The sequence below is a fragment of the Nicotiana tabacum genome, chromosome 2 (assembly GCF_000715075.1).
Source record: "Nicotiana tabacum cultivar K326 chromosome 2, ASM71507v2, whole genome shotgun sequence".
Taxonomy (NCBI): Eukaryota; Viridiplantae; Streptophyta; class Magnoliopsida; order Solanales; family Solanaceae; genus Nicotiana; species Nicotiana tabacum.
In genome coordinates this window covers 118,946,301-119,018,389 of record NC_134081.1, presented here as the reverse complement: position 1 = coordinate 119,018,389, position 72,089 = coordinate 118,946,301, and the positions used below count along the sequence as shown (strand labels likewise).

General features: G+C 39.6%; 2 protein-coding genes, 1 long non-coding RNA gene and 1 pseudogene across 5 annotated transcripts; 2 read left to right on the top strand and 2 right to left on the bottom strand.

Moving 5' to 3' along the window:
* Positions 1-20,358: 20,358 nt before the first annotated feature.
* On the top strand, positions 20,359-22,680 carry LOC107819969 (3,9-dihydroxypterocarpan 6A-monooxygenase). Its single transcript, XM_075238412.1, has 2 exons — positions 20,359-21,346; positions 21,667-22,680. The coding sequence occupies exons 1-2, from the start codon at positions 20,444-20,446 to the stop codon at positions 22,426-22,428; spliced, it is 1,665 nt and encodes a 554-aa protein (XP_075094513.1). The 5' UTR covers positions 20,359-20,443; the 3' UTR covers positions 22,429-22,680.
* A 289-nt stretch (positions 22,681-22,969) lies between these two features.
* On the bottom strand, positions 22,970-27,132 carry LOC107819968 (2-alkenal reductase (NADP(+)-dependent)-like). The gene is made up of 6 exons (XM_016646164.2): positions 26,755-27,132; positions 25,199-25,379; positions 24,931-25,097; positions 24,105-24,187; positions 23,845-23,971; positions 22,970-23,437 (listed from the first exon to the last, which is right to left on the bottom strand). The coding sequence occupies exons 1-6, from the start codon at positions 27,004-27,006 to the stop codon at positions 23,183-23,185; spliced, it is 1,065 nt and encodes a 354-aa protein (XP_016501650.2). The 5' UTR covers positions 27,007-27,132; the 3' UTR covers positions 22,970-23,182.
* A 3,638-nt stretch (positions 27,133-30,770) lies between these two features.
* Positions 30,771-33,182, top strand: LOC142173275 (3,9-dihydroxypterocarpan 6A-monooxygenase-like; annotated as a pseudogene).
* Positions 33,183-33,560: 378 nt separating this feature from the next.
* On the bottom strand, positions 33,561-42,323 carry LOC107778779 (uncharacterized). 3 transcript variants are annotated; one of them, XR_012702895.1, is made up of 8 exons: positions 37,804-38,626; positions 36,883-37,691; positions 35,309-35,335; positions 35,155-35,238; positions 34,643-34,725; positions 34,383-34,509; positions 34,052-34,215; positions 33,561-33,971 (listed from the first exon to the last, which is right to left on the bottom strand). It is a non-coding gene; the product is annotated as an uncharacterized LOC107778779 (long non-coding RNA). The 3 variants fall into 3 exon arrangements; XR_012702894.1 differs by lacking the exons at positions 34,052-34,215; positions 36,883-37,691; positions 37,804-38,626 and adding an exon at positions 42,203-42,323 and having other exon boundaries at positions 33,661-33,971; XR_012702893.1 differs by lacking the exons at positions 34,052-34,215; positions 37,804-38,626 and having other exon boundaries at positions 33,661-33,971.
* Between the last annotated feature and the right edge of the window lie 29,766 nt (positions 42,324-72,089).

The following is a 72,089-nucleotide window of genomic DNA, read 5'->3' as shown; positions in this document are numbered from 1 at the left end:
CCATCAATAAACCTCCTCACTTTCTCTCTCTCAGTAGGAAGTAGAATAAGAGCATGATGGGCCAAATCCACAAAACGGGTCTCATACTGAGTAATGGTCATACTGCCCTGCTGGAGACGCTCAAACTGACGGCGATGCTCCTCTCTCAATGTGATAGGGAGAAACTTCTCTAGGAAGAGCTGAGAAAACTGGTCCCAAGTAAGAGTAGTCGGCCCAGTTGGTCTGGTCAACAAATAATCTCTCCACCATTTCTTGGCGGAACCATTCATCTGAAATGCAGCAAAATCAACCCCATTGGTTGCCACTTTACCCATGTTCTGTAGAACCTCGTGGCAGTTGTCGAGATACACCTGGGATCCTCGAAAGGAGCACCACTGAAGTGAACTGAAAAGAGTTTGGTGAACTTGTCCAATCTCCATAAAGCCTCAGAAGACATAGCTGACCCATCTTCGGCCTGTGCCGCAACAACCGGCTAAACTACTCTGATTGGCTGAGCTGCTGGAGCCTGATACTGGGGAGCTATCTGCTCCGGAGCCGGGGTAGTGGGAGTCTGGGCTCCTCCTCCAGCCTAAGAGATAGCTGATGCCATGGGAAATGTGCCAGTCTGGGCCACACTCTCCATAAGGCCCACCAAACGGACCAAAGCATCCTGAAGTACTAAGGTGGCAATGAATCCCTTCGGAACCTGAGTTGGTCCGGCAGGAACAGTCTGGGCTGGAACTTCCTCGCCCAACTCTACCTGAGGCTCCACTGCTGGTACTGGTGCACGAGCTCTGGGTGAGCCCTGCCCCTGCCTCGGCCTCGACCTCTGCCCCTCGTAGGAGCTGCCACTGGGGGGCTCTGGCTGCTGCTCAGCTGAGGAAGTGGTACGTGTTATCACCATCTACGAGAGAATAAGTGTAGAAGAGTTCAATCAGTATTGAGAAAACAAAATCGCGCGACAGAGAAAAATAGAAGTGAAATTTGTTCCTAAACTTCATAGCCTCTGGAAGATAAGCACAAACGTCTCTGTACCGATCCTCCAGACTCTACTAAGCTTGCTCGTGAATCGTGAGACCTAGGCAACCTAGTGATCGGATACCAACTTGTCACGACCCGGATTTCCCACCGTCGGGACCGTGATGGCGCCTAACATTTCACTTGCTAGGCAAGCCAACATTAGAGAATCATTAAACCAATCCTTATTCCATTCAATAAATAACAGCAAATTAGCTAAGATGAATTATAGTGAGTGCGGAATAATATAAAAACTGCATTAATACTACCACCCGGATATGGAGTCACAATTCACTAACTTCTAAGAATTTCACTACAAGTAAATGTCTGAAAGAAATACAACTGTCTTCGATACAAATGAAACAGTAAAGGAAATGCATAGAAGGGGATGCCAGGGCCTGCGGATGCCAACAAGACTACCTTGGGTCTCCAAACGGATCAAGCCAGCAGCTAGACTCAGGGTCAACTCGGTCTGGTACCAAAATCTCCAGAGAAAGTATAGAGTGCAGTATCAGTACAACCGACCCCATGTACTGGTAAGTGTCGAGTCTAACCTCGGCGAAGTAGTGACGAGGCTAGGACAAGACACCTACAAATAAACCTGTACAATATATCAATATATACAACCATAACAACAATTAAAGAAGCAAGACAAGAAATATTGGGAAGGGGACATGCTGAGGGGATTATATGGCAAGGAATCAGAACAGGAATGAGAACATGATCAATCGATATATATTTAACAGAAGAAAATAAGTAAACACAGTAAAGGAAAGTACACGGCATCACGATACATCTTTAACAGAAAGAAACAAGTAAACACAGTAAAGGAAAGTGCACGGCATCACCCTTCGTGCTTTTACTCTCAACCTCACCATAAGAAACAATAGAAATGGCACGACATCACCCTTCGTGCATTTTCTCTCTCATAACATGGTACGGCATCACCCTTCGTGCATTATCACTCACTCACAAAATGTTGCACGGCATCACCCTTCGTGCTTTAACACTCTCCCTCACCAAGACAATGAACAATAACAACAGAGAGATAGAAATATCAAGAACAAGTCTTACTTCAACATTCAATTCCACGTTACTAACCTCAACTTTGAGTCAATACTCAATCAATACCAATTTCCGTAAAACATAATAAGAGTTGTTCAACATAACGAATAGCCAGTCTAATCATGAACAATATGATCAAGGAATACCACGATTACAATAATATGACTCACTCGCACGTTATGACTCGACAACAACGCATAGGTACTCGTCACTTCACCTATACGTTGTACTCAACATACAAACACGTAGTAATTAAGCAAATAATACCTAATCCCTCAAGCCATGGTTAACTACGATACTTACCCCGCTCCGAAGGCCACTCAATACTCAATCACAGCTTTTCCTCTAGAATCCACCTCCAAACCATTCGTATCTATTCAAAAATGACTCAATAATATCAAATATTGCTAAAGGAATCAATTACATTGCATAAATTTAGTTTTCCCAAACTTTTCCCCAAAGAGTCAAAAATTGATCCCGGGCCTGCTTGGTCAAAACCTGAGATTCGGACCAAAATTCATTTACCCAATTACCCCCGGGCCCGGATATATAATTGGTTTTGGAATCCGATCTCAATTTGAGGTCTAAATCCCTAAATTTCGAAATCCCTAGTTTCTACCAAAAATCCCCAATTATACCATGAAAACTCTAGATTTTTAGGTTGAAAATTCATAAAAAGTAATGGGTAATTGAAAGAAGGTGGTTTAGAATCACTTACCAATACTTTGGGGAAGAAAATATCTTTTGAAAATGGCCTCTAGCCCGTTTAATTTTTGAAAAGTTGAAAGAATGGCTTAAGTCCCGTTTTGGGACTGTTTTATGCACTGGGTAACAGAGTTCATCGCATTCGTGAGGACACTGTCGCGTTCGCGAAGAGCAAAGTTTGCAAAGCTTATGCGTTCGCGAGTCCTCCTTCGCGTTCGCGAAAGCTACTCTCCCTGGCCTTTGCGTTCGCGAGACCTCGCTCACGTTCGCGATGAAGGAAAGACTGACCCCTCCCCCAGGTCCCTAACACTACGCGTTCGCGTTGAGCTGGTCGCGTTCGCGAAGGGTAAAGCCCCCCTCGCTTCGCGTTCGCGAAGAAGAAAATTCAGCCATCCCAGTTTCTACTTCGCGTTCGCAAGAGTGCCTTGGCGAACGCGAAGAAGGAAACCAGAAGGCACCTGGAACTGAAGAAAATTAGATTTTCCTAAGTTCAAATATCCCGTAGCCTATCCGAAACTCACCCAAGCCCTCGGGGCTCCAAACCAAACATGCACACAAGTCTAAAATCATCATACGAACTTACTCGCGTGATCAAATTGCCAAAATAATACCTAGAACTACGAATTTAGTACCAAATTCAATTAAATTCTCAAGAACACTTTAAAATTCATATTTTCACAACCAGACGTCCGAATCACGTCAACCCAACTCCATTTCTTGCCAAATTTCACAGATAAGTCATAAATATTATATTGGACCTATACCGGGCTCCGAAACTAAAATACGGACCCGGTACTAACAATGGCAAACCTCAATCAATTCTTAAAGACTTTAGATTTTCAGACTTTTAATTTTTCATCAAAAATTCATAACTCGAGTTAGGGACCTCCGAATTCGATTCTGGGCATACGCCTAGGTCCCATATTTCGATACGGACCCACCGGGACTGTCAAAATATAGAACCAGGCCCGTTTACCAAAAGTGTTGACTAAAGTCAACACAACTGAAGTTTTTAGGCAAAAATTCTTATTTTTATCAGTTTTTTAACATATAAGCCTTCCGGGCCAATACCCAGACTGCACACGCAAATCAAGAAAGACTAAGATGAGGTTTTTGAGACATCGAAATGCAGAGTTAGATTCTAAAATATAAGATGACCTATCAAGTCATCACACATTTATCCTCTCATCTTTCAAATAAAATGAATCTTAAAATTCTCATCTTTAAACGAGAGAGCCATCTTTAGAATTATTAATATATTTATATGCTTTAAATTTACAGCAAATTACTTGTAATAAATCATGATGGTATTTGACAAATATTATAGAACACATAAAAGAAAAAATTTCACTGAACAAGTCTAAGTGTTTACACAATATATTAGTAGCCAAGTTAGATTTCCATGACAAGTGAGAGACATGCATGTCCAGTACTTATTGAATGAATCAACACACTTGATCAAGTCATTTCAATTACACATAAATATATCCTTTTTTTAAAAAAAAATTGTATCTGAATATAGATATAAAAGAAATGGTTAAATAAAATTACTAAGGTCATCTTCAGTTAAGAGGAGTTAACGAGTATTTCTACCAATTAAAAAACATAGCAGATATTTACAATATCTCTAACCAAATGCTTTCTGATATACATGTGAATTTATTTTATGACTATTAATTTCTTTTCCGTGACGACATAACAGCTACTATAAGAACTTGAATTAATATAAAATATGTAACATGTATTAAGACATACCTGGAGGATATATGAAAATGAACCTTAAAATGGTAATGGAAAGGATTAGATTCTTGTGCTGATAACGTGTTATGAAATAAAAGTAATATGATAAGAACTATATAATTAACTAAAAGTTAACATAAGAAAGGAATAATAATATTAGAAGAGATGATTTCTTCTGTTTTCAACTGTAAACCTATTTATAGAAATATTTCGTTGTTACAAAATCAATCCAAAACCTGTTATGAAAAACATTCATCCTTGCAAATAAGTCTTAATACAAGATATCTTCAACCCCACACTCAAAACAGGATTTATAACAGTTAAAAGACAAATAAGTCTACTTCAACCCCACACTCAATTTTTCTCCTTTTTTTCTTTCTCTTTTTCTCCCTTTTTTTGGCCAAAGGATATCTTACCAAGTGCAATAATCAGTTTATTCTCGAACACAATGGCAAATATTGATAGCTAAATCAATTTCACCACAACTCTACGACTATATTTTTATTACTAATTATATATACCTATATAGGGTCGAGATCGAGTTCGCATACGGGATGAAAGGACAGGTTCGGAACATGACAATGCAAGACTGAAGATCGGCCCCGAGTCACACCGGACTAGAACCCGGAGTCAGGATACCTGCCTTCGATAACATTGAGTCTGAGACCCCAGAGTCAACCCTAGCCCCGAACGAGCTCTAAGAAACATTGTTAGCATAACCAACAAAAGACCGAAATATTCGTAACCGGGCAGATATTGTGGCGGGAATTTCGGCGTGTATCAGTAGGGAACCGACAATCAACAAATTAAGGGATTTCTACCTTTTACAAAATTATACATAAAGTACGACTCCTCTAATATATAAAGGGGGTCTGATAATTCATTGAACACATTGTAACACGCAATCCAAAGCAATACATTATTATTCTCTTTAATCTCTTATTGTTTTGTGTCTTGATACCGGTCGAAGTACGCCCGACTCAAGGGTGATTAACCTTCCAAGGCTGAGACTGTTTAATTCGTGTGGATTGCATTTACTTTATCATTATTTATTTCAATTGCAATCTAATTTATTATTTTGTGTCAAGCTAATCCACGTATCTTTAAAACTATTTACAAATTCAATTGTTATCCGATTTTGTGGGTAAACAGTTTGGCGCCCACCGTGGAGCTAAGGATAATAGTGGTTATTTGATATAAATCTCCATAACATACACTACTTTACACTTGTTCTTTGAAGTGCCTATAATAGCAGGTTAAAACTCAAGATGTCGAACTCTCAATCAGCACCCCTACATGTTGACAATGAGTTCGGTCATCATGGTGAAAATAACAACATAGCCCCAGGTGACGAGGTACCGCCCGTTGATCCCGTCAAAATTCCGACTGCGGACTCGATTGACGCTAATTCACATGTGGCTATCAACACAAACTTGCCTACCGACCCCGAGAATAGCGTCCGTGATGGAGCCCGATCGGCAGCTCAAAATACACAAAACATTGGAGGAGACAGGATTAGTTTATGGGTGATCTTCAAAATGTTGCAGGCTCAACATGCGGCGATAGCTCAGTTACAGAACCAAAGCCCTGCACCGAGCAGAGTTGAATCCGATCCGCCCCGGGAAGTCACCCGCAGGGATGAACCGGTCGCAGGAAGGTCAAGCGAAAATGAATCGGGGGCTAACCCCGAGATCATAAAGATGCTCGAAAAACTGATAAAACGGGTAGAATCAGGGGAGAAGAAAATCGAAGCTAATGACAAAAAGGTGGAAACCTACAATTCCAGGTTAGACCAAATCCCAAGAGCACCGCCGATATTAAAAGGCCTGGATTCCAAGAAGTTCGTGCAAAAACCTTTATCTCCGAGCACGGATCCAAAGTTGATCCCTAAGAAATTCTGCATGATTGCTAAGTATAATGCAACGACTGACCCAAATGAGCATGTAACCTCTTACACATATGCCATCAAAAGGAACGACTTGGAGGATGATGAGATCGAGTTTGTCCTGTTGAAGAAGTTCGGAGAGACCCTATCAAAAGGAGCTATGATATGGTATCACAACTTACCTCATAATTCTATTGACTCATTTACTATTCTTGCGGATTCTTTCGTGAAATCACACACCGAGGCCATCAAGGTCGAGACCAAGAAATCGGACCTTTTCAAAGTAAAATAGAAGGATAATGAGATGCTCAGAGAGTTCGTGTCCCGGTTTCAAATAGAACAGATAGACCTGCCACAGGTCGCTGATGAATGGGCCGTTCAGGATTTCACCCAAGAGCTCAATGTTTGAAGCTCGGTGGCTTCACAGCAGTTGAAACAAAACCTGATAGAATATTCTGTCGTTACTTGGGCTGACGTGCATAACTGGTATCAATCGAAAATCAAAGTCGAAGATGATCAACTCGGGGCCCCTTCAGGGTCCGTTTATCCCATCAGAATTATCGACAGAGTCAAGAGAGAGATCGATCGTGAACCAAGATCAAACAGGGATCGGTATCAGCCGTATAATGCAGACCGAAAAAGCAGTAGGTTCGGGCGGTACTCTATGAGAAATGAAAGGAGAAGTGATCGAGGTCAGAACAACCGGGGATTCATGAGCAAAAATAGCTTCGACAGGCCCATCGGGCCTAAAGAAGCACCGAGGTTGTCGGAATACAACTTTAACATCGATGCTGCCGCCATTATATCAGATATCGGACACATCAAAGATACCAAATGGCCTCGACTTGTACAATTGGAGGATTGCCGAAAATTGAGAGAGGAAGTAGCTTGACTATTCAACAACAGGCATCTTCGAGAATTCCTGAGCGACCGAGCCAAGAATCATTTTAGGAATATGGATTATAACAAACAGACCGAACAAGAAGAACCTCAACACGTCATTAACATGATCATCAGTGGGGTTGATGTCCCTCAGGGGCCGATGTTGAAGTGCACCAAAGTGTCCATCATGAAGGAAAAACAGACTCGAGATTACATACCGGAGGGAACCTTGTTTTTCAATAATGAGGATCGTGCAACCCCACAATGATGCACTGGTATTGAAGTGCACCAAAGTATCCATCATGAGGGAAAAACAGACACGAGATTACATACCGGAGGGAACCTTGTCTTTCAACAATGAGGATCGTGCGACCCCACAATGATGCACTAGTAATGTATGTACTCGTAAATAAATTTTGAGTTAGGCATGTGTTAATTAATCCAGGTAGCTCGGCCAAAATCATCCGATCGAGGGTCTTGGAGCAGCTCGGTTTATAATATCAAATCATGCATGTAGTCCGAGTTCTAAACGGATTCAACATGGCATGTGAAACCACTAAGGGGGAGATAACATTATCGTTGAACACCGCCGAGACCATCCAGGAAGCTAAGTTTTATGTGATCGAAGGAGACATGAGGTACAACGCTTTGTTCGGGAGGCCATGGATCCACAACATGAGGGCAGTGCCCTCGACTCTGCACCAAGTGTTAAAAATCCCAACACCAGGTGGGATTAAAATGATCTACGGAGAACAGCCAGCTGCAAAGGAGATATTTGCGGTCGAAGAGGCAATTCCGATATCCGTACTTACAATAACAAAGGGGCCGGGTTCACTCGCAAAGCAAGAAGCTAAATAGCAATTACCGACTCCAGCCCAGACTCAGCCAGAAAAACATGGGACTGATAAAGACGATGATTACGGGATCCCCAGATCTTTCATAGCCCCTGATGACTCGGACGCTACAAAATCAACGGTCGAGGAACTGGAACAAGTCGCATTGAGTGAACATTTTCCCGATCAAAAGGTATACCTGGGCACGGGGTTCAGCTCCAAGCTCAGGAAAAAACTCATTCAATTTCTTATAGCTAATGAAGATTGTTTCGCTTGGTCCAACCTTGATATGACATGGATCCTGCCGGAGATAACCACTCACAAACTGAGCCTGGACCCAAAGCTCAATCCGGTCAAGTAGAAGAGGAGACCGCAGTTCGAGGTCAAACATGCTTTCATCAAGGATGAGGTATCTAAACTCCTTAAAATAGGATCTATTCGGGAAGTCAAATATCAGGATTGGTTAGCAAATATAGTAATAGTCCCTAAAAAAGGGAATAAATTAAGAATGTGTGTAGACTATAAGTATTTGAATAAGGTATGTCCCAAGGACTCTTTCCCTTTGCCCAACATCGATCGCATGATCGATGCCATGGCTGGCCATGAGATCCTCAGTTTTCTCGATGCCTAATCCAGGTACAACCAAATATGGATGATCCTGGATGATCAGGAAAAAACCTCCTTCATCACTAAGTACGGTACATACTACTATAATGTGATGCCATTCGGATTAAAAAACACTGGTGCCAATTACCAACGCCTAGTAAACTAGATGTTCGAGGAACAAATAGAAAAATCAATAGAGGTTTACATTGAAGATATATTGGTTAAGTCCCTGCGAGCAGAAGACCATTTAAAACATTTGCAGGAAACCTTCGGCATATTGAAGAAATACCATATGAAGCTGAACCCGAAGAAATGTGCGTTTATAGTTAGATCGGTTTAATTCCTCGGGTTCATGGTATCTAACCGAGGAATCGAGACCAATCCCGACAAGATCAAATCCATCGAAGATATCACAGTTATGGACAACATGAAGGCCATGGAAAGATTAACCGAGCACATAGCCACCCTGGGGCAATTCATTTTGAGGTCCTCCGACAAGAGCCACCGGTTCTTCACACTATTGAAGAAAAATAATGGCTTCTCATGGACCCCGGAGTGCCAACGGGCCTTGGACGAGCTCAAGTGGTATCTATCGAGCCCACCGCTGCTTCACACACCGAAGACAGATGAACAATTATACTTGTACTTGGCAGCATCGGAGATAGCGGTAAGTGGAGTCTTGGTCTGGGAAGAGCAAGGTACGCAATTTCTAATTTACTATGTTAGCAGGACCTAGGTAAGGCCGAAACTAGGTACCCTCACCTAGAAAAGCTGGCGCTCGCTTTGATAAGTGCCTCTAGAAAGCTAAAACCATACTTCCAGTGTCACCTCATATATGTCGTGACTACTTACCCATTAAGGAATGTTATGCATAAGCCTGAGCTCTCGGGCCGGCTGGCTAAATGGGCCGTGAAAATCAGTAGGTACGATATTGAATGTCGACCCTGGACCGCCATTAAATCTCAAACTTTTCGTAGACTTTGTGGCCGAATTTATGCTGGCCCTTATACTCGAGATCAAAAGAGAGTTATTAATCAACTCAGGGACCTCCTCGGGGATTTGGACCCTCTTTACGGACGACGCCTCGAACGCAAAAGGGTCCAGACTTGGCATCGTATTGAATCCACCAATAGGCAATGTAGTTAGACAATCTATTAGGACTGTGAAATTGACTAACAACGAGGCCGAATATGAGGCCATGATTGCAGGTCTTGAACTAGCCAAAAGCTTGGAGGCAGAGGTGATCAAAGCCAAGTGCGACTCCCTCATCGTGGCAAACCAAGTTAATGGGAGGTTCGAGGTTAGAAAAGAACGAATGCAAAGGTACCTGGATAAGTTGCAGGTTACATTATATCGGTTCAAAGAATGGACTTTGCAACACGTACCTCGGGATCAAAACAGTGAGGCCGATGCACTTGCTAACTTAGGATCATAGGTCGACGACGACGAGTTTATCTTGGGGGCAGTCATACAACTTATGAGATCGGTAGTGGAAGAGAGCCATGCCAAGATTAACTCAACGAGCCTAACTTGGGACTGGAGAAATAAATAGATAGAATATCTGAAGACCGAAAAACTGCCCTCGGACACAAAAGAATCGAGGGCCCTGCGTACAACGGCAGCCTGGTTTAGCCTATCCGAAGACGGAACCCTTTTCAAAAGAACATTCGATGGCCCACTCGCGATATGTCTAGGACCAAGGGATACCGAGTACGTTTTGAGGAAAATCCATGAAGGCACCTGTGGAAATCATTCAGGCATAGAATCATTAGTTCAAAAAATATTCAAAGCCGGTTACTACTGGACCGATATGGAAAAGGATGCGAAGGAGTTTGTACGAAAATGTGATGAATGTCAAAGACACTCTCCGATGATTCATCAGCCCGGGGAGCTGCTGCATTCAGTTTTGTCACCATGGCCGTTCATGAAGTGGGGAATGGATATCATTTGCCCCCTTCTGTGGGCACCTGGTAAGACTCAATTTATATTATTTATGACCGACTATTTTTCTAAGTGGATGGAAGCCTAGGCATACAAAAAGGTCAGTGAGAAATAAGTCATCGATTTCATTTGGGACCACATCATATGTCGGTTCGGGATGCCGGCCGAGATTGTATACGACAACAGGAAATAATTCATCAGCATCAAAGTAAGCAAGTTTCTCGAAGATCATAAGATCAAAAGGATCCTATCGACACCCTACCACCCTAGTGGGAACAGACAAGTAGAATCGACCAACAAAACTATGCTCCAAAACCTCAAAAAGAGGTTGACCGACGCCAAAGGATAATGGAAGGAAATCCTGCCCGAAGCCTTATGGGCATACCGTACGACATCGAAGTCCAGTACCGGGGCCACCCCATTCTCACTGGTTTACGGCGACGAAGCTCTGATACCGGTAGAAGTCGGAGAGCCAAGTCTCAGGTTCCGATACAAAACCAACGAATCAAACGACGAGGCTATGAATATGAGCCTAGATCTATTAGACCAAAGACGCGAAGCAACCCTTATCTGATTGGCCGCCCAAAAATAGCGGATCGAGAGATATTACAATCGAAGGGACAACCTTCGACATTTCAATATCGGAGACTTAGTGTTAAGGAAGGTTATGCGAAATACCCGGAACCAGAATGAAGGAAAGTTGGAACCAAATTGGGAAGGCCCTTATCAAACTATCGAGATCACCGGTAAAGGATCGTATAAAGTCGGAACATTGAACGGTGAGAAACTACCGAATAACTGGAACATAGCTCATTTGAAGCGACACTATTGTTAAGGTATGACCTCATTCATTTCCTTTTATTTATTTGCATTCTGAACTAACACTTGCAGCCAATCATCAAAGTACGATACAATTTTTGGTCCTAAAAGCACGCGTTGCACTCTTTTTTCCTTGAACCAGTTTTGTCCCAAATGGGTATTCCGGTAAGGTTTTTAACGAGGTAACAATAAATCGTGCTAACTTAGAATTGAAGGCCGGTTACAAACCGGTATCGAAGATCACAACAATAGTATTCGAGGCCTATCTACGATCGCCCTGAACACTGGAGGGCATTACCCTCAGATAACGATTTTAGCAAGGAAAGAAACTTTATGATTGAATGGTCTTGGCTCGATCGATAGGATTTACTGTAAGGGTCAAACAGTCAAATGAACCGTGCCTGCATAGACTGCTCGAGCCCTGGCACAAAGCTTGTACACATGTGTAACTATTATGCACAAGAATAAAAAGAAGTCTCTACCTTGCGGTTAAATATCTTATCCCTTAAAATTTCTCTTCTTTCTTAAAGAATTTCCTACATACGATCCCCTAAAGGTATCGAGCCCAAGGGATGCCTTATCCGGGTTCAAACGATCACTCCCAATCGGGGACTGCCGTCCAAAATCAAACTCGGACGGCTCAGGCTATCGGAGCCCGGGGGCACAAGACTTATTAGGCAGCGCCCAAACCTTAAAGGCTACGACCATCCCCATTCGGGGACTGTTATCTTAGGCAAGCCCGGATAACTCGATATGACAAGCCCACTGGACAACACCCGAACTAAGAAAGCTACAGCCATATTAAAATGGTTCGAAGACGTCCGTGACCCATAATAAAAAAACAATGCCTTGAAAAATTTTAAAACCGATTATAAAAGCTATCCTCGACAAACTATAATCGAAAAATTATAAGTACTTTGGGGAAATGTTTCCGGTCATACCAAACCCCCACGATACCTTAAACAAAATAATGTCAACGGCAAGGTCTGTTCGAATCTCCGAAGATGACCTAACTATCTCATGCTAAGGCATGTCGATATTTGCAAATATAAATAATAAAGCAAAGTACACAACAAAACTCAGAGATTGCCGAAGGGAAAACAAGCTTTATATTATATATACGTAAAGTCTTTACAAAGGCCAAACGACCTTGACAAAAGTACAAAAAATGTGCAAGACACTTAAATGACCTGGTCTTCACCGGAGCCCGCCTCGTTGCCAGGGTCTTCAGAGTCTCCTCCATCCTCGAATCCGCTCGAACCCTCGGAGTCTTCTCGGGATAAGCCAACCTCTTGGCCTCAGCTTCCAGCCCCTTATCACTCTCGATTTCGACCGACAAGTCGAAACCCCCGAGCATGAATCTCTTCGAGGGCCTCCCTTCGGGATTGCCGCTTCACATGCTCGACGATATATTTCGTACGGACTTGGGCCGCCTCGGCATAGGCCTTATATTGGGCCACCATTTCATCGGCATCGGCTTTAACAACAACAACCACTAACTTGTCCGTTTCCAGCTCCTTGGCATAATTTTCTCGATGGAGATGACTATACTTAGCTAAGATTGGAGCTCCCCAACCCTTTTGACCTAAACCTCGGCCTTTTAGTTTGCCGCTCGAAGCTGGGCCTCAGTCGAAGCCAGCTGCGCCCGAGCAGTCTCCTTTTCCGAGGCCAAGCGGTCCATCCTGCCCCTCCATTCGTCGGTCTCGATCTTGACATCATCCATCTCAGCTCGCAGTTGATCGATCCGATCGGTTTTTATTGGACCTGCGAATTCTGGCTGTTAGTCACTAAGCCTAGCTCATTGTCACTAACCTCAAATAGTTTTACCTGCTCGACCAAATCAGCATGCTCCTTCCGAGCCACCTCCAGATCAGATCGGAGGCTCTTAGCCTCCCCCTCACGCTGCTCGCTGAGAAGTTTGTAAGAATCTCTTTTCTTAGTGAACCCTTTGACCTCGACCTCAAGCTGGTTTAGCTTGTCTCGATATCGGAGAAAGGTCTCATGATGAAGCACCGAGGCCTGCAGACACAAAGAAAAATGTTAAGATTATCCACAAATTAGTCTAAGTATGAAATGAAATCATTAAGAGATATTTGAAGTTACCCGGTTTAATGCCTATTGTGCTTCATTGAACAGCCAGGGCGCGACTACCTCATTCATCTTATCTTGGCCCTCCTCGGTCATCAAGCATCGAAGATAGCTGGCCACCCGTACGGGGGCAGAAAGTATCCGGTCATCCTCCGGAACGGAGATGACGATCGACCACTTCTGGCCGGGATCCACACTCGGAGTTGGAAACTGGTTGACCAGATTCGTCCTTGAAGAAGGCCCGCTTGTTCTCGAAGACGGAAGGATCCCCTCGTTGGGACGTTCCTTCACCGTCTGAGCCTCGTTGTACATGGACTCAGTGAACGAAGGCGACTAGGTGATGTCGATCATATTGTGTGCTACTTTTAGGGCGTCGTCGACATCCTGAGAAGCTTCAGCCACGGCCTCCTCGTCGGCCTCCCTAACTTGAGGCATATTGACCTCATCTCTCTCCGGTTCGGATGCCCCTTGCCCTTCGAGTCGTGACGACACTCAGGCCACCAGATTAAAGGCTTCTTCTTCTTGTTCTTCTTCAGATTCATCCCTCAGCCGATTGAGAGAATCTAAAGATGGTGCCCGAGCGCTGGTGCTTTCTTTGGATTTACGCACCAGCCTTCTCCTTGGCTTCTTCTTCTCCGAGCTCGGAGAACTCGGAGCCCTTTTTCTTTTCTTCTCTTCACCCTGTCTCGGAGCAGGGGACTCGGTGGGTAAATCATCGCTACTGGATGGGGGCCTCATTTTGACATCCTTGGATAAACTTGCAAAAGGAAATAAAATAAGTGAGGACTTAATGATGCATAAGGGAAACCAAATATTACTCATGAAAGAAATCTTACCGTGCGAACGGGCCTCCCATCGACCCTTTGAAAGCTCGCGCCATGAACGCACGGAATAAGGCCTTTGTAATACGATGCCTCGACCTACTCCATGAGTCGAGAAACTGCATTCAGGACCCGAGCAACAATTGCACCACCATAGAACACCGATAAGAAAGAAGGAAAAAATGATAAATTAAATTTTGGAAGCAAAATCATACTTACGTGACATGTTCCACTTCTCAGGGAACGATATGTGCTCGGCTGGGATCAAGTTCGAGGTCCTCACTCGGACGAAATGGCCTAGCCAACCTCGATCCTTATCTTCATCGATACTCAAGAACGAGGCTTTACTGGCCCGACGGGCGAGTTTGATCAGTCCCCCTGGTAGAGTCGGGGACTGTATAAATGCATAAGGTGGTCGATAGTGAAAAGGCACCCTTCGATCTTGCTTACAAAGAAACGGAGGCGGATTATGATCCTCCGGAAAGAAGGGTGAATTTGACCGAGGGTTACCTCGTATCTTTTGCAAAAGTCGATGATAACCAAGTCCAATGGGCCCAGCGTGAAGGGATAAGTGTAAACACTTAAAAATCCCTCGACATGGGTGGTGATGGCTTCGTCAGGTTCGGGAACCACCACATGTTTGTCAACCCAGTTACAATCCTTTTTGACTTCAGAGAGAATATCCTCGGTGATCGGGCAGATGTACCTCGAGACCTCCTCGCACCGGCCTGGGACGGAGGAGGGCTTTTCGGCCTTAAAATCAGCATTGACCGGGCATCCTCCCGGGATGAACATTTTCAGAGGAGGTTCTAGTATTGGTTCCTCGACAGCAGTACGCAAAATGGTCTCTTCCGTAGCCGGCCGCAAGGTAGAAGGAGTTTCATTTTGGGGAACGGTTTTTGAAGCATTCACCATTTCTTTGAAAATGAAGGAAAAGGAGGAAAAATGGGAAGTTAAAAAGAGTACACTTGATGGATTAGGATGAAGACGGAACATAAGTTCTTATAAAAAGATCTCAAATAACCGAAACATAAGTGCCTAAAAATATTAAGATTGCTAAGGTATGAGGGCAAAAGGTTTGAATGTAAAGTTTGAATGAGCAAATGAGGGGGGTATTTATAGTTTTTCAACGATGGTTCGCATCCAGGAGTGGCCGACCAGGAATTGACAAACATGTAATGCCATTAAGACTTGACTGACGAGACGTTTTGACTGTTTTGTCGTTTCTATCGTGTGTTGTCGAAGAAAGAATCGGAAGCTCATGTCGTTTCTCGTCGTCTACTCTCCGAAAAATGAGGGGACTATCTGTATACGGTTGAGATCGAGTTCGCCTACGACATGAAAGGACAGGCTCGGAACATGACAATGCAAGACTGAAGATCGGCCCTGAGTCACACCGGGCTAGAACCTGGGGTCAGGACACCTGCCTTCGAGAACATTGAGTCCGAGACCCCGAAGTCGATCCTAGCCCCGAACAAGCTCTAAGAAACATTGTTAGTATAACCAACCGAAATATCCGTAACCGGGCAGATGTTGCGGCGGGAATCTCGACGCGAATCAGTAAAGAACCGGCAATCAGCAAATCAAGAGATTTTTACCTTTTATAGAATTGTACCTACAGTATGACTCCTCTACTATATAAAGGGGAGTCTGATAATTCATTGAACACATTGTAACATGCATTCCAAAGCAATACATTATTATTCTCTTTAATTTCTTATTCCTCTGTGTCTTGATATCGATCGAAGTACGCCCGACTCAAGGGTGATTAACCTTCCAAGGCTGAGACTGTTCAATTCGTGTGGTTTGCATTTACTTTATCATTATTTATTTCAATTGCAATCTAATTTATCGTTTTGTATAAAGTTAATCCATGTATCCTTAAAACCACTTACAAATTCAATTGTTATCCGATTTTGAAGGTAAATAATACCGTATTTTATATATGTGTGTGTGTGTGTGTGTGTGTGTGTATATATATGTATGTATATATATATATATATATATATATATATAAGTACTATCTTGTTAGCTAGTGTTCCGTGGTTTATGATTTTTTAATATTAAACTAGCAGAAGAAAAATATGTGATTTTTAGGAAAGAAAAAAAATAGTGACTCCAAGTGCTAAATGGAGGCATTTTGTCTAAAAGATAATTAATTATGGATGCAAGCATAGTGTCGGTACCTTTTCCGTATATGAATATCTTTTATTAATGTTCTACGGTATAATATTTTACAAATGCACAATAATTTAAGATATCTGGAACTAATAAATCGTGCCTTGTTAATGCTTTGCACTATATTATTGTATATCGTAATACGACAAGCTAATTTGCACATCATGTACGACGTCAAAAACTAATCTCGCACACAACTCTCTTAATGCTTTGTTTTATTAAAAGTAAATGTTTCGGAACTCAAGTTTTGTTTGTTTATCCGATTAATTCAGATTATCAGTGCGTGAACTTAGTGGCGTAGCCATATATATAATTAAGGGTGGTCAGCTAAATATTTTTAGTAAAAAAATAATATTATATATAAAAAAATTATACTTACACAAATTAAAAATTATTTTTTATTTATGAATATTAAATCTTGAACATCTTTAGTGAAGTTTCTGGTTTCGCCATTGCGTGAGTCCTCTAAAAAGTGAAGAGTTCTCTAATTTCAAAAACTCGAACTTAAAATTTTTAATTAAGAGTAAAAATATCTTATCCATCCGATCATTTGATAGCATTTAAGTATTTCTTCTTCTTTTTACTGCTTTCTTGTGATTTTTGATAGCCAGATTTAATGCGTGGAGAACGTGTTAATTTGGGTATGAAATTATAAGTATCATTAATTGGTAACCTACTTATAGCACGATACTGACAAACAGAAAGCTGTTGTTCTCCATATCTAATTTATTGACTTTACTACAAAAATTTAGAAATTCAGATATAATTAATCCCTTAATTAATTATTATGCGTATCCTTAAGAGGACAGGTTAGTTGGCAAGAACTCATAGTTCCATTTCGTTCCCAAATTTGAATTTCGCCTTACGGTAACCTTCATTACTTTTTTAAATTAACTAAATGAAAAAAACAAATATGTGCCAAATCTTTTTCTAATATTTTTAAAGGCTTATTTTCTAAAATAACCTTTTAAGATGCCACTCTTTCTATTTTATCCTTGTTTTAAAATGCTTTTAGATACAGCTTAAGCATTTTACAATTGGGAGAACGAACAAATTAAGAGCTGGCGTGTAAAAAGAAAACCGATAAATCATACCAACCCGATAATTCGAGTCAAACCGAGAAAAAAAATCTGATTGTGATTTGGTTTGATTTGGTTTGGTATTGGAAAAAAATCCGACCATAATTGGTTTGGTTTGGTTTTAACTAAAAAAAGTCAAATCAATACCAAACCAACCCGTCATTATATTTATACAATTTTAAAAAATATTTTATGCATATAAATATTTATTGTAATATAATTTATAATTATTTCTTAAATTTGTTCACAGTTTTATCTTTAAAAGATTATTTAAATTTGGACATAACATTCTCGAATGATTCAATAAATTTTATAGCTCATAAAGGTAGTAAGTCAAATAAAGTTCAAATCAATACTAATGCTAATAAAGGAAATTCAATTCAACACTATGAATAACAATAGTGTTGGATATCTATTTTTTTTTGTTTTGCATTGATTTATAATGAAAATGGATAACCTAATTTATCTTCTTTTTTTTTATGCTTAGTTGTGTAATTAATAGCACTTATTAATTATACTTATTTTAGCACGACCTATATAGTATTTTTAGGTTATGTTAATTTTTATTATGGTGTATTAATTAATAATATTTTCTTTGTGCGATTTTATTATCTATGTTATTGAATATTTTAGTACAATATTATGACTCATCTCATATTATTATTATTATTATTATTATTATTATTATTATTATTATTATTATTATTATTATTATTATTATTATTATTATTATTATTATTATTTTATTTTCTTGAAAAATACATTATATAGTTGTATCCTATTAGGACTAAAATAAATATTTGGAGCACAAGTTACATATTTTGTGCTATTAAGACTTTACCGGAAAAAAATCTGAAAACCCGAAAAAAATCAAAATACCCGAGAAAATCTGAGATTAAAAAACCCGACTTTATTGTTTTGGTTCGGCTTATAAATTTAAAAACCCGACACCATTGGTTTGGTTTGGTAATTAAAAAATCCGAACCAATCCGGCCTATGTACACCCCTAGTTCCTGACATTAGAACCTAGTGGTCTTAATTTTGGTCATAATTTTTTTTATAGGTAGGTCAATTTTAGAATGAAAATTTTACGGCTACCGGTTCCTAACAACTTGAACCCACTGGTCTAAAAATTTGTGAAAATAGCACGTGATAGTCAGTTTTCGAATTGATAATTAGAATATCGTCGGCGTTTGCAAAATCATTAAAAATAGTCATTATTTTGTTGAAACAAGGAAAGTTGAAGCTCCTGCGTTCCAGCATATTATGTTGGAACCCCAGTACATGGAAAGTTCCAGCATAATACAATGGATTATGGAGCTCATGCGTATAAACTTTCAACATATTAGGTTGGAACTCGAGCACATTATGAAATTCCACCACATTATGCGAGAATCTCATATGTAAAAAATTCGTATTCCAGCATATTATGTTGACATTTTTCCGGATTTTAAGAGTGTTTTTGTTCAGATTTTATCTTTACATGAAAAAGTGACTAAATTTTGATTACTTTGAAATTATTGCTATTTTTCAATCACCACTTGTAAATTGTAAATCTGATTATTTCTCATTTCCCCCCTAAATTTTGGTCATAAAGTTTTTTCCGGCAATTCAATTTCTTTTACAAGTTTAGCCCATTTATTTAAAAACTTGGGCTAATGTTTGATTAGAAAGGAGCTTGTGGTATTTAGACATTTATATGATAAAGTCGTATAAGATTTACACTATGCTTTATCATAGAGAATTTATGGATTTATACGATACAGTTGTTAATTGAGCCTTGGAATGTTGCTCAAAGGCGGTAATCTTCCTTCAACCATGAAAGCTTAAATGTGTCTTGTCCCAATTGGGCTTCAGAATTGGACGAACCATCAGCCATGGACTGGTTTTGGGCTTTTTGCTTTCAGCAATCTAAATCTGGACTGCTTCAATTATAATGTGGGAAAACGATATTATTTTTCCGACTACCGAAGGTAAACAGTTTCTGCCGCAGGCTAAAAGTGAATAAAAGTCCAAATCAGCAATTCTAAATCTGGATTGGAGTATCCAAGTTCAAGATTAGTTTGCTTTCAGCAATCTAAATCTGGATTTCATTGTTATACTGATTCTTATTAATTTATGTTAATCAACTTAATCAATTAACTACTGCTTTCATTTGCAGGATTTTGGCTATCTAAATAATGAAATCACATTGGATACCCAGCTTGAGATAATTGTCATTAGCCGCTGATATATTTATGCATGTTTGCAGATGAAAATCATTGATGGTAATAATTAATAAATGAAGTGCATAATTTACCTTCTCTTGATATGCTAAAAGTGACAAGTAAAAGTAAAAATCTATTTTTAAAATACTGGCCAAGTAAAAGTGAATGGCTCCTTTCAAGATAGAACAATGAGGCTAAGCGTGCATCTGGGGCGGATGTGCCGATGGATGGAGTATGTTTTTGTATAAATAATGAGATCACATTGGATACCTTTCCTACTTTTTTTTCTTAAATAAACAACATGTATAAATTGTCACTTTCATTTCTAGCTCCTCTTCGTCGAATTGGTTGATCAAGAAATATAAAAAATTAGGAATGAAATAATTAAATCATATGATTATCTCCTTTTGTCGCCTATGGATGGAATCTATTGTTTCCTTGTGGTATCTTTTTTTTTTTTTTTTTTTTTTTTTTGCATTTTATTCCTCTCACCCTACTTGATTACAAAGTCGTTCCAATTTTCCAAAATACTTTAGGCCTTGCGTCTATAAAATTAACACAGAAGTTAAAAGTGTAAATCATCTCATAATTAGCAGCCATGGCAATGAATACTTTGCTTTTGTTAATCATCTGCTTAGTATCTGCTCTAATAATAGTTCAATCATTTATCAAGAATCTCAAACAATCAAACAAGAAAATCCAACATCAACCTCCTAGCCCGTTAGCATTACCAATCATCGGTCATATGTATCTTCTTGGTTCAGTGTTACACCAATCCTTTCAGAAATTAGCATTGCGCTATGGGCCATTCATGTTGATCCGTGCTGGTGCATCATCGTCATATATAGTGTCAAATGGCGCCATAGCAAAAGAAATTTTTAAGACTAATGATGTCAATTTTGCTGCTAGGCCAGAATTTGGCTCATCAGAGTACCAAATTTACAAAGACACCTTGTTTTCCACTTTGGATTATACCAAGTATTGGATTTTTATGAAGAAAATTTGTATGACAGAGATTCTCTCCCCTCAGCAGATAACTAAATTTGCTGATGTTAGGAAGGAGGAAATGATGAAATTGTTGGAATTTTTCGCGGAGTGTTCAGAACAAGGGGAGGCTTGTGATGTTGGAAATCAACTTATGGCTATGACAAATAATCTTATTTGTAGGCTGACTATGAGCACCAGAACCTCAACTAATGTCAATGAGAGCGCGGAGATAAGAGAAATCGCTAAGGGAATAACATTACTTTCAGGGCAATTGAGCTTAGGTGAAGTGTTTGGTCCTTTGAAGAAATATGATCTTCTTGGAGCTGGAAGAAAGGTCAAAGCTTTGTTGCTTACGTTTGATAAGTTTATGGATGGGATCATCGAGAAACACGAAGAGGAAAGGCGCGCTGGAAGTAAAGACAGGAAAAATATGATGGATATTCTTCTGGAAATTGCAGATGATAAAAGCACTGAGATGAAGCTCACTAGAAATGGCATCAAGGGTCTTTTCTTGGTAAGAATCATCTCTTCATAAAGATGGATCCACGACTTAAACTTGATGTGTTCAACCTTTATGGTTGAAATTTTAATATTAGTTGAAAATTTAGTGACTTTTCATGCATATATATACCTATGCTCTATCTAAAAAAATGCTAGGTTCAGTTGATGGTTCTTTTATTTATTTATAGAAATTAACTTAAATAGTCGTCCGCCCGAAGCCTCATGACAACATAAAGTTAGCCTTATGAATTGAATCTTAAGTAAGGGGCCCCCATTTTCATCAGACTTTCAGTGAAGTAGTAACTTCCCCTTCTTTTTGGCCTTATTTAACAGGATCTGTTCTTGGGAGGAACTGATACAACAAGTGTGGCTTTGCAATGGGCGCTCGCGGAGCTGCTGAACCATCCAAAGGCAATAAAGAAGCTGCAGCAAGAGATTGACAGAATTGTTGGGGTGAAAAACAGACTGGTTGAGGATTCAGATATACAAAATCTTCCTTATCTGCAAGCTGTTGTCAAGGAAACTCTAAGATTACATCCTTCATTGCCCTTAGTATTTCGAAAATGCAGGGAAGATTGTGTGATCAATGGTTACAAAATACTTAAAGATTCTAGGCTTGTGGTCAACCTTTACGCGGTTAATAGGGACTCAAATGCATGGGCTGATGCAGATGAGTTTGTGCCAGAGAGATATCTTAACTTGAACGAGAACCTCGCGATCGAGCCTGATGAATTGGAGGCCATTAAAGATGGCCAGAACTTCTGTTATGTGCCATTTGGTGGAGGAAGGAGAGGATGCCCTGGTGCTGGACTTGCAGCAGCAGTGTTGCATAGGACACTTGGTGCAATGATCCAATGTTTTGATTGGAAAATTAAAGATGCAGAAACACTTAATATGGAACAAGGAGCTGGATTTTCTGCTGCCATGGTTTATCCTTTGGTTTGTTATCCTGTTATGCGTGTAAAAAAGGACAGTCTGGTGCATAAAGCATTTTGTGTTCGCATGGGGTCCGAGGAAGGGCTGCACTCCGAGGAGTGTGATGTAGGCAGCCTAGCTACCCTGATACAAACATCAGTGGCTGATTCCAAGACTTGAGCCCGTGACCTATAAGTTACATTGAGACAACTTTACCGTTGCTCCAACTTTATTGTTACGCGTGTTAATCCAATAGAATTTGCCACTATTTCCAACTGATTGGACTACATAGGAAGGAGCCAAAGGTCTTAATTTCAGTTCAGACTGTTAAACTTATCTGTTGTTGTTACCGTCTGATTATGTCAATGTCATGTTTATTTTCATATTATATATCATTGGAAACTAGTGAGTGAAGAATCTGGATTTAAAGTATGAATCTTTTATTATTAGACAAAAGGTAAATAACAAAACACTAGAGTACGGGTTTTGGATCTAACCTCTCACTCAAGAAATTGGTGAAAGTCTTTCACCTTTGCTGCATTTTTCACGGTCCCAATCCTCGTCAGACCAGACTAGGCTGCATTGCAGTACCTTCATACCTTTGCCCCAATATCTTGTCCCGAGCCACTTTATTAAAGCAAACTCGTCGTCTGTGTCTTTAGTCAATGCTATTTCTTTTATGCACACCATTTAGAGCATTCTAAAGAGAGATTATAACATATGTCACAACCGCCAATCTGTTTTTTTTTTTGTTAGTCAACGCAAATTGACATAAATATATAAACAACCATCCTTATACCTCCTTTTACAGATCGAGAGTAACATTTTCCTCAAAAGAACAAACATAGCTAACAAGCATAAATAGACATATATTGTCATTTTGTTTTTGCTTATTTATTCCAAGGATAATAGGGAGGGCAAAGGGAGAAGTAGTTTAAGGAGTTACTTGAAGAATTACTTTTCCGACATTAGAGCTAGAAAATAGAGATGCTAAACTCTCCAAAAAACTCTCAATACCATTGTAGATTTTGTGTTTGGATTTTATTTTGCCCTCTTTCAAGTAAACTTCCATCTCTTTTATGAATTCCTCAAAGTGGTTATAATATGAACCTACCATAAACCCTTTCATCATAACTTCTTTACCCACCATGTTCAATAGGTTCCGAACCCCTTCTCTTTCTGTCCAAACCTGCAAAATCCAAAAAATAAAAATAAAAAATTGGTGATTAGAGTTTTTTTTTTCAATAGCTTGAAAGGAAGAAGGGGAACCTTGGAGCAACGGTAGAGTTGTCTCCGTGTGACCTATAGGTCACGGGTTCGAACTGTGAAAACAATCACTAATGCTTGCATTATGGTAGGCTATCTACATCACAACCCTTGGAGCCCTTGCTCGGATGCTGCATGAATGCAGAATATTTGTGCACCGGGCTGTCCTTATTTAATAGCGGAAGGAAGAAAAAGACCAAGTTTGTACAAAAGTTAGGAATCTTTACACAATTAGCCGGTCAGATTTACCATTTACTTTGTTTGATCGGTATACATAAATTATATATAGTTATAAACATATTATACTTGTATTAAAACAGTAAAGGGTACCTTGTTGTACTCGGATATCATCCCACAAAGTGCAATACGAGCTCCGTGGTTGACATGATTAAGAACAGCCTCAAGCATTTTACCACCAACATTATCAAAATAAACGTCAATCCCATTTGGGAAATATCTGTAAGAGGTAATACAAAAATTATGAGCATGTCAATCGCTAGAAAAGTAGTCCAAGGAAAATAAAAAGATTTACTAGCTAGTAATTAGTACTACCAAAAACCTAAATATTTTGAAGAAGCAAAGAAATTTACTTGGTTAATGCAGCATCATAATCTGTCTCTACACGGTAATTAAAAGCATCGTCGTAGCCACATTCTTCTTTCAATAGCTTCACCTACCAAGAGAAAAAAAGAGGAAGCATATATCCAGATTACAAGCATAATTTAATTTATCTCCGGTTGAAAAGACTTACTCTTATTAAAAATATATTTTCACTTTCACTTAATCTATTTTCGCAAATCAAGAGAAGGACAATCTTTTTTTTTTTTTTCTTGTTTTACTCTTATAATTAACTACTTACTCTCCATATCATTTCCTAAATTTTTTTGAAATGTTATCATTATTATGGGATTATAAAATACATATTTCAATTATTTTTTCTCAAAGTTAAAAGTGGAAAACTAAAAGTGAACAGAGAGAATATATATTTAACCGAGTTACCAAACAGCTTCTAAAATCGTTGTTGTGAGCTGTAAAATTTTAACCTAGATTTTTCGTAAGAGAAAAGGTCTGATACTATTAAGTTTTGAGGCAAAAATGTATTAATTCCAATTCTCTAGTTAGACAACATAAGTCCCTCTGTTATTGAATATACATAAATAAAAAAAGGGCACCTTTCATTTATTACACACTCTTTGCTTTAGAATATAAGGCACCTTTTAATATTTCAAAAATAATTACTTTAAAATTTTTATTTTACTCTTATAATTGACATATTTAATTAGGCCACAAATTTTGTTATTTCTTATATTACTTCATGTCTAATTAAATATCGCCATATAAAATGAAACGCCTGGAACATTAGGTAATATCAAACAATCATATAGTAAATAATTTAGTATTTAACACAAATAATACCTTATCATCTGAACCAACACTTCCAACAACTCGACACCCTTTTACTTTGGCTAGTTGTCCTGCTATAATTCCAACTCCTCCCGCTGCAGCCGATATGTACACATTCGATCCCGCTTTAGCATTTCCTATCTTTTCTATGCCCACCCACGCAGTTATACCAGGCATTCCTATTACACATAAATAAAAGAAATTACTTGATTTTTGCTTTAAGTTCATGACTGTAAAAACGATAATTAAAATTGGTGAAGGAGAGGTATTAGGTATATACCTAAGCAACTAAGATAATCGGGCAACGCAATCCCAATTGCAGGAGTAATCTTCTGAAGTAAATTTGAGGGCATAACTCCAAATTCTGAAACAGGGCAAATACGGCTAAGTACTATATCTCCCTCTGAAAACTTGGTGTCCTTAGATTGAATTACCTTCCCCATTCCTAATGCTCTTATCACCTGCACTGTATCATTTTATTAATTAATATCAGCATACTAGAGCTATGCATTTATATTAGAACTTTAACAGATATTAAAGTCCATCGACTGTAAACACAAATAATAACAACAACAACAACAATCTAATAAACTCCAACAAGTGGGGTCTAGGGAGGGTAGAGTGTACACAGCCTTACCCCTATCGGGAAGGTAAAGAGGATGTTTACTATAGAACCTAAAAATAAAAGAAAAGAAATAGTGGCAACAAATACTAACAAAGAACAACAAGATATTAAAGTGAAGCAAAGATAGCAATCAAACAATAGTACTAGCAATCTAAGGATGGATGGATACCTCAACGGTAAACACACAGAATACTTATATTTCTTTTTCGCTATTTTTGAAGTCCTTTGAAGCATGTATATGGCACTCTTTTATTTTCTGTTTATTCAAAAATTTATGCAATTATTAACTTTAAATTTATTGTTTTACCTTTATTTACGTGCATATATAGTCACCGAAATGTCATGACATATTTATGATTATAAGTTTTGAAGGTATTTTTGATACTCCCTTTATATCTCTTCAAATTACCATTTATCTCTCCGCAAAATTTATAAATCATTTACTGAAGCAAGGATTAGATTAGGAAAAGATAGCTACTGCTTTTTTATTTTATTTAGTGGAGCGTTATTTTTTTGAACAAATTTTCTTTGGTTAAAACCACACTTACCTTCGATCCAGGGGCGGATCTACTAAAGCCCGCGGGGTGGTACGCCACCCGCAAGCTTTGTTCGAAATCTTAACTATATATGTATGCATATCTGCGAAATCTTATAAATATTCCGAGTGTAACCTGGAGTAACAACAGATTTTAAGATGCCTGTGGTAAATGGCTGATAAATCCTCCTTGGCAGTGAGGGATCGAACTAGTGAGACAAAACTTTTTAAAACCTTTTTAGCTTGCTGCATCATCACGTATTCTCGGTAAATTTTGATGTTATTGTTCACTTATTTTTCTTTCTTCAATTATATTCAGTTCTCCTTATTTTCTTTCTTTAATTATTGTTGACTATATCTTTCTTTGTTAGTAAATCTTGACTTTTTTTTGGTCTCTTAGTTAGTACTATTTGTTTTTTTCACCCACACTTAAAACAACATTTCCTTTTCAAAATCCTCGCTCCCATTAGAATCCCAAAAGACAAATAGTTAGTACTATTTGTTTTTTCAAAGTTGATCAAATCGATTAGCTTGGCAACCGGAGCCTTCAAATTATGGATCTGCCTCTGCTTCGATCGGACTAATTGCAGTATATAACAATTTTTATTTTTTTTAGTTTGCGATCAGTCTAACAACATCACATAAAATCAGACCGAGAGAAGTGAAGATAGTAAACCTGGCCAAGTGGAATCTGAGGAAGAGAGAGGCCATCATCTAGACCACTCAATTGAGTGCGTACATATGGATCAATGGAGACATAGAGGACTTGGAATGTCACATGTCCATCTGGAATGGAATCCTCTCTCAACGATAAACTCACAGTACGTTGCTTAAGATGCTCAGAATTGGGAATACCCGTTGGTGCATAACTTGCAACATACCACTCTCTATTCTCCACCTCCACCGACGCAACACCACCTGTAGCCATTCTCCGCGTTATAGCTAGTGTGTGTGTGCGGGCGCTAATTGTGATTTGTGTGAAGAAGAGATTTTAAGATGATACAGGCACTGAGGAAAAGGCGTAATACATTGAATTTTGGTGGATATTTAAGCGTCCCCAGACGTATAGTGGTAGGTCCTTCACACCTTGTACTGTAGTTTTCCTAGTCTAAATTAGAGATGTGATATTATGCGGTGGAGAAAAAAATGAATAGTTTGCTTTTGTTCGGTGCACGTTTTTTTTACATGTTCTTCTTTCCTTATAAATAGCGAATGACACTTTCAAATACTCAAGTATTTGAATAAAGTTATAAGGCGTAGTTTTTGGTTTGAATACAAGTTATGCACGATAGATTACGCAAGAATTAGTAGTGTAGGAATTAGTAATGCAAAGAATGTAATGTAGTGATTAATAATGTGATTTTTTTATTTATTTATTTTCTTCTTGAATATTTTTAAGGAAAAAAGAATAAATAAATCTAAAGAATGTGAGGGCAATTTTATCAATTTTTATTTTAATTCATATATTGCTAATATTCGTTTTTTATTCCATATTTTACCCTGTATAAATATTTTATAAATACCTATAGGGGTGTACATAGGTCGGGTTAGTTCGGATTTTCTAATTACCAAACCAAACTAATTATATCGGGTTATTAAATCTAAAGAACAAACCAAACCAATAAAAGTCAGATTTTTAAATCTCGGATTTTTCGGGTTTTCAGGCTGTTTCGGGTTTTTTTTTATCAAAAGCCTTCATAACACAAAACATAGAATTTGTGCTCCAAATATTTTTGTAATCCTAGTAAGACAGATCTATAAAAAGTATTTTTTTAATAAAATAAGATAAATATGAGATGATTCATGGCATTGTACTAAAATATTCAACAATAAAGATGAGAAAATAGCAAAAAATAAATATTATTAATTAGCCATAATAAAAAAATATAATTTAAAATTACTAATAAGTTGCTAAAATAAGTACAACTAATAAGTACTATTATTTACATGACTAAACACTAAAAGAAAAATAAGTTATGCATTTTATCTCAACCACGAAAAAACTAAAAAATAGATACCCAACACTATTTTCATTCATAGTACAAATGAATTGAATGACTTTTATTATTATTAGTATTGGTTTGATTTTGGTTTAGGATTTATTTGAGTTACTAACATTGATGGACTATAAAACTTATTGGAGCATCCAAAAATTATAAATCCAAACTTGAAATAATACGTTTAAAGATAAAATTATGAAAAAAGCTTAAGAAATATTTATAAACTACACTATAATAAATATTTTCATGTATTAAATATATTTAAAACTTCTATACATATAATATCGGGTTGGTTTGGTTTCGGTTAAAGCCAAACCAAACCAAATATCGTCCGATTTTTTTTCCAACACCAAACCAATAAAACCAAACCATAGTCGGGTTTGTTTTTCTTGGTTTGACTCGTATTATCGGGTTGGTACGGTTTGTCGGTTTCATTTGTACACCCCTAAATACCTACATAAATTATACCGGTGGAAAAGAAAACAAATAACAAAATAATGTAGTATTAGTTAGTACCAAATTGTATGTGGTGATTAAATGCTTATTTCACCGACCAAACGGCCTCTAATTGATATCTCTATATGCATCGATATAATTCAATAAGAAAAGTTACAGTTTCGAGTTGCCCATTCGATTTCAAATTTTAATTTGTTGGACTTAAACATCAAACATTCAAATATCATAACATTAAGTCCAAACAATTTTGTCACGGCCCGAAATTTCCCACCTTCTAGATTGTGATGGCGCCTAACATTTCACTTGTTAGGCATGCCAACGTTAGAATAATTTAAATCATTTTAACAATTTATTTTAATTAAATAGTAAAGAAACCAAACAACTGGAATAGTGTCCGAATTAAAGTGAACAAACCAAAATAATAACGATGTTTAAATACCATTCCAGAACTGGAGTCACAAGTGCACGAACTTATAGAATAATACAAACAAGGGTCTGAATAAAATAAAGCTGTCTTAAAGAAAGCACACAGCTAAAATAAAGTAGAAAGAGACTTCAAAACTGCGAACGCCGTGCAGCTATACCCCAAGTCTCATCTGATAGCTGAATCAGAGCAAAATCTACAGTATGCCGCTGTGACTAGTTCCAGTATCTGCACAAGAAGTGCAGAGTGTAGTATGAGTACAACCGACCCCATGTACTCTGTAAGTGCCGAGCCTAACCTCGACGAAGTAGTGACGAGGTTAAGGCAGGTCACTTACATTAACTTGTACACAATAATAATAATAATAATAACAGGAATAGAGGTAAGACAAGTAAATCATATCAATAATTGAAGTCAATCCAGCAGTATAACCAATTATTTCTTTTATCATTCTGTTGCGGTGTGCAACCCGTTCCCCCAATATAATCCTTCAATTAAATTTCGTTGCGGCGTCCAACTCGCTCCAACAATATAAACTTAAAATATAATCCGTTACGGCGTGCAACCCGATCCCCCAATATATTCATTTTCAATTCTGTGTGCAACCTGCTCCAACAATATAATTTAACAACTCTTAAATGTAATAAAAGTACTCCAATAAATACTACATTCAATAAGAAATTATCAGGCAACAAAGCATACAATAATTATAATTTATTTAGGAAACAAGTAATGACAAGTAACAGTTAATTATGAAAATCAGGGAGAACATAGGCAATTTAATATTTAATATGCTAAATGTCAAGTAGCAATTAAGATACATATGTCAAATAAGCATGTAGCAATTATAGCATGAATTCAAAACTTAATATTTGGCAAGGAATATGAGAGAAACAATTACTCCCTCCGTTCCAGTTTATGTGAACATATTTCCTTTTTGGTCCGTTCCAAAAATTATACATATTTTATGTACTTTTTCGGTTAACGAATGTAAATAGTTTATGCCGCGGACTAAAAATGAATAAAAGCCCAAAAGCAATTCTAAATCTGGATTGGAGTATCCAAGTTCAAGATCAGTTTGCTTTCAGCAATCTAAATCTGGATTTCATTGTTATACTGGTTCTTATTAATTTATGTTAATCAACTTAATCAATTAACTACTGCTCATTTGCAGGACTTTGGCTATCTAATAAATAATGAGATCACATTGGATACCCAGCATGAGATAATTGTCATTAGCCGCTATGCATGTTTGCATATGAAAATCATTGGAGGTAATAATTAATAAATAAATTACATAATTTACTATGATACCCATATTAATTGATGCATATTTTTAATGGATTTGAGACAATGATTTGAAATGAGTAATCGATACTGTGAGTATAACAGGAAAAAAGAAATTGTCTTCTCTTGATATGCTAAAAGTGACAAGTAAAAGTGAAAAACTATTTTTAGAATAATGTACAAGTAAAAGTGAGAGTTATGTTTTTTTTTATAAATAACGAGATCACATTGGATACCTTTCCTACCCCTTTTTTTTACTTAAATAAACAACATGCATAAATTGTAACTTTCATTTCTAGCTCCTCTTCATCGAATTTGTTGATCAAGAAATATAGAAAATTACGAATGAAATAATTAAATCATATGATTATCTCTTTTTGTCGCCTATGGGTGGAATCTATTGTTTCTTTGTGGTATCTTCTTCTTCTTCCTACCTTTTTTTTTTTTTTTTTTTTTTTTTTTTGCATTTTATTCCTCTCACCCTACTTGATTACAAAGTCGTTCCAATTTTCCAAAATACTTTAGGCCTTGTGTCTATTAAAAAAACACAGAAATTAAAAGTGTAAATCATCTCATAATTACCAGCCATGGCAATGAATATTTCCATAGAAGATCAACCTCATATCTTGCTTTTCTTAATCATCTGCTTAGTATCTGCTCTTATAATAGTTCAATCATTTATCAAGAATCTCAAACAATCAAACAAGAAAATCCAACATCAACCTCCTAGCCCGTTAGCATTACCAATCATCGGTCATATGTATCTTCTTGGTTCAGTGTTACACCAATCCTTTCAGAAATTAGCATTGCGCTATGGGCCATTCATGTTGATCCGTGTTGGTAATCATCGTCATATATAGTGTCGAATGGCGCCATAGCAAAAGAAATTTTTAAGACTAATGATGTCAATTTTGCTGCTAGGCCAGAATTTGGCTCTTCAGAGTACCAAATTTTCAAAGACACCTTGTTTTCCACTTTGGATTATACCAAGTATTGGATTTTTATGAAGAAAATTTGTATGACAGAGATTCTCTCCCCTCAGCAGATAATTAAATTTGCTGATGTTAGGAAGGAGGAAATGATGAAATTGTTGGAATTTTTCACGGAGTGTTCAGAACAAGGGGAGGCTTGTGATGTTGGAAATCAACTTATGGCTATGACAAATAATCTTATTTGTAGGCTGACTATGAGCACCAGAACCTCAACTAATGTCAATGAGAGCGCGGAGATAAGAGAAATCGCTAAGGGAATAACATTACTTTCAGGGCAATTGAGCTTAGGTGAAGTGTTTGGTCCTTTGAAGAAATATGATCTTCTTGGAGCTGGAAGAAAGGTCAAAGCTTTGTTGCTTACGTTTGATAAGTTTATGGATGGGATCATCGAGAAACACGAAGAGGAAAGGCGTGCTGGAAGTAAAGACAGGAAATATATGATGGATATTCTTCTGGAAATTGCAGATGATAAAAGCACTGAGATGAAGCTCACTAGAAATGGCATCAAGGGTCTTTTCTTGGTAAGAATCATCTCTTCATAAAGACGGATCCACGACTTAAACTTGATGTGTTCAACCTTTATGGTTGAAATTTTAATAATAGTTGAAAATTTAGTGACTTTTCACGCATATATATACCTATGCTCTATCTAAAAAAATGCTAGGTTCAGTTGATGGTTCTTTTATTTACTTATAGAAATTAACTTAAATAGTCGTCCGCCCGAAGCCTCACGACAACATAAAGTTAGCCTTATGAATTGAATCTTAAGTAAGGGGCCCCCCATTTTCATCAGACTTTCAGTGAAGTAGGAGCTCGCTCCCTACCTAGCAGTACTTCCATGGGTTGCCTCTCGAGGCCCTGTTTGAAAGGAAGTTTCCAAAATAATAGTCGAAAAATGTTTATATTGTGTATGTTTAGTGCATAACAAACGCCATATGTGTAACTTCCCCTTCTTTTTGGCCTTATTTAACAGGATCTGTTCTTGGGAGGAACTGATACAACAAGTGTGGCTTTGCAATGGGCGCTCGCGGAGCTGCTGAACCATCCAAAGGCAATAAAGAAGCTGCAACAAGAGATTGACAGAATTGTTGGGGTGCAAAACAGACTGGTTGAGGATTCAGATATACAAAATCTTCCTTATCTGCAAGCTGTTGTCAAGGAAACTCTAAGATTGCATCCTTCATTGCCCTTAGTATTTCGAAAATGCAGGGAAGATTGTGTGATCAATGGTTACAAAATACTTAAAGATTCTAGGCTTGTAGTCAACCTTTACGCGGTTAATAGGGACTCAAATGCATGGGCTGATGCAGATGAGTTTGTACCGGAGAGATATCTTAACTTGAACGAGAACCTCGCGATCGAGCCTGATGAATTGGAGGCCATTAAAGATGGCCAGAACTTCTGTTATGTGCCATTTGGTGGAGGAAGGAGAGGATGCCCTGGTGCTGGACTTGCAGCAGCAGTGTTGCATAGGACACTTGGTGCAATGATCCAATGTTTTTATTGGAAAATTAAAGATGCAGAAACACTTAATATGGAACAAGGAGCTGGATTTTCTGCTGCCATGGTTTATCCTTTGGTTTGTTATCCTGTTATGCGTGTAAAAAAGGACAGTCTGGTGCATAAAGCATTTTGTGTTCGCATGGGGTCCGGGGAAGGGCTGCACTCCGAGGAGTGTGATGTAGGCAGCCTAACTACCCTGATACAAACATCAATGGCTGATTCCAAGACTTGAGCCCGTGACCTATAAGTTACATTGAGACAACTTTACCGTTGCTCCAACTTTATTGTTACGCGTGTTAATCCAATAGAATTTGCCACTATTTCCAACTGATTGGACTACATAGGAAGGAGCCAAAGGTCTTAATTTCAGTTCAGACTGTTAAACTTATCTGTTGTTGTTACCGTCTGATTATGTCAATGTCATGTTTATTTTCATATTATATATCATTGAAAACTAGTGAGTGAAGAATCTGGATTTAAAGTATGAATCTTTTATTATTAGACAAAAGGTAAATAACAAAAAACTAGAGTACGGGTTTTGGATCTAACCACTCACTCAAGAAATTGGTGAAAGTCTTTCACCTTTGCTGCATTTTTCAGTCCCCATCCTCGTCAGACCAGACTAGGCTGCATTGCAGTACCTTCATCCTTGTCCCTAGCCACTTTATTAAAGCAAACTCGTCGTCTGTGTCTTTAGTCAATGCTATTTCTTTTATACACACCATTTAGAGCATTCTAAAGAGAGATTATAACATATGTCACAACCACAGATCTGTTTTTTTTTTTTTTTTTTTTTTTGGTTAGTCAACGCAAATTGACATAAATATATAAACAACCATCCTTATACCTCCTTTTACAGATCGAGTGTAACATTTTCCTCAAAAGAACAAACATAGCTAACAAGCATAAATAGACATATATTGTCATTTTGTTTTTGCTTATTTATTCCAAGGATAATAGGGAGGGCAAAGGGAGAGGTAGTTTAAGGAGTTACTTGAAGAATTACTTTTCCGACATTAGAGTTAGAAAATAGAGATGCTAAACTCTCCAAAAAACTCTCAATACCATTGTAGATTTTGTGTTTGGATTTTATTTTGCCCACTTTCAAGTAAACTTCTTTTATGAATTCCTCAAAGTGGTTATAATATGAACCTACCATAAACCCTTTCATCATAACTTCTTTACCCACCATGTTCAATAGGTTCCGAACCCCTTCTCTTTCTGTCCAAACCTGCAAAATCCAAAAAATAAAAATAAAAAATTGGTGATTTGAGTTTTTTTTTTCAATAGCTTGAAAGGAAGAAGGGGGACCTTGGAGAAACGGTAGAGTTGTCTCCGTGTGAGCTATAGGTCACGGGTTCGAGCTGTGGAAACAACCGTTAATGCTTGCATTATGGTAGGCTGTCCAGATCACAACCCTTAGGGTGCAGCCCTTGCTCGGATGCTGCATGAATGCAGAATATTTGTGCACCGGGCTATCCTTTTTAGTAGTGGAAGGAAGAAAAAGCCCAAGTTTGTACAAAAGTTAGGAATCTTTACACAATTAGCCGGTCAGATTTACCATTTACTTTGTTTGATCGGTATACATAAATTATATATAATTATACACATATTATACATGTATTAAAACAGTAAAGGGTACCTTGTTGTACTCGGATATCATCCCACAAAGTGCAATACGAGCTCCGTGGTTGACATGATTCAGAACAGCCTCAAGCATTTTACCACCAACATTGTCAAAATAAACATCAATCCCATTTGGGAAATATCTGTAAGAGGTAATACAAAAATTATGAGCATGTCAATCGCTAGAAAAGTAGTCCAAGGAAAATAAAAAGATTTACTAGCTAGTAATTAGTACTACCAAAAACCTAAATATTTTGAAGAAGCAAAGAAATTTACTTGGTTAATGCAGCATCATAATCTGTCTCTACACGGTAATTAAAAGCATCGTCGTAGCCACATTCTTCTTTCAACAGCTTCACCTACCAAGAGAAAAGAAGAGGAAACATATATCCAGATTACAAGCATAATTTAATTTATCTCCAGTTGAAAAGACTTACTCTTATGAAAAATATATTTTCACCTTCACTTAATCTATTTTCGCAAATCAAGAGAAGGACAATCTTTTTTTTTCCCTTGTTTTACTCTTATAATTAACTACTTACTCTCCATATCATTTCCTAATTTTTTTTTGAAATGTTATCATTATTATGGGATTATAAAATACATATTTCAATTATTTTTTCTTAAAGGGAATGTTATCATTTCCAATCTTTTCTATGCCCACCCACGCAGTTATACCAGGCATTCCTATTACACAGAAATAAAAGAAATTACTTGATTTTTGCTTTAAGTTCATGACTGTAAAAACGATAATTAAAATTGGTGAAGGAGAGGTATTAGGTATATACCTAAGCAACTAAGATAATCAGGCAACGCAATCCCAATTGCAGCAGTAATCTTCTGAATCAAATTTGAGGGCATAACACCAAATTCTGAAACAGGGCAAATACGGCTAAGTACTATATCTCCCTCTGAAAACTTGATGTCGTTAGATTGAATTACCTTCCCCATTCCTAATGCTCTTATCACCTGCAATGTTTCATTTTATTAATTAATATCAGCATACTAGAGCTATGCATTTATATTAGAACTTTAACAGATATTAAAGTCCGTCGACTGTAAACACAAACAACAACAACAATCTAATAAACTCTAACAAGTGGGGTCTAGGGAGGGTAGAGTGTACACAGCCTTACCCCTATCAGGAAGGTAAAGAGGATATTTACGATAGAATCTAAAAATAAAAGAAAAGAAGTAGTGGCAACAAATACTTGGCAACAAATACTAACAACGACAATAAGATATTAAAGTGAAGCAAAGATAGCAATCAAACAATAGTACTAGCAATCTAAGGATGGAAGGATACCTCAATGGTAAACACACAGAATACTTATATTTCTTTTTCGCTATTTTTGAAGTCCTTTGAAGCAGGTATATGACACTCTTTGATGGTAAGAGGTTGTGAGTTCGAGTCACCCCAAGAGCAAGGTGGAGAGTTCTTGGAGGGAAGGATGCCGAGGGTCATTTGGAAACAGTTTCTCTACCCCAGGGTAGGGGTAAGGTCTGCGTACACACTAACCTCCCCAGACCCCACTAGTGGGATTATACTGGGTTGTTGTTGTTGTTTATTCAAAAATTTATGCAATTATTAACTTTAAATTTATTGTTTTACCTTTATTTACATGCATATATAGTCACCGAAATGTCATGACATATTTATGATTATAAGTTTTGAAGGTATTTTTGATACTCCCTTTATATCTCTTCAAATTACCATTTATCTCTCTGCTAAATTTATAAATCATTTACTGAAGCAAGGATTAGATTAGGAAAAGATAGCTACTGCTTTTTTATTTTATTTAGTGGAGCGTTATTTTTTTTGAACAAATTTTCTTTGTTTAAAACCACACTTACCTTCGATCCAGGGGCGGATCTACTAAGGCCCGCGGGGTGGTACGCCACCCGCAAGCTTTGTTCGAAATCTTAACTATATATGTATGCATATTTGCGAAATCTTATAAATATTCCGAGTGCAACCTGGAGTAACAAAAGATTTTAAGATGCTTGTGGTAAATGGCTGATAAATCCTCCTTTGCAGTAAGGGATCGAACCACTGAGACAAAACTTTTTAAAACCTTTTTAGCTTGCTGCATCATCACGTATTCTCGGTAAATTTTGATGTTATTGTTCACTTATTTTTCTTTCTTCAATTATATTCGGTTCTCCTTATTTTCTTTCTTTAATTATTGTTGACTATATATTTCTTTGTTAGTAAATCTTGACTTTTTTTTGGTCTCTTAGCTAGTACTATTTGTTTTTTTCACCCACACTTAAAACAACATTTCCTTTTCAAAATCCTCGCTCCCATTAGAATCCCAAAAGACAAATAGTTAGTACTATTTGTTTTTTTCAAAGTTGATCAAATCGATTAGCTTGGCAACCGGAGCCTTCAAATTCTGGATCTATCTCTGCTTCGATCGGACTAATTGCAGTATATAACAATTTTTTTTTTTTAGTTTGCGATCAGTCTAACAACATTATATAAAATCAGACTGAGAGAAGTGAAGATAGTAAACCTGGCCAAGTGGGCTCTGAAAGTGTGAACAAATTGAAAATGTCCAACTAGGTTCATAGCTTGAATCTCTGATATTTCATCCTTGATATGCCAAGAAGTGGTGATATTTCCTTTAATTATCTGAATCATAAGGAAAGAGTCTGACTCTATTGTTACCATGTTGAAACCATGATCTAAACACCATCTCAAACCAGTTTTGATTGCTTGAGCTTGAGCAGAGTTGTTCGAACAACAACCAAGATACACAGTGAATGCCATAATCATATGACCAAGATGATCCCTCAGGATCCCTCCACCTCGTGCGTTACCAGGGTTCCCTTTGCTACACCCATTGACATTTAATTTGAGATCCCCTATTGCAGGTTTTTTTCAGCTCACAGGTATAATATTTAATTGGGGCTTGATTCTATCTACCATATGCGATATCTTTGGGAATAGAGATACAAAGATAGAGAGGGAAATTGAGTAGAAAGCAGCAACTGCATCATGGTGGTAATCTGATGAATGACTCGGGCAATAGAGCCTCTAATACCTTCATATTTATAAGTACATCTATATTTTCAGATTTCCCAACAGATAACAGAAGGGAGGCATTACAATATCATTTCATGTACTTTTTTCTGTTTGATGAGCCACCATTTGATGAATTTATCCCTGATGCCTCGAGTAGAACAAGTAGACAAACCACACGCATCTTCAAAGTATTTCCAAACTTTGATAGCAATATTCCCCTCATAGAATAAATGATTAGTAGTTTCAATGTTGCAAATGGCGCAACAATAACATCTTGATGGCCCATGTACATTAAATCTGGTAAGAGAATCATCAGTAGCAAGTTTACCATTAAGTAATCTTAGTACATGGAAGGAGACTTTGAATGGTAGTTTACAGTGCCATATCTTAGAAAGAGTAAGGGAAGTACCTCTTGATTTTTTAAATGTTTCCCAAGCTGATTTACTAGTGAAAGATCCAGAAGGATTAGCAAGCCAGATATGCCGATCATTCTCTTCTGGTGAAATCTTAATGGACTGAATATGAGATACCAGATGAGAGGGGAGGGTATCATGAAGTTTATCCAGCATCCATTGGTAGTGAGAGATAAAATCAGCCATTTTTGTCTTTTTGGACTTGTTTTCATGTTGGATTAGCTTAGCAAGAGCACCTTTGTTAGTTCAGTTATCCCACCAAAATGAGAGGTTACCTTTCTCTACTTTTCACAAAATATGATCTTCACAATCCTCCTTGATGTCCATTAGCCGTCTCCAAATGTGTGACTGAGAATAGCTTTTTTTTCTAGCAACTGGATGATATCTTTTGCAATATTTAGCTTCCAAGAAGAGGGTGAGAAGAGATTTTTGAGTCCTGAAGTTCCACCATGATTTAGCAGCAAACGAAATGTAGATTTCATGCGATGACCTAAAACCTACCCCTCCCTCCACCTTAGGATAACATAAATTTTTCCAGAAAACCAATGATAGATCCTCTTGCACTCTGATGTTCCCCAAAAAAAAAACTAGCAAGAGATTTTTTAATATAATCAAGGGTACTTTTTGGTGGATACACAACATATATGATATGTAAAGAGAGAGAATGCAATAGAGACCTAATAAGGACTGCTCTAACCCCAATGGAAAGAATCTTCCCTTTCCATCCCTGAGTTCTGTTTGTTATTTTAGCCACCATATTTTCAAAATAGCATTTTTTTTTGGACACCCCAAATAAGTAAAAGGGAAGTGGGAATGGGAAAAACTAGTGATAGCTTTGATGTCCTCAATTACAAGGAGTGGAGTATTAGAAGATACCATGAAAGCAGATTTCCTTTTATTCACCATTTGGCCTGAGATTTGTTCATATTTCTCCAACTTGTTTATCATCATGGCAATGGAAAGCAAGTCATCAGAGGAGAAGAGGATGGTGTCATCAGCATATGTAAGATGAGTGATTAAGGGGCTTTCATTATCCATAGAGAAAGGGATGAAGTTATCATGTATCAATTGATCCATCATGTAGGATAGTAATTCAGCACCAATGACAAAAAGAGAGGGAGATAGTGGACCCCCTGCTTCAAACCTCTGGATGATTTAAAAAACCCATGTCTCAAATCAGTGAATTGCTGAGGACTATCAATTTTAGGAATAAGGACAAGGCATGTATGAGTGAAGGACCTAGGAAGTTCAGTTCCAGAGAAGAAGTCAAAAATCACATCATAGAGATCATTAGTAATTATATCCCAACAGTGTTGAAAGAATTTCCCAGAAATACTATCAGGACCAGGTAAGCTACTACCGTTGATAGAGAATACCACTTGTTCCAGCTCTTCCATGGGGGGGGGGGGGGGATTCTAACAACAAGTTATCTTCTTTGTTGACCAATGTTGGAAGCCCCCTTAGGATTGAAAAATCTCTGCAAGTAATTTCTTGTGTGAATTGTCTCTCAAAAAGGTGACAGCTTCAGCAGCAGTATCATCACTGTTCTCAAGCCATGTGCCATCCTACTTCTTAACTCTTGTCAGTTGCAATTTTTTCCTCTTAGAAATAATTACAGAGTGAAAGAACCTTGTGTTATTATCTCCATCAGTAAACCACTTCAAGCCAACTTTTTGTCTCCAGAAAGATTCTTCATTTTTAATATGCCTAATCAATTGAGCATTCACATTGTTGTACTCCATTCTATTGCTTTCTGAGTTGTCATTCAAGCATCTCTCCTCTAGAGTCTCAAGCATGTTATGCAATTCTTTGGTCTTATCAAATATATTGCCAATAGAGTTTTTAGACCAGAAGGAAAGACACTTACAAATATTTTTAAGTTTTAGGTGAAATCTCCACATATGACCACCTTGTACCTGCAATTGCCATGCTTGTTCCACGACTTGCATGAAGCCCTCTTATTCAGTCCAGAAGTCTAGAAATTTAAAATACTTCTTAGGTTCCCATCGAGGATTATATGTGAAGATCAGTAGGGAATCATGGTCAGAACCAATTCTAACCAAATGAGTGACAGAAGTGTCTGCAAATCTCTGCAACCATTCAGAATTAACAAGTACCCTATCTAATCTTGCCCATATCCTCCTACCAGGAGCCCATCCATTACACCAAGTAAAGGGATTGCCAGAGTAGCCGATATCCATTAACTCACTGCCAATAATACAATTGATGAAGGGTAAGCTTTTGGACATGTTGTGATCATTCCCTCCTTTTTTTTCCTGGGGATCAGTGATAGAGTTAAAATCCCCGGCCACCATCCATGGAGAGCTAATTCCCTCAAAAACTATTTTGATACTATCCCACAATGTCTCACTGAGATGAGCTTTGCAGTTAGCATACACCAAAGTCATAAATAAAGTCTCCCCATTGTTATCAATTGAACAATTGATAAGTTGAGGGAAATCTTCAATCACAGTACAATTAATAGAATTATTGCCAAAAAAACAGATCTTGTTGCTACAGTTTGCATATGCAAAATCAAACCCAAGTTTTCTCTTGAACTTCTCCAATTTAGTTCTACCACTGAAAGGTTCCATAATAGTTATGAATACGACGTTGTGAGTTCTTTTAAGTTGCTTAAGTCTGTCAAAGGTACCTTAAGAAGTGATGCCTCTAATATTCCAAATAAGAGACTTAATCATTAAAAGGATGTGGATTGATCATCTTTGTCCTGTGAAAATTTCACAGCAGGAATACCTTTACCTCTTTTGTTTGCTCTGCCACCTCTGCTTGAGAGTCCAGATCTTGTTGATGAGAACCTACCTTTGATTATTTCATGTCCCCGGGGTGAAAGGTGATGTTGGCCAATCACTTCCTCAAAGGCTTGATCAACTTCTTGTGGTGGTGGTGAATGATGTGAGAAAATTTCTAACAATTTGTTAGCATGATCATCAATGGTAACTGATTGAGCATCATCACTATCAGACTGGTGTTCATTTTAAAGTCATCTTCAGAGTCATTAAAAACCTGACTATATTCTGTAGTTTCTAATTCTTCCCCTAAAGCTTCAAATTCAGAGTCAACATCATTTAGCATACCCTAGTCTGATTCATCACTGCTATATGAAAGAGCATTCCTAGATGGCTTATGATTATTTAAGTTGTGTTCAGGTGGGGGGTTTTCAAGAGGGGGAGGGTCTGGTGGCTCTTGAGGGGTGGCGTTTGCATAAGCCTTAGCTGACTGAATTACTTGAGAGCTTATTTGCTGGGAAGGGATAATTTATGCCGGTTTTGGCACTTTAGGTTCTGTAGCTGATAAATGTTGTTGTTTTGGGACTATTGAGATAGAAGGGATGTCAGTGATAATTTGGGGGTTTTGGCTTGGATATGTTATCGGGAACAATCTGAGAGGTTTTACTAGTGGAACGTTGATAAGTAGCTTGAGGATGGGGATTTATTCTTTGATGTGTGTTTGGTTTTGATTTGGTTCTAACTTGGTTGAAATCTGTTGTTTGAGTAGTTGGTTATTTTGAGTTATTGTGGTGTATGGTATTGGTGATTTGCTTGCTCCGGTTAACTTACCATTGCACTTTTTTCTTAGCTCCAATCTTTTGCTTTGGTACCTGTTGAGGTTGTGCTGCCTGCTCAATTGATTTGTTCTCGTTCAGAACCTATTGCTGATTGTTTTGTGTACCATGATCTCTCGGTTGTTGAGCTGGTTGGTCATCCTTTTGTGATTGGGTGTTGTTTCGTGTATCTATGACTTCCTGGTGAGATTGTTGTGGTAACACATTCAGGTTATTACTCCCATTCGTGTGTTGGTTACCTTTCTTGTTTCCTTTTTGAACTTTCCATTGATCAGTATTCTCCTCATTATTGGCTGTGACTTGGGCTTGTATTTCTTCCTCTCTTTTCTTATTTCTACAGGAGAGTATATCACGTCCTTGCATACAACAATATTGACAGTATGAGGGAGCACCTTCATATTCAATATCAAGCCAATAACCATCCTCCTCATTACTATCTAACCTCTTAAACCCCAGCCGGATTTGATCCTTACTAGGTTTTAAGAGATCAATTTCAACTTTAATCTTGGCCACATTACCTCTAGATTTAGAGTAGGTGGCCATGTTAGGAGCCATAGGAGTACCAACTGAACTAACCATTCTTGATAAAATGTCCCACCTAAAAAAATGCCAGGGGAGTTGATGAATGAGAATCCATACTGGAGCAATTGTAGTCTCACATTCGGGGGCAAAGTCGGGGGTCCGTCTAATAATCTTCATTATATATGGACCAAGAGTGATGAACGATTTAAAGTAGATATGATAAAAATTTGTTTCATTAGACAAGTCAATATAAACATGATTTGTATCATAAAAGGCTATTTTGACAGTACCTTTAAGCGGAATAAGACTGATGAATAACCTCCTTACTTCCTCCATGTTAGGTTTGCCTCTAGTAAACTTTCCAACAATTGTGAACCTGCAATCTTCAGCCAGAGTAACAAAAAAGTCTTATGCAGAGAATTAGACCGCGGGTTTGCCTATATGAGTACCATGAGTAATTTCAACATGCTGCTTAGCACTTGATCTATTTGCGAGAGAAGTGGAGACAGTAGCTGCAAAGGACGGCTTGGACACTGGAATGGGTGGTCGAGGTTGATTTTTGGAATTATTATTCGAGTTAGAGGAAGGACTGTTATTTTCCGTGTTCCGATTTGCATTCTGTTGAATATTGGATTGGGGATTTTGGATACTATTATTGGTTCGGTTGTGACGAGGTGAGGGTCAAAATTAGAAGAAACCTTCAGTGGTGGTGGGAGAAAATTACTCTTCTGGGTATTGGGTATTACTTGTTTGTGTTGGATAATAGGGTTTTCATATCGGGGGTTTGATAGTGTTTGAGTGCTTGTGCCATCCAAATGAATCACATCTTCAAGGGATGGATGTGAAGTATGTGTTTTTTGTTGGGAAGATGTTGATTGCAAAGTGGGTTTAGTTTGGACGGTGGTCTTTGGGGGTAGTAATTTGGGTATGGTTAGTCATCGAGTGGGTGGCAGTTGATGTTGGTAAATTCTGATTGTGAGGTGTCGATTGGTGATTGCTATTTTGGGTTGGTGGATCGGGTGGGGCTGGTGGAGGTAGTTGTGGGACCTCTAGTGGTCCAGGTGGATTGGTTGAAATTATAGAGAGAAGGCAGAGAGAGTTTGGTTCGAGAGAGAAAGATTGCTTCGACGTTGATTAATGCAATTTGTTAACTGCTAAGAAGCCGTGCGGAGCAAGGATTTTGCACAACCGGTCGTTTAGTTTTGGCTGTGTGCTTGATTTCCAAGGATAAAGGACTCTTTATGTCCAATGTCATATACTCCATAAAGTTCCAAAAGACGCATACAAGACGTAAGTATATATACGTATTATATATTTATGTTTTTTTAGTAAATAAACCATCATAATCATGTTAAAGACTACTAGTATTATTTTCATACTCACGCTTTAAGGACTAGAGCCCATTTGGATTGGTTTAAAAGAAGTGGCTTTTTAGGAGAAATAGCTTTTAAGCAAAAAAACAATAAGTTAGGGTTGCCCAGCTTATTGCAACCCCAACTTATGGTTTTTGGCTTGTTTTAAGCAGTTTTTAACTTATTTTAAGCACTTTTAACTTTGTCAAATAGTAAAAAAAAATTAAAAAGAGCCTAAAACGTGATTTGACCAATTTAAAAGTCAATCCAAACACCCTCTATTTATGGTTTTATTAGTTGGAATCCATATATTTACTATATCATTATATAGTATGTAATTTATATTTATAAAATTATTGATAAAATATTTTAAATTTTAATATTTTTTTTTAAAATTTGGTAGAGATAAGATTGAATGAGTTAATAGGATAAAACTATTCTATCACTAAATTAAATAATATATTTATTTTTTCATCAGTTCTATTTTTCTTTCTTTCCCTTTTCACATTTTTTACTATTTTACTTTCTAATTTCAACTCAGATTCTCTAAATTAGCTATTCTTTTTATCACATTTGATTGATCCACACATCAAAAAGCAATTTTGTTTGTGTCTTATTTTTTTAAACTAAAAAATTCCCGAGACAAGTGTTGTAAGGTTCAAAACACAATGGATAATAGGCTCAATCATTTTACCATTTTCACTTAATGCTATATTTTTATATAGGGTAGAGTTCAATACCATATGACGTGCGCCTAACCCACACATTATATGTTAATCAGTCACCACTAGATCAAAACCATGTAGATTATTTTGTCTCAATATTATATGAATTTTATGAAAGAAATTTTAGGGTCTTTTAATATACTTTAGTTTTAAGCCACCAGTTCCGTTGAGCCGCCCTGATTAATGGTCAACAATTATTATAGATCACTGCCCCATGCATGTGTTGTTCAACCAGCTTATTTCACATTTGAAAACTAAATAACACATTCACTAATTATTGTCTTATCTTAATTGAGACCCTATAAAATTTGATTGAGAATGTCCGGGGTAGACAAGTGCACTACTAAAAAATCAGGTTTTAGCAACGGACAAATTCTATAGCTAAACAGAAAAATCCATCGCTAATCTCATTTAGCGAGGGATTATCAAAAAATTTTGCTAGCTACGAGCGTTTTAGCGACAGATTAGTGACGACATTCATAGCTAATTCCAGTATTATTTTTGTAGTGGTGGTTCAAGTAGGAGACTAGTAAAGCTTTGATTTAGTGTAACGATCCGACCGGTTATTTCGAGAGTTATAGCCCCGTTTTCCATATTTTTTTGCTTCCTTTTGTGCTTTTCAGCTATATTATGATATATCGGGTTAGTTGGTTCGGGTCCGGAGTGGTTTCGAAGTGGATTGAGACACTTAGTCTCTAAAGTAGAAGCTTAAGTGGGAAAAGTCAACCGAATATTGACTTATGTGTAAACGACCTCGGATTTGAATTTTGACGGTTCCGTTAGCTCCGTTAGGTAATTTTGGACTTAGGAGCGCATCCGCAATGTGATTTGGAGGTCCGTAGTAGAAGTAGCCTTCAATTGGCGAAAGTTGAAAAATTTAGCGATTTCGGTCGGCAGTGAAAAATTTGATATTGGGGTCGAGATGGATTTCCGAAAGTTGGAGTAGGTTATTAGTGTCATTTGTGACGTGTGTGTAAAATTTGAGGTCATTCGGACGTGGTTTGGTTGGTTTCAGCATCGGTTGTCAAATTTGGAAGTTTAGAAGTTCTTAGGCTTGAATCTGAGGGTAATTTGATGTTTTGATATTGTTTTGAGTGATTCGAAGGCTCGACTAAGTTTGTATATTACTATATGACTTGTTGGTATGGTTGGTTGAGGTCCCGAGGGGCTCAGGATGATTCCGGGTGATTAACGAATTATTTGAAGTTGGAAAAATACAGCTGAAGCTGCTGCTGGTATTTTTGCACCTGCGGATGGGGAGCCGCAGGTGCGAGGTTGTAGGCGCGCACGGGAGTTTGCAGGTGCGGACGGAGTTGAAGTAGGCTGGGTCCGCAGGTGCGTAAGGGAGGTCGCATCTGCGGGTCCGCAGATGTGGATAGCTGCCCGCAGAAGCGGAAGTGAGGAGGTCAGGCAGCGTCCGCAGGTGCGAGGTCTTTTCCACACCTGCGTGGTCACATATGCGGATATGGAGCGCAGGTGCGAAATTGGGGGAATTAATGATTTTCCGCAGGTACAGAGTTTCTTGCGCAGATGCGGCACTGCAAGTGCGCATATTTGACCGCAGGTGCGGAAGCCCTGGGCAGAAAGTATAAAAAGAACACTTCGCAAATTTTGGTTCATTTCCACCATTTTCAAGTCTGTTTTTGGAGCTTTTGGAGTGATTTTGAAGAGAGATTCAGGTGATTTTCATTAAGGTAATTTTTTTGAGCTCCAATACTCCTATCTATGGTCATTTCCCGTTGTTTTATCATCTAATTAGTGGAATGTAGGGGTGAAAATAGGGGGGTTAGGGGTTGGGATTTTAGAAAGTTTAATTTAAGGATTTAAGGGATCAAACAGTGTCGGATTTTGATATATTTCGTATGTATGGACTCGTATGTGAATGGGCTTTCAAATTTTGCAACTTTTGTCGAATTTCGAGGCGTGGGCCCGGGGGCCTGGTTTGAGCCGATTTTGGCTATAATTTGGTATTTTTCTTGTGGAATTGATTCTTTTAGCCTATATTGATCGTATTGTATTTCTTGTGGCTAGATTCGGGACGTTTGGAGGCCGATTTGAGAGGCAAAGGCATTGTGGAGTAGGATTTTGCTCGGATTAAGGTAAGTAACAGTCTTAAATCTGGTTTTGAGTGTATGAAACTCGAGAATTTTGTATAACGTGATATTTGGAGGTGACGCACATGCTAAGTGACAGGCGTGCGAGCGTACACCGTGAGGGATTGTGACTCGGTCCGTCTCGTGATACTGTAAAGACGAATAGCCATTGTTATTACTTGTTTTTCCTTGTCTTTGAGCAATTGACTGCCTTTCATGTTAGAAACAACGCATAGGCCATATGATATCACTATTGGGACCCGCAGCAGTCGTATACTTGTTGAATTGACTGCTAATTGTTGTCTTATACTTAGTTACAGTCTTATTGTATGCTATATCTCTATTTTCTCTCATTTCTTGGTGATACTTGTTGTATTCCATGTTTGGGCTGGTTATTATAATATTCTGTGAGCCCGACAGGCTGAAGAGATTAGTGACTGAGATAGGGCCTGAGTGCCGGGTTGAGAGCTATGTGAGATACATTGGATCGGGTTGCACGCTGCAACAATATTCGATCGGGTTGCACGCCGCAACAAGCCTTCGGGCCATATATCGGATCGGGCTGCACGCCACAGCAGTACTTGGATCGGGCTGTACGCCACAACAGTATTTGGATCGGGCTGCACGCCGTAGCAATATATGGATCGGGCGGCATGCCGCAGCAGTATTGGGTCGGGCTGCACGCTGCAGCAATATATAGTGCTTGGGCTGTAGGAGCCCCTCCGAAGTCTGTACACCCCCAATGAGCGTATGTACCTTGATTGTGAGTATTGAGGCTGAGAGCCGAGCGATTGAGCTGTCAAGATAGATGAGTGACAGTAGCCCCTGTGAGGTTGTGTATTGCTTTTATTTATTGATACACATTGTTTCTAGTCATTGTTGTTGTAATGTTTTGAAGGACTTATACTGTTTCGCATGAGCTTGAAATGTTTTGATTTTAAAACACAGGTTTGAAGGCATGTCTAAATTCCTTTACTGAAATTTCTGAAAAGAACTGTATTATGTGTAGCTCGGCTTTGTTTTCTCAGTTTCTTATTTAATTCTGTTATTTACTGAGTTGGAAGTACTCACGTTACTCCCTGCACCTTGTATGCAGATTCAGGTGAGCCCATTCGCAGAGATCATTGAGTCTGTGCGCTTTGGGTTGTCGGAGACTTACGAGGTAGCTGCCGGCGTCCGCAGCCCTTGATTTCTCCTCTATTATTATTATCTTTTCTTTCTGTTTGGGTATTATTGAAACATTGTAAACTTCTACTCTAGTCTGGTTTAGATGCTCGTGACTTAGTGACACCCCAATGTCGGGCTTCCTTTTCTACATTTTTTTTTTCGAGTTGAACTCCTTTGTGAAGGTTTTATAATGAATAACTTTGAAATTATCTTTTAAAAGGAAATATCGAATTGTTTTGGTAATGTGTCGGCTTGCCTAGTACCACGATAGGCGCCATCACAACAGAGTTAGTTTTGGGTCGTGACAAGTTGGTATTAGAGCCTAGGTTACATAGGTCTCACGAGTCATGAGCGGATTTAGTAGAGTGTTGCGGTTCGGTACGGAGACGTCTGTACTTATCTTCGAGAGGCTGTAGAACCTTTAGGAAATCTCACATTCTTAAATTCTTATCATGCGAATCTGTTGATTCTAGTAACTAAACTTCTGTTGTTTCATTCTCTCACAGATTGTGAGGACTCGTACTACCGGTCAGGATGGACATCCACCAGTACCACCAGCCAGGGCCGCGGGAGGTCGAGGTCATGGTAGAGGCCGTGGTAGGGGCAGAGGTGCAACCCGTACAACAGCTGGGGCAGTACCTGCAGACCCGCCAGTTGCCCCAGATCAGGATCAGATTCCAGTTGTTGATGCACTAGCTCAGGCACCACCTGTGCCTATTGTGATTCTAGGCCTTCAGGAGGCCTTAGCTTAGATTCTGGCAGCGTGTACCGGCCTTGCTCAGGTGGTCTCTATCTCAACGGCCGCAACCACTTCTCATGTCGGGGGAGGCACTCTGACTCCCGCCGCTCGCATACCGGAGTAGGTTGTTCAGGGGCTTCAGACACCGGGGGCACCACTAGCCCAACCGGTTGCAACTACTCAGGACTATGTAGTTCCTGCTATGCCTAAGGATGAGCAGCGTAGATTGTAGAGGTTTGGGAGACTCCAGCCTCCATCTTTCAGTGGTGTAGAGGGTGAGGATGCACAGGGTTTCTTAGATAAGTGTTAGAGGATGCTCAGGATAGCAGGTATTCTGGAGACCAGTGGGGTCTCATTCACTAATTTCCAGTTCTCTAGGGCTGCATTCAGTTGGTGGGAGGCTTACGAGAGGTGTAGGCCAGTTGGCACAACACCCCTTACTTGGCAGCAGTTCTCCGTTCTCTTTCTGGAGAAGTTTGTACCTCAGTCCCGCGAAGAGGAGCTGCGTAGACAGTTTGAGCAGCTTCGTCAAGGTGATATGTTTGTGACACAATATGAGATGCGGTTCTCCGAGTTGGCCCGTCATGCGATCTGGTGTGTTCCCACAGACCGAGAGAGGATCAGGAGGTTTATAGATGGCCTCGGTTTTCAGCTTCGGTTGCTTATGACCAGAGAGAGTGTCTGGTGCTACTTTTGATGAGGTTGTCGACATTGCTCGACAGATTGAGATGGTTCACGGTCAGGAGAGGGTTGAGAGGGAGGCCGAGAGGCCTCATGGTCAGGGTGGATTCAGTGGTGCTCCTCATGGGGGTCAGTTCCAGCACGGCAGAGGCAGTCCATTCAGGCATGCTCAGTCAGCTCGCCCAGTTCACCGTGGTGCATCATCGGGCCATGGTTCTCACAGTTCTCATCAGGGCCACTCATCACTTGGTGCCCTTCCAGCCCAGAGTTCGTCCCGTGCTCCATCAGTTCAGGGCTCCTCCATGTCAGGTTCTTCTACCAGTTATCCCGGTGCTAGGGGTTCCCTTCAGTCCCCGTCTCCAGTACCAGGGGGTTGTTTTGAGTGTGGGGAGTTTGGGCATATGTGGAGGCAGTGTCCTCATTATCATGGGGGTCCGCCTCAGCAAAGGAGTCAGCCATTGACTTCAGCACTAGTTACTTCACCACCCGCCTAGCCAGCTAGGGGTGGAGGTCAGTCAGCTAGGGGTGGAGGTCAGTCAGCTAGGGGTCACCCTAGAGGTGGAGGTCGATCAGATGGTGGTCAAGCCCGTTTCTATGCCCTCCCTGCCAGACCAGATGCCATTGCTTCAGATGCTGTGATTACAGGTATTGTTTCAGTTTGCCACCGAGATGCCTCGGTATTATTTGACCCTAGTTCCACATATTCATATGTTTTCTCATATTTTGCTTATTTTTTGGATATGCCTCGTGAGTCTTTAGTTTCATCTGTTCATGTATCTATTCCTGTGGCGATACTATTGTTGTGGACCGCATATATCGGTCATGTGTGGTGACTATTGGGGGTCTGGAGACCCGAGTGGACATTTTGCTGCTCAGTATGGTTGACTTTGATGTGATATTAGGTATGGATTGGTTATCTCCATGTCATGCTGTTCTAGATTGTCACGCTAAGACCGTGACGTTGGCAATGCCGGGATTTTCGAGGGTTGAGTGGAGCGGTTCTATAGATTATGTACCTAGTAGGGTAATTTCATATATGAAGGCTCGGCATATGGTTGAGAAGGGTTACCTATCTTATTTGGTGTTTGTGAGGGATGTTAGTGCAAAGACTCCTGCCATTGATTATGTTCCGGTGGTACGTGATTTTTCGGATGTGTTTCCTGCAGACCTGCCGGGCATGCCGCCTGACAGGGATATTAACTTTGGTATTGATTTGGTGCCGGGCACTCAGCCCATTTCTATTCCACCATATCGTATGGCACCGGCGGACTTGAAGGAATTGAAAGAACAGCTTCAGGAACTCCTTAATAAGGGGTTTATTCGGCCTAGTGTGTCACCTTGGGGTGCACCGGTTCTATTTGTGAAGAAGAAGGATGGTTCCATGAGAATATGCATTGATTATAGACAGTTGAACAAGGTCACAGTCAAGAACAAGTATCATTTGCCTCGTATTGATGATTTGTTTGACCAGCTTCAGGGAGCGAGGGTATTCTCCAAGATTGATTTGAGGTCAGGGTATCACCAACTGGAGATTCAGATATTCTTAAGACAACTTTCAGGACCCGATATGGCCATTATGAATTCTTAGTGATGTCTTTTGGGCTGACCAATGCCCCAGCATCGTTCATGCATTTGATGAACTGTGTATTCCAGCCCTATTTGGACTCATTCGTTATTGTATTCATTGATGACATCCTGGTGTACTCTCGTAGGCGGGAGGAGCATGCTCAGCATCTGAGGATTGTATTACAGAGATTGAGAGAGGAGAAGATTTAAGCAAAGTTCTCCAAGTGTGAGTTTTGTCTCGATTCAGTAGCATTCTTGGGGCACGTGGTGTCGAGTGAGGGTATTCAGGTGGATCCGAAGAAGATAGAGGCGGTGCAGAGTTGGCCTAGACCATCCTCAGCCACGGAGATTAGGAGCTTCCTTGGTTTGGCAGGCTATTACCGTCTCTTTGTGGAGGGATTTTCATCTATTGCATCGCCCTTGACCAAATTGACCCAAAAGGGTGCTCCATTCAGGTGGTTGGATGAGTGTGAGGAGAGCTTTCAGAAGCTCAAGACTACCTTGACCACAACTCTAGTGTTAGTTCTTCCATCAGCTTCAGGTTCTTACACCGTGTATTGTGATGCCTCGAGGGTAGGTATTGGATGTGTTCTGATGCAGGAGGGTAGGGTGATTGCCTATGCCTCGCGCTAGTTGAAGAACCATGAGAAGAACTATCCTGTCCACGATCTTGAGTTAGCAGCCATTGTTCACGCCTTGAAGATTTTGCGTTATTATTTGTATGGGGTTCATTATGAGATCTATACTGATCACCAGATTTGCAGCATGTGTTTAAGCAGAAGGATCTTAATTTGCGTCAGCGGAGATGGTTAGAGCTTCTCAAGGACTATGATATCACTATTTTATACCATCCGGGGAAGGCCAATGTGGTAGCCGATGCCTTGAGTCACCGGGCGGAGAGTTTGGGGAGTTTAGCATATATCCCAGCAGCAGAGAGACCCTTGGCATTGGATGTTCAGGCCCTAGCGAAGCAGCTTGTCAGATTGGATATTTTAGAGCCGAGTCGGGTATTGGCTTGTGTGGTCTCCAGGTCTTCTCTTTATGACCGTGTCAGGGAGCATCAGTATGATGACCCCCACCTGCCTGTTCTTCAGGACAGGGTTCAGCGAGGTGATGCCAATGATGTGACCATTGGTGATGATAGTGTATTGAGGATGCAGGTCCGGATATGTGTGCCTAATGTAGATGGGCTCAGAGAGTTGATTCTTGAGGAGGCCCACAGCTCGCGGTATTCCATCCATCCGGGTGCCGTGAAGATGTACCAGGATTTGAGGCAGCACTATTGGTGGAGGCAGATGAAGAAGGATATAGTTGGGTTTATGGCTCGGTGTCTCAACTGTCATCAGGTTAAGTATGAACATCAGAGACCGGGTGTCTTGCTTCAGAGGTTAGAGATCCCAGAGTGGAAGTGGGAGTGAATCACTATAGACTTCGTAGTTGGGCTCCCACGAACTTCAAGGAAGTTCGATGCTATTTGGGTGATTGTGGATCAACTGATCAAGTCCGCGCACTTCATTCCAGTTGGTACCACTAACTCTTCAGAGCGGTTGGCGGAGATTTACATCCGAGAGATTGTTCGCCTGCATGGTGTCCCCGTTTCCATCATTTCAAATAGGAGCACTCAGTTTACATCACAGTTTTGGAGGGCCGTGCAGCGAGAGTTGGGTACTCAGGTTGAGTTGAGCACAACTTTTCACCCTCAGACGGATGGAAAGTCCGAGCGCACTATTCAGATATTGGAGGACATGTTGCGCGCTTGTGTCATTGACTTTGGGGGTTCATGGGACCAATTTTTGCTGCTCGCGGAGTTTGCATATAATAACAGTTATCAGTCGAGTATTCAGATGGCTCCGTACGAAGCTTTATATGGGAGGAGGTGTAGATCTCCAGTAGGATGGTTTGAGCCAGGTGAGGCTAGGCTCTTGGGTACAGACTTGGTCCAGGATGCATAGATAAGGTGAAATTGATTCAGGAGCGGCATCGCATGATGCAGTCTAGATAGAAGATCTATGCGGACAGGAAGGTCCGTGATGTGTCTTTTATGATTGGGGAGAAGGTTTTGTTGAAGGTATCACCCATGAAGGGCGTTATGAGGTTTGGGAAGAGGGGCAAGTTGAGCCCCCGGTTCATTGGGCCTTTTGAGGTGCTTCAGAGGATAGGGGAGGTGGCTTATAAGCTTGCCATGCCACCCAACTTGTCAAGTGTGCACCCAGTGTTTCATGTTTTCATGCTCCGGAAGTATATTGGAGATCCGTCCCATGTTTTGGACTTCAGCACGGTTCGGTTGGAGGGTGATATGACTTATGATGTGGAGACGGTGGCCATTTTGGATCGGCAGGTTTGAAAGTTGAGGTCAAAGGACATAGTTTCAGTGAAGGTGCAGTGGAGAGGTCGGCCTATGGAGGAGACCACCTGGGAGACCGAGCGGGAGATGCGGAGCAGATATCCACACCTATTTGACACTCCAGGTATGTTTCTAGACCCGTTTGAGAACGAACAGTTATTTAAGATGGAGGGGGGATGTAACGACCCGGTCGGTCATTTCGAGAGTTATAGCCCTGTTTTCCCCATTTGTTTGCTTCCTTCTATGCCTTTCAGCTATATTATGATATATCGGGTTAGTTGGTTCGGGTCTGGAGTGGGTTCGGAGTGGATTGAGACACTTAGTCTCTAAAGTAGAAGCTTAAGTGGGAAAAGTTTACCGGACATTGACTTATGTGTAAATGACCTCAAATTTGAATTTTGACGGTTCCGTTAGCTCTGTTAGGTGATTTTGGACTTAGGAGCGCGTCCGGAATGTGATTTGGAGGTCCGTAGTGGAAGTAGGCTTGAATTGGCAAAAAGTTGGAAACTTTGGCGATTTCGGTCGGCAGTGGAAAATTTGATATCGGGATCGGGATGGATTTCCGGAAGTTGGAGTAGGTTCATGGTGTCATTTGTGATGTGTGTGTAAAATTTTAGGTCATTCGGACATGGTTTGGTTGGTTTGAGCATCGGTTGTCGAATTTGGAAGTTTAGAAGTTCTTAGGCTTGAATCTGAGGGTAATTTGGTATTTTGATGTTGTTTTGAGTGATTCGAAGGCTCGACTAAGTTTGTATATTGTTATATGACTTGATGGTATGATTGGTTGAGGTCCCGAGGGGCTCGGGGTGATTCCGGGTGGTTAACGGATTGTTTGAAGTTGGAAAAATGCAGCTGATGCTGCTGCTACTGGTATTTCCGCACCTACGGATGAGGAGCCGCAGGTGCGAGGTCGCAGGCACGCACGGGAGTTCGTAGGAGCGGACGGAGTTAAAGTAGGCTGGGTCCACAGGTGCATAGGGGAGGTCGCATCTTCGGGTCCGCAGATGCGGATAGGAAGCGAAAGTGAGGAGGTCAGGCAGCGTCCGCAGATGCGAGGTCTTTTTCGCACCTGCGTGGTCGCAGATGCAGATATGGAGCGCAGGTGTGAAATTGGAGGAATTAATGATTTTTCGCTGGTGCGGAGTTTGTTGCCCAGATGCGGCACCGCAGGTGCGCATATTTGGCCGCAGGTGCGGAAGCCCTGGGCAGAAAGTATAAAAAGAACACTTCGCTAATTTTGGTTCATTTCCACCATTTTCATGTCGGATTTTGGAGCTTTTGGAGTGATTTTGAAGAGAGATTCAAGGGGCTTTCATTGAGGTAAGTTGCTCGAGCTCCAATACTCCTATCTATGGTGATTTCCCATTATTTTATCAACTAATTAGTGGAATTTTGGGGTGAAAATAAGGGGTTAGGGCTTGGGATTTTGGAGAGTTTAATTTAAGGATTTGAGGTATCAATCGGTGTCGTATTTTGATAAATTTCGTATGTATGGACTTGTGAGTTAATGTGCTTTCAAGTTTTGTAACTTTTGTCGGATTTCGAGGCGTGGGCTCGGGGGCCCGGTTTGAGCCGATTTCGGATTTTGGCTATAATTTGATATTTTTCTTGTGGAATTGATTCCTTTAGCCTATATTGATCGTATTGTATTGCTTGTGGCTAGATTCGAGATGTTTGGAGGCCGATTTGAGAGGTAAAGGCATTGCGGAGCAGGATTTTGCTCGGATTAAGGTAAGTAATAGTCTTAAATCTAGTTTTGAGGGTATGAAACCCCGAGAATTTCGTATAATGTGATATTTGGAGGTGACGCACATGCTAGGTGACAGGCATGCAAGCGTGCACCATGAGGGATTGTGACTTGGTCTGTCCCGTGATACTGTAAAGTCGAATAGCCATTGTTATTACTTATTTTTCCTTGTCTTTGAGCAATTGACTGCCTTTCATGTTTGAAACCATGCTTAGGCCATATGATATCACTATTGGGACCCGCAACGATCGTATACTTGTTGAATTGACTGCTAATTGCTGTTTTGTACTCAGTCACAGTCTTATTGTGTGTTATATCTCTGTTTCCTCTCATTTCTTGTTGATACTTGTTATATTCCCTGTTTGGGCTAGTTATTATAATATTCTGTGAGCCTGAGGGGCTGAAGAGGTTAGTGACTGAGATAGGGCCTGAGTACCGGGTTGAGAGATATGTGAGATACATTGGATCGGGCTGCACGCCGCAACAGTACTTGGATCATGCTGCACACCGCAACAGTACTTGGATCGGACTGCATGCCACAGCAATATATAGCTCTTGGGCTATAGGAGCCCCTCCGGAGTCTGTACACCCCCAGTGAGCACAGGTACCTTAATTGTGAGTATTGAGGCTGAGAGCCGAGCGATTGAGCTGTCGAGATAGATGAGTGACAGTAGCCCCTGTGAGGCTGTGTATTGCTTTTATTTATTGATGCACATTGTTGCTAGTCATTGCTGTTGTAATGTCTTGAAGGACTTATACTGTTTCGCATGAGCTTGAAACGTTTTGATTTTAAAACACCGGTTTGAAGACATGACTAAATTCCTTTACTGAAATCTCTGAAAAGAACTGTATTATGTGTAGTTCGGGTTTGTTTTCTCAGTTCCTTATTTAATTCTGTTACTTACTGAGTTGAAAGTACTCACGTTACTCCCTTCACCTTGTATGTAGATGCAGGTGAGGCCGTTCGCAGAGATCATTGAGTCCGTGCGCTTTGGGTTGTCGGAAACTTACGAGATAGCTGCCGGCGTCCGCAACCCTTGATTTCTGCTCTATTATTATCTTTTGTTTCTGTTTGGGTATTATTGGAACATTGTAAACTCTGATTCTAGTCTGGTTTAGATGCTCATGACTTAGTGACACCCCAATGTCGGACTTTCTTTTCCGCATTTTTTTTATTTCGAGTTGAACTCCTTTGTGAAGGTTTTATAATGAATAACTTTGAAATTATCTCTTTAAAAGATATATCGAATTGTTTTGGTAATGTGTCATCTTGCCTAGTACCACGATAGGCGCCATCATGACAGAGTTAGTTTTGGGTCGTGACATTTAGGTCCCCAAAATTTTTCAATAATGGATCTTATGATTTTATTTCAAGTTAGACAATATTAAAATTTGCAAAAAAATAAATACAAAAAACCTCGGACGAAAGAAAGAAAAAAAGAAAGAAAGAGAGAGAGATTGTCAACTCTTTAACACTAAAATATTTTAGAACTTTGAATTAAATTACTTAAATCTTCATATTAGTAAATATATTTTTTTATAACAATATCAAAGGTAACATATTAAAAATACATGTCTAACATCTTATTTATTTAAGTTAGCACTTACTAATATAAACAATAATAATAATACTACTATATGAAGTTAAAGGCTTTATCATTTAAAAATGTAATACTATAAATATAAAGTATGAAAAAAATGGCAACACTAACTTTTTTCTGCATATGTGTGTGTATATGTACTAATAAAAAAAGTATAAGATCTCTTATTAAAATTTGGCTTTAGGCCACTAGTTCTATGGAGCCGCCCTTGTGTCCATCCAAGCCATCCAATGTAGAATTTTTCCCTTACGGACGTTACCGTTGTCTCTTTACTATTGGTTCCTACTTGGATTCCTTGCCATTCACCTGTACGACTAAGGAGATTGTTGCAACAATTTGCTTCTTATATCCCGAAGTGACCCGCCCAGTATCTAGTTTGTAATCCAACTGCGAGGCAAAATGCATCCAAAGCATCAAAATTCCAACTTGGTGGACTCTTCATTGTTTTTTGATCCAGATGAGTCGTTAGAATACAAGATTATTCGATTCGTTAACTCTGCTGAAAAAATCCACTATAAGGCTTCTGGACGTTTTTCCTTTTGAGACAGGAGAATGGATTGAGTACAAACTTCCTCGATCTTGAGCCTAAGGTTTCTGGAATTGGATGGCTTAAGAGCTCAGTGTATCTGGATGAAGTTTTGTACATGATGGTTTCCTCATTCGTATTGGCATAAAATCTAACCCTAATTTTGCTAATTTGAATGCTTGGGCTACCATTGAGTTCCCAGATCAGTAGGAGTATGTAGGATCTATTGGAGCATCACGAGGCCATCTTTATTATTTCAATCGGAATGCATCTGACTTTCTTCTTTGGATCCTGGAGAATAAGAATGGTATTCAATGGGTTTTGAAGCATAGTATAAGCATATATAGTTTGCTTCACACTTCTTCGAGCGAATATTACTACATGTTGGGAGATAAGGTTTGGTCAACCATTCACCCTTGTGTCCTTCTTCCCGATTCGGAGAAAATTCTTCTTCTGGAAACTCCTTAATTTTGGGTAACTTATAAGTTTAAATACAAGTCCTTTAATTGATATGATACAAGAATGAAGGGTTGTGAAACAAGAAGATTAGGACAATCTTTTTCTTACTTGCGAAGTCTTGTTGTACTCAATAGTATCATCAATAAGCATCCACGATCATCTTCTCAATCAGTAAGTTTTAACTTATTTATCAACTTACATATGTAGTAACTATGTTTACCAGCTATTATTAGGTTCAGTCTTCAAACACCCTCATCCTTATCTCTTTTGTTTTCTTTTCTTTTTGTTGCAAAGACTTCGATTAAAAGACTGACATTTTTATCGTTGACACATTTGTTCAAGTAGAATTAAGTTCGACATTTTTATCGTCGACATATTTGTAAATTTTTGTCATTGTGCATGGGTATGCCGCATGCATTCATGCTGCCAAATTGACCAAATTTCTGATCTGGCCTTTAGTTCACCTGTTCAAAGTGTAAGATTGATAATAGCTAGCCCCCCAAAACTTTGGTTTAACAGTAAGAGCTTATCGAGTGATGTGTGGGTTAGGTGCACGTAGGGGTAGGAAACGAACGGGTCAGATTGGATTTGAGCGGGTTGAAATTGATAATTCAAAAACGGATAGAATATTTTTTTCGGACCTATATTTAATATGAATAAAAAGTAGATTTTTAATTTGGGAGACTTCTTAGTCTCCCAAACTTAAGAAACCCCAAATTTGAGTCCTTGCAAAGGTAAAAATTAAACTCATTGGTTATTCATATTTTAAGTGGATAATATGAATCATTATCTATATTCGATCCATTTTTAAAAAAGTTCATTATTCAATCCATTTTTTAGTGGATAATATGAATGGATAACTATATTTTATTATGAGATCGAATATATGGACAAAAGTCTGGTATTTAAGTGAATAAGTAGAGGAGTATTGAAGCATTATTCATTGAGTTTCGAACCATATACCTCCTCCGGAATTTCTCGATCATAGAAAAGTGCAAGATTGATAATACCAAAACCACTAAGAAAGAGCAAAATCTATGACACTTTAAGCAATCTTATTCTGATCGATCGGATTTCGAAAATTATTCACTTAGTGTCTCCTAGAATTGATGATAGAAATTGGTGCTCGAAGTGTCTGCTAATGTTGCGAAGGACGTCTGTTTAGGGGAACCATGTTTTCATTTATTTCTATAATATAACTTATCTGTGCATTGAAATTAATATTAATTTATTACTTCCTTAGCAAAATTAACATGAATTCACTTAAGCGTACAATGTGCCACTGTGGGTTATCCACATTAAGCATTGTCTCTTGGACATCTGTGGGAAACTGTTTTTTTTTTTTTAGCTCCGATTTGCATAAGATCTTTGTTCAGTTTAAGTTACAAGGTTTCTTATATTAAATCTCTAAATACTTTTTCCTAATTAAGTAATAAACTCATTCACGGACATTTTTTTAAAATTAATATATCTCTTCTGCGATAATCTTTACATTGTTTATTGCCACCCTCTTCAGGATATAGAGCCTATATGTGCAACGAGGAGCATGCCTTAACGATACTAGTATTGAAGCGCCAGTTAAGCGAGGCAAAGCGCATAGCATGAGCTTCACCTAGCTTTAACGTTTAAATATGCCTGAGATGAGCCTTTAACAATACTTGTTTATTATGTAACTTTGTTATTCTGTACTTTCATACCACTCATGTCTGATGAATGAGTTGAAAGTTGTCACGACCTCACATTCCCTCCGCAAGATGTAGTGATGGCACCTAGTCTCTGAGACTAGGTAAGCCGATTACTATAACAATTAAAACAGATTTTAACAATGATAATTTGAGACAGAGTTTAATATGAATACCGAAACAAAGCATAATAAGCCTACGCGGCAATAATCATAACAACCTCCTAAGACTGGTAATAAAGAGTCACGAACTCAAGCTAAATACATGAAATGATCTCAAAGATCGAAATACAATATTGTTCAATGACAAGCTGACAGTAAGAAAAGATTCCAAGGGACTGCGACGACCAAGCAGCTCTACCTTGAATTCTCGCGATGAACAAGCTAACTATACCCGAGTTCGATATATCCAATATCTGACTCTGCACAAAAATATGCAGAAGTATAGTATGAGCACACCACGGTCGGTACCCAGTAAGTATCAAGACTAACCTCGGTGGAGTAGTGACGAGGTACGAGTCAAGACACTCACTAGACAAAATAACCGGTGCAGTAAAGAAGTAGAAAGCTAATAATAGAAAGCAGAAATCAGTAAATAGCAACAAGAATCAACAAGTGATATAAACAGTAAAGCAATAAGAACATCGTTAAGTATCATTGAAACCAAATAAGGAACACCAAGGACAACCAATTAATCAAGCCGTTCTAATATAAGTTTCACAATGAAATCACTCTGTGATACCCCATCTCATAATTAAAAGTCACGGGTCTCAACCCATCATCCTATGCTCACGACACTTTGTGCCCACATTTCAAATCATAACCGCACAGACAACTCACGTGCCAATATTTCAATCTCCCCGGCATGATCACAAGCTCACATTCACAATCTGTCCGGCGTGGTCACAGGCTCACAATCACAATCCGCCAGATGTGATCACATGCTCAATATCACAATCTGCCCAGCGTAGTCACTTGCTTAATATCAACATGAAAACAGATAATACAAGAATGCATGGGCATGACCAATAAATGTCAAGTTCCATACTCCTTAGCTAGTATAGGTGACATGCTACGGTGTGTGCTTGTACGAGTGTACTATTGTAGCCCACGTCAACAAGTAATGTCAAAGACATTGAGTAGCTCATCGAAGCAACAAAACAAGTCACGCAAGGTGTATGACATGCAAATGGAAAAACACATAATCACACGAAAATCACCAACACAATGTCCCCAAGCCATCACACATCATCCCTGACATCGCCACCCTTATCTCTCTGATAGCCACCCGTATCACTCTGCCCTAACAATATTACTAGTCACCCTTATCACTCACTATAATATCCACCCTTATCGCTCCGTCCGGACAACAACACAAGAGCCACCCGTATCACTCCGTACATTCAACAACATTGTGATGCCACCTTTATGCCCCGCGTAACAACAATGGTGAAATGTCATCCTTATACTACGCATAACAACAACCAAACCATACAACCATGCACATGTGCTAACATCACAACAACACGACATATCAACTCGTATCACAAGTGTCCATAGGCCACAACCTTTCCAAATATCCAACAATAATAATATTTCAACAACAAATAGCCCACGGCTCAACACAATGTGCATAGAATCTCGATAATAATAAAATGAACGGGAAAGTAACTAAATAAGAAACAACACCCCCTTTAAATACAACTTCAATTAAAATAGATTAATGGCTTTCGATAACCTCAATTCTAATTAATTGTTTAAGGATAAACTCAGTAGTGAAAGTAACTCCATGAAATGGCACACTTCGGATTCTAGTGTATGAATTAGGCTAACAATGAAGGAGATGGCACGAACTAATACTGCGTATAAATGCATTTGAATAACCCGGCAACAAAAGGATATCATGTACAACAATTTCAACTAAGAGTAACTCAACAATAAAAGAAATCACATAATGATAAAAACGATATCAATTTCAAATAAAGCATATAAGAGCAAACTCGAGAAGTAAAGAACGTGACATGCAACGACAACTTCAAATAAAGCATGTGATAGTAGATATGACAAATAAAAGATACAACATGTGATAACAATTCCAAATAAATACATGAAAGATCATTTTCTCCCATTCAAATCACTAATTTAATGTTAAAAACAAAGATGTAATCATGAAATATAACCAATTCCGGATAAAGAACACTTACCCCAATTCAAACAGTAAAGAACCCCTCCAAAATCGCCCAAAACCGAGGTCTACAACACAAGATATATGATAAAAATGGCCAAACCCTCGAGCTATAATGATGTTGCCTAGGGATTCTGCATTTACAGACCAAAAATGCACAGATGCGCACTCGCTTTTGCGAGCCAATACACTTACTAAGTCCAGAACGCGCACCTGTGAAAAAGGGACACCGCAGAAGCACCAAAAACTCCGTAGAAGTGGACGACCATCTGAAGCCTCTATTTCGCATCTGCTATCATTATTCCGCAAATGTGATATCGCACTTGCGGTTCCTTACTCGTAGAAGCGGAAGACCTGAACAACCCCAACGTCGCAAAAGCGAGCCAAATTCTGTAGAAGCGGCCCCGCACCTGCACTCCAAAATGCGCAGATGCGACGCACCAAAACCAGACTTTCCAAAAACACGAAAATAATCTGAAACTCATCCAAAACAAACTCGGGGCCTCCGGGACCTCGTCCGAACATAAAAACAAGTTCCATAACATAATGCGGACCTGCCCGAGGCCTCAAATCACATCAAACAACATCAAAACTACGAATCGCACCTCAAATCGAACTTAATGAATTTATGAACTTTTAACTTCTACAACTCGCGCCAAATCATATCAAATCAATCCGGAATAACCTCAAATTTGGCATGCAAGTCCAAAATGACATAACAGAGCTATTCCAACTCTCAAAATCGCAATCCGAGCCCGATATCCACAAAGTCAACTCCCGGTCAAACCTCTCAATCTTCCAAACCTTCAACTTTCCAATTTTTGCCAAAATGCATCAAATCAACCTACGGACCTCCAAATCTAAATCCGGGCATACGCCTAAGTCCAAAATCACCATTCTAGAGTCGTCTACACAAAAGTCAAACTCCGGTCAACTCTTTTACTTAAGCTTCTAAAACAAGAATCATCCTTCCAAATCAATCCTGAATCAACCAAAAATCGGACTTGACCATACACGCAAGTCATAATACATGATACGAAGCTGCTCGAGACCTTAAGCCACCGAACGTGACGCTAATTCTCAAAACTACCGGTCGGGTCGTTACATTATTCCCCTCTTAAACAAATGTCCGTCCTCGAACGTGCCAAGAACCATTCCGAAGTCATCAAGTCACTAAATAAACTCACCATACATATACTCGCGGGTGATCCCACGTCACCCCAATCCACATAGGCCCGACAACACCATCTCAACTAAAACTTATTCCTCCCACCCATACTAATAAGCCTTAGAACCAAAATTTTCACCATGCGATCATTTCCCAACGACCCGATTCCCACATCAACACACGGTATCAGCCTCAACCAGCTGCAACAACTCATGCCTACACCCACGAGGTACAACCACATGACGTAACACATCATACATATTCCCATAACAATATCTCTGACCAGCATAGTTGCCATAATCACATCCAGCACCAGCAATTAACCTCATATCAACTAGAACCTTATTCCAAACCTTCACAACACTGACAATGATGCAAGGAACATGAAGATCCCATAACCATTCATTCAAATCAACAAGTCATATCTAACACCACCTGGGCACACACCCCGCAAGCTAAAACCCAATAAGCACAACGTGAATATGACTGAATATTGAAAGAGAATCACATAAGAGAATCATCAAGCAAGCCCGACATGCACAACTACCTATTATTATCATACTACGAATCAATTCAACAAGGAAGAATCAAAACATATGAACTAATCACGAGGATCTTATCATAATATAACTTCACCGCAACATGCAGCCTGTTTCAAACATATCGCATGAAAATGTGAGGATCCCATCCTCAGCTCTGAATCACAAGTAGAACACACATTATACCAACTGAAACCTTCCACTAATTCAATTCTGCGAGACAAAATTGCAACACGTAACGAACTCCCCATACTGGTAGAGCATCTAAATCACAAATTATAACCAAACCATCTAGAAATCATATCAAAACCTACTGTAGTGAGTAACAAAAAGTCACTTCTAGTCTCATAGCTCTCAATAGTGAACAAAACAAAATGATAGACATGGGCTACCACTATAGAATCTCCAACAGGGGTAAACACATAAATAGAGTACAAAATCAAGAAACTCACCCATATGTAAAGCAAGATATGATGACTCACCTCAATAAGCAGAACCGAATCAAAATAAGGATGATGATCCTCTATAACAAATCGAAACCATACCTGTAATGACACCATCTGGTGCAGCGGTCTCAACCCTACTATAGAAAGCATATCAACGGGCCGGGCCTCCCCCTCTAGGGAGACGTCAACCCGCCTGTCCTCCACCCCTAACTAATTGTGCATATGGAGTAGTAACTGGAATGAGGATCGTAGCCTGAGTGCTCTGATGAAATCTGCCCCTACTGAGTCTGGGACAATCTCTCATGATGTGCCTAGTATCACCACACTCATAACAACCCTTCTGCAAGCGTGACTGCTCGTATTGAGTCTGTGCCGGATATTTGGAATAACTGTTGTAGGAACCCCGTGCCGGTGGTGCACTTAAGTACCCTAACTAACTGGAGCACCACGAGTAGTCTGAAGTGCGAACTGGACCGGCCGAATGCCCGAGCCTCTGCCTTGATGGGTCATAGCTGAAGAGTAGAATCCACTTAACCCTCCAGAACCTCGAAACCTCTTGGTCTCCTTATCCTCCCTCTCCTCACCCCGAATACGCTCTAACATCCTCACAATCTCCACCACCTTCTGAAATGGAGTATCAATCTGCAGCTCTCGAGCCATGCTAAATATAAGATCATAACCGAGCCCCTCAATAAATCTGCAGACTCACTCTCTAACTGTAGGAATCAAAGTAGGTGCATGACGGGATAACTCACTGAACATGATGGCATACTCTGACATCGTCATGGTGCCTTGATACAGCTGCTCAAACTCTGCACGCCACGCATCTCGGAGGGTCTAGGGAACAAACTCCCTCAAAGACATCTCTAAAAATTGAGCCCAAATAGGTGGTGCTGCATCGACTGGTCTACCCTCCTCATAAACTTGTCACCACTAATACGGTGCCTCCGATAGCTGAAATGTAGTAAAAGCAACTCCGCTCACCTTCACAATCCCCATGGTGCGGAGAATACGATGATACTTCTCTAGAAAGACCTATGTATCCTCGATATTTGTGCCACTAAAAGTAGGTGGACTATACCTTTTGAACCTCTCAAGCCTCTTCTGCTCCTCCTCTGATGCCCCTAGCCTAACCTCAAACTGAACCGGAATAACAAGCTGTACCAGCACCATACCCGAAACATGACCAATGTAAGATCGCTGCTCTAGAGTACGGGTGGTGAGCGTCTGAGCTCCTCTCCTAATCTGCGAAGTAATTGGTGCAACAGAGATCAATCCCGCCTGAGCCAATATAACAAATATGCTCACGAACTGTGCTAAAGTCTCCTGAAGTACGGGGGATAACAGGCGCCTTCGGTGCCTATCCCCCAACCAGAGCTACTAGCAGCTCCTAACTACTGCTCTAGTAGGTGCTCTAGCTGTGGCACGTGCCCTTCATCGGCCTTTACCTTGGCCCCGGACTCTCGCGGCTCTAGCAGGGTGCGCGGGTGTTTGCTCAGCTGATCCGGTAGCGCGTGTCCTCACCACCTGTGACAGAATAGAGATATAAAGGCTCAAACTTCAAAATCAACATATCCGCATGACATGAATAAAAGAAGTGGAAATTTTACTAATAGTTATGTATCCTCTCGAAGATAAGTACAAACATCTCCGTACTAATCCACAAGACTCTACTAAACTTGTTTGTGACACGTAGAACCTATGAACCCAGAGCTATGATACCAACTTGTCATGACCCCAAACTCCCTTCATAGGATGTCGTGATGTTGCCCAAATTCATACCACTGAATGGGTTAGTGCAGCGGTCGATGCAATTATAATTACCCACGTGAGTCGGGGTCGATTCCACATAGAGCTTATATTGGAGTAGATATATATCTAGACTAGGTGTATGACGTGTCCAAATTGAACTTCCACATAATTGGTTGTTTCTTCCTACTTATAAAATGTATACTATTGTTTGTAAATGAAAAGCTAAGGAATGATATTTTTGGTATTGTTGTTTTTCAAGTTGATAAAAGATCTAGGGTCATGACTTCCACCTAGGTGGTTACCTAACGGATTGAGGGCTTTAGGGCAGGTTTGATTGATTGGGGTATAATATAGCCATCACACATAATTATCCACTTTATACCTCTCGGTAGTTTGAGTGATTTTGCCCAATTTGGCTTTCTCAAGTACAAATGGGTAATTCACAAAACTAATGATGGATGCTCAAGTCGGGTCTTACTATCTCTAGATTTGACCCTTTAATTAGGGCTATCAATTTTTTGAGTTTACCCTAATTCCTTGTTAGCCAAGTTTTCCTAGACTTAGTCTCTCTTTATCAAGTAGAGACTAGGTCAATTAGGCCTGAATCAATGTTTGCAACCATTAATTCTTAAATTCAACCAGGAACTAGGCTAAATATCATACACCCAATCACAAACAAACCCCAAATTAAACACCCATTAGGCACCCACACTAAGGTTGAGTCACAACCCTAGCTAAGAATTTAGCTACTCATAGGCAAAATTGAAGAAACTAAAGAAGAAACTAAGATTAAACTCATAATAGATGATTAAGGGAAGAAAATCTAATGTAAAAATGATAAACTATTGCAAAGTTACCCAAAATAGTAAGGAAAAAACGGCTATCTACTTTCTGGTGTTCAAAAATTTTCCTAAATTTGACAAAAAGATCTATTTATACACAGCAAATATTATCAGACAAAATTGCCCCTGCGTAGGTTGTACGGCCGCACAATTCTGTGTGCGGTCCGCACTTTGAAGCTAGCTTGACAGGATGGACTTCTGCGGCCGCACTTCTTCAGATTTTGCAGACCGTACATTTCTAAGTGCGGCCGCACTCTTGGATTTTACGGACCGCACATTTTTGAGTGCAGCAGCACTCTTGGACTTGAGCTGGACATGGGAGATTTTTGCGGACCGCACATTTATGAGTGCAGCCACACTTTTGCATTATGCGGCCACACAATAATAGTGCGGTCCGCACTTCTCCAGGGACCCAAAACACCATCTTTCTGAACCTCGTCTTCTGCGGCAGCACAATAATTATGCGGTCCGTACTTTGCAAAGGGAATTTGTCAGTGGTTCTTCATAGTCTGCGACCGCACACAGTATTGTGTGGTCCGCACTTTGGTCTTTTCTGCTTTGTTTTGGTCCTTGTCCAATTTTACTCCTTCTTGAGTTGATTTTTATCTCTTTGGCTCATTTCCCAATATTCCTGCAAGAAAGCACATTTCATTAGTTCTCGGGAATACCTTTAAGCATTTTTGAGCTAAAACGAAAGTAAAAGAGTGCAAATAAGTGGTCAAAATCCCTACTTATCAACTCCCCAAAACTTAAGCTTTTTCTTGTCCTCAAGCAATTAAGGTAATTCCCACCTCCACAAGGAAAGAGCTAATTTAGCTGGCCTAAGTTGAATCAAACACAGATCAATTGGGACCAACGATTACCCACACACTCATGAATCATCCACAAGCCTATGTTTTGAATATTAAAGCACAAATAGCTCTAATGTGACATTTGAGCATCAAGAGTTGACTTTATTCATCAAGGAAGTTCGCATTTTCATGTAGGTCACTGTGGATCCCAAACTCCTCCTCCTATACTCTCCGTAAGCTCATCTCACTCAATACAATGATTCGAGAAAGGTTCGCTCATCACTCTCAAAAGAATGTCACAAGCCCGGCTCTAAGTACCATATGCTAGCCCCTCATGTAGATCACCACTAATGTAAGCTTACTCGGCCTGAAATCACGTAGGGCTTTTTCGGCATGTAATGAAGGATTTTGGACTAAGGAAGAAATATTGGAATGGAACTGGTTCATCTTTCCTTTAGCACTCCATTTTCTCTTTTTTGTCTCATATTTTGCCGACTCTTTGAGTCATTTTCTTTTTCCTTAGGGGAATTAGAGAGACTTGCTATCACTCTTTCTTGGTCATGCTATTCATATTCTCCTTCTTTGTTTTCTACATACTTTGCACATTTGCTTTCTTTTGAATCTTTTCAACCCTTTCAGATTATTCACTTTCTTTTTGTGTTTTTCTTTTGTTCTTACTTTCTTTTTCTTTGCCTTTCATCTTCTTCATTTATTTTCTTTTTTTTTTCCTTGATACCATCTTCAAACTCCTTGTATCTCCCCCAAACTTATGTTTTCGCCATTTGTTTCTCATGAGTGCTAATAAAGCTCGGGTGCCAAGAGAGGGTCACTATAAAACGGGTAAAGGCTTGTAACATGGTTATCGAATGAAAAAAGCTTTAGGCTCAAAAGGGTTGACTAGGAATAATATCATTGGTGGGCCATGGAAGGTTTCCACATGGGTCAAGGAGAGCTTACAATCACTTCTCAAGCCAAGCTAACTTAGAATTTCGCTTAGAAACATATTCGGGGCAAGTTCTAGACCATTCGCACGGGTACTTGGACTTGTAACAAAATACCTCACCTCTCACACAACTGGTTTGTTAAAGAGAATAGAGTCTAAGGCTCACAACAACCGCATTCAAGATTGAAAATTGCTAATGGTTCAACTAAACAACACAAGAGTCAGAAGGTCACTAACTAGAGCCATTTCTTTTCAAAAACTTGTTTTTAACCATAAGCATGTAGTTAAGTGTGTTGGTACCAAGTGAAGCATGCTTGAATCTTATTTATTCATTAATACTACTGTTTCTATCTAAACATCAAAAACGGACTCGATCCCTTAAGAAGGTTGTCACTCCATCCATCGTTGGGAAGAGCCACCCGGTTCACACAAAACTTACCTTTGGAAAGAACCGTGGAATTAAGAAAACCAAAGACTAATTGTTCACTTAAACATAAAAAGAAGCTAACAAATCAAAAAGAAGCTATTAAAGTAAATAAGAAGCTATACTATTAAGAAAACAAAATGAAGAAGCTATGAAATAAACTACTGAAAGTAAGGAAAATGAATATACAAACTCAGGGGAATAGAATATATACATCAAAAGAGAGGGAGGAATATATACATAATGAAAGAGAAGATAAAGATAAAAGAAAAAGAGTATTAAAGTTAATACATGCCAATGTCATCAAATATCATCAAATCAAACCAAAATAGACCACCCACTCCTAAAAATAAGCGTTGTCCTCAATGCTTAGCAAAATCAGAATAAAGGAGGGTAGAGAGTAAAGAAAACTCCCTATGTGGTCTAAGGGTGACTGGCAATATCACCACCCTCGGGCTCCTCCAACTGGATCTCATCCTCATCTAGCTAGGGAACAACGAGGTTGGAAAGCATCTGAAGCATCTCCTCGGCAGTGTGGACAGCAAGGTCTGGCTCGCTGGTACCTCTGCTGATGGTGCTGCTATGTCTACTGGTACTGATGGATCTGTCTCCATCAGTACCCGCTGCTGCAATCTTTGTCACCTCCTTTCTCAATCTCTCCACTGATTTATTTGAAGCTTGGGATTTCCTCATCTTCTTTACCTACTTGCCCAACTCCTCAATAGCTCCCCCATGAGCCACCAGTGTATCCATAATGGTCTTCTGGTTCTCAAGAATCTTCTTTAATGTTTTCTACCTATGGCTCTATTGGGGCTGCTGCGGCTGAGGACTGTGCTGCAATAGCACTGGATATATCGGTCAGCTTTGTAGTATATGCCTGCATCCAATTGTTGAGACTCGCCAATGTTTGGGAGACTCAAAGTGCAGTCTGAGGATAAAGTGAATGAGGCCGTCACTGGTACAGATACTAATGGTCTAGAAGATGAAGGTGGTGGCATGTCAGCTATCCCGGTGGAAGGACAGGCTGCTGTGGAAGGCATGGGAGCTATAGATGGCTCAGCAACAAACTCTGGAACCACCACCGATGGCTCATCAAACTGACCAACAGTGGTAGTGGCCTTACCCTTGAACTTTGGGTTGTCCGCACCTTGCAAGGAGTACCATGAGAAGGGCTTTTTGGCCCTCACTTTTGTATCAAAATTCCTTGGCTCCACCTTTGTATCGTTGAAATATTCTGCGAGGGTGTTGGGATATGGGTATGAGCTTTTACCTTTTCGGATAGCCACTGTCATGTTGGCCGACATGATGGCACCCATATTGATTGGGTACCCAGCCATAATAGATGCCACCAGAACTGCTCGGGGAATTGGAAGATTGTTCTCATTCAATCTTGGATCAATACGGCTGCATACAAAGGTTTGCCACCCTTTTGCTTCAAAATTTAGGGTGGCCCATGTGATAGGAATCCCTGCTGTGATCCACGGTGGTGGTGGTCCTGGAGTAGCCAAAATCTCTGCTAACCAGGGGCGAGCTGCATCACCCATAGCAAGCATCTCCAGGTATTGGATTGCCTCTACCTCCTCAAAGCCCAGGTAAGTGTTCAAAGTGTTGGGGTCGAATCTGACTTTCAAATTTCTCACTCTGGTTATTTTGGTACCCTTCTAGATGTGAGCCACATTGGCATAGAACTCTCGTACCAAGTGCTCATTTGCATCTATGACACTTTTGGTGAACCACTTCCACCCCTTTCGCTCCCGGAATTGTCTAAGGACATTTGGATTGTATTTATCCAAATCCTTCATTAAGAATTGTCGCTCAAGTGTGAGCGATCTCTGGGGCCACCACTCTCTGAGCCTTGTGAAGGTCGTCAAACTCACAAATCTATCCTCCCACGCTTCCTTCTTCTTCAACCTCTCTAGGCCGCCCACTCGAGTATCACCTCCTCTACTATCATCCGGGACATCGTCATCATCATCTATTGCAACTGGTGCAGGAGGAGTAGGTGTAGAGGAGGGCTCTGAACCCTGGCTACCGGCATCGGAACCCTCGGAAGAACTTGCTGTAGTGGAGGGTTCATTGTGCAATTGATATCTCCCAGTAGTTTGTGGTGGTTGGGACTGGGCCTCAGGTTGTACCTCCACTGAATGACCCTCGGAGGCTTCCCTAGACGGGGCATATGAACTAGATTCTGAGGGCTCTATGGCCCTACCTCTCCCAGTAGTCGACTTTTTGGCGATGGCTTTTGATTGCACTCCCAGTGGGTGAGTGCCCTTTCCTCGGCCTCGGGAGGCTTCACCTCTCCCTTTAGATGTATCGCCTCTACCTCGTGACTGAACCATTGTCTATAATACAAGGCACATAAGTCAGATAGATTTTAAAACAATGTAAACAGTTGCATTAAAGTTGCAGGAAAATAGTCTACAGAAGAGACAGTGCGGACCGCACAATTTTAAGTGCGGCCACAGACTGCCTTGTGCGGACCGCATAATTTCAAAGTGCGGTCGCGCATCCTGAAGTGCGGACCGCACAATTTTGAGTGCGGCCGCACATTCCCAAGTTCAAAACACTGGTTCTCTGAAGTTCCAAAGTGCGGTCGCGCATATTTTTTTGCGGCTGCACAATGTTTCTGCAGACCGCACAATTTTGAGTGCGGTCCGCACTTTTCATGCAACACATTTGCCCTAATTTAAGATCTACGGACCGCACAATTTGAAATTAAGCTGCACTGATTTTAGGTTTTGTAATTTTTGCACAATTTAGACATGGTATTTGCACATAAACATGATTAATGATCTACCTAATCCCCAATGAACACACGTGATATAACCCACATGATTTTAAGCACACGTGAATAACATTTGACATTTTAGGCCTACAAATAACTATACTAATCAAGAACAAAAATTAAGAAAAATGGAAAAATCTAATCATGGATTGAACATACCAGTGATGAAGGATGCAGGTGAGAATCTAAAGTGTGAGATATTTTGTGGTGTACTGTGTTTGCTTAGGTCTCAAGAACTCAGAGTGTGTAAAGTTATGAATAGTGATCAGAGAACCTATTTATAGGTTGACCAAGTCGGTCAAAAGTTAAGTTGAGTGCGGCCGCACAAGTTTGAGTGTGGTCCGCACTCTTTACTTGGACCTTTGCTGAGATTCTATGGTCCATACAAAAGTGAGTGCGGCCGCAAAAATTTGTGCGGTCCGCACATTTTTATGTGCGGCCGCAGAATGGCCTATTCTCTGCAACTCAAAACTTCAGAGAGTTTACATTTTTGGGTCTCCAGTTGTGTGGCCGCATAAAATTATTGTGCGGCCGTAGACTCCTTTCTGCGGTTGTATTCATTATTGTGCGGTCTGCACAATAAATGTGCAGTCCGCACTTTATTTAACACTTGTCCAAAGTTTTCGAACACAATCCCTGCAATGCACACTCATTCCTGCAATTCACTTCAAAACCAGTTAGCTCAAAACAAAACCTATCTAAAAAAGAAGAAAATGAAAAATGAAAAGAAACATAGGTTGCCTCCCAAGAAGCGCCTGATTTAACGTCGCGACATGACACATATTACCATCAGTCACTTGAAATGAATTAACGCCACGATGTGGCCATCATCAACTTTGCCAAGATAATGCTTCACCCAGTGACCATTGACTCTAAACACTTCATCATTTTTATTTTTCAAGTCCAATGCACCGAAGGGTGTCACATACACAACCTCAAATGGACCACTCCACTTAGACTTCAACTTTCCCGGAAACATTCGTAACCGAGAATTGAACAATAACATAAGATCACCTTCTTTGAACTCCTTGTTCCGGATGTACTTGTCATGCCCCGAACCTAGGAGCGATACAAGCACCCGGTGCCTCACCTAACCTGGCGTACCAAATTGCGACTAAGGGACTCTGAACACATAATGTCATACTTTGGCCATGGGGCCACCTTGCAAGACAATTTGTGAAGCAAAATATAAAACTGAATGGAAACTAGCGCTAACTAAACATCAATATAAAGCTAGGCCAAAAAGGCCGTCATAGCTACGACAGCTGACAAACCACCAAATTATACATATCAGGCCTACAAACCCAACATACTGTACTAACCAACAGGATATGTCTACAAGCCTCTACTGGTAGATATATTGTGATCGAAACAGGGCCCCGACCTACCCATAATATATATACAGATATACATAAGATGTACACAAAACTCTAGACCTGACAACTCCGAAAGACGTGGAGCTTACCGATCAGGCTGAACTCGGGAAACACCTACTGAGGAGGTCTACCCGTCTGTCTGTCTGAACCTGCACGCATGAAATGCAGCGCCCCCCAGAAAAGGGATGTCAGTACAAAATAATGTACCGAGTATATAAGGCAATAAAATAACTGAAATCTAAAAC

Excerpts from the sequence above, each read along its gene's own strand:
- LOC107819969 (XM_075238412.1), top strand. The coding sequence starts at position 20,444 with ATGGCAATGAATACTTTGCTTTTGTTAATCATCTGCTTAGTATCTGCT. Across the intron at positions 21,347-21,666 it reads GCATCAAGGGTCTTTTCTTG|GATCTGTTCTTGGGAGGAAC; the intron begins GTAAGAATCATC and ends CTTATTTAACAG.
- LOC107819968 (XM_016646164.2), bottom strand. The coding sequence starts at position 27,006 with ATGGCTACAGGTGGTGTTGCGTCGGTGGAGGTGGAGAATAGAGAGTGG. Across the intron at positions 25,380-26,754 it reads CTCAGATTCCACTTGGCCAG|GTGATAAGAGCATTAGGAAT; the intron begins GTTTACTATCTT and ends GATACAGTGCAG. Across the intron at positions 23,972-24,104 it reads TATGATGCTGCATTAACCAA|ATATTTCCCAAATGGGATTG; the intron begins GTAAATTTCTTT and ends TACCTCTTACAG.